Here is a 71339-nt window from a genome sequence, read left to right on the forward strand (position 1 = left end):
CTTTTAGTTAAATTACTGATTTAAATCAAAAGCATTGTGTTCTGTCATATTATATAATTTTTCTACAGTTTCAATGCAAAAAAAAATCAACTCGCAAGTTTTTGCGAGTTACCTAATTTTTAACTCGCAATTTGGGAATTCTAACTCGCGTTTTGCGAGTTGTATATAGTGAATTTCGAACCCTGATTTCATTTATTAACTCAATATATATTCTATACCAATTGTGGTCATTAAACCATGCAATCTACAGCATCTGTTTTGACTGAATTAATATTTTTCCCCTCTTCTTTTTCAGTATTTCATTGGCAAGCCACAATAATGGGTCCGGTGAGTAAAGAACAGTTTAATGGAAACTATCAAAGATATATATATATATATATATATATATATATATATATATATATATATATATATATATATATATATATATATATATATATATATATATATATATATATAGACTATTTGTATGCATTTTTAAGGATTGTATTCAGATGTTTAAAAATTGATATGAAATGCTAGCTTATCTATTTTAACAAAAGATTTAATGCACTCTTCAAGTATGTTTTCTTTACGATTATCATTCTGATTTACAGACAGACAGTCCATTCACTGGTGGTGTATTTTTCCTAACAATACATTTCCCTACAGATTATCCATTTAAACCCCCTAAGGTAAGTTTATACTAAAATTACATATATATATTGAAAAAGTCAACATAAAATTTCTTTGCTTTTAGTCTGAAATTTGCATAATTTGACCCATATTTCAAATTTTACATCAGTAGTCCCAACTTTTCATTTCATTTTTTGTAATTACATGATACTTCTTTCCACTCAGCACTAAATTCATAAAAAAGCTTGATATTATACTATTTACTGGCTATGAGGACATAGCAAGTTTATTGTCCCTCAAGACAGTAACTATTTCCAGAGTTGAAGCTGAGGGAAATAGTTGCTTTCAAAGAGGACAATAAACTTGGTATTGCCCTCAGAGCTCTATGTAGGTGTTTTATAATACCAAAGCAGACTTTACTTGTGTCACGTCATGATCCAGATAAAACCAGAAGAGTTCAGAGGGAAATGGAATGCTGCCAGTGAATAGTTCGGTGACTATTTCACCATTGGCAAATCGCACAAAAACTATTCCATGGTAGAGGCTGATTTGAAAAAAACAATAGGTTTATTCATCATATCTTTATAAAGAAAAAATTGAAGAAAATATCACAATGTATTTCCCAAAGTACGATATTATTAGTGCAGAAAGGCCACACAATTTATGTGCATTAATTGACACTTTTTTCCAATGATTTTTTAAACCGTTTTGCATAAAATATAATTATATTTATTGCCATGATTACATCTTATAACATATGATTGAGTTTAAAGGTGATTAATAATAAAGTTGCATTTTAAGTACAAAAAGGTCAAGTTTATTGCACTGTTGCTCACCAATACCCACACTGACCCACAATCTTTCTAATTTTGAGTTCTGCTGTATGAGGAGTTTTTGAGTTATGCTGTTTGAGGAGATATCTAAAATATAGTTATCAAAAAACCCTTGAACCAATGTAACAGGAGTTACATACTTTAAATTAATTCACATGTAACTATGATTTTTGCATGTACTCTTGTCTTATTATTTAGATAATAAATATGAGTTATTTCTGGTATAACCTGACTTAGTATTGGGTGCCACAATGTCGCTATGCATGAAAATATGTGTTTTTATTTTCCAGAGTAATTCTACACAGTTCTTAAATAAACTTGATCAATGAAGACTTTTTGAATTTCTGGATGTACTCCAATGTTATGATTTAAAAAAAATTGGGAAAATTCTCGCATAAATTGGGGGGGGGGGATTCTCATTGTGATGTATTGGTTTATCGGACCCAAACTCACTGCTCTGTAGGTGGAAATTTTTACTAATGATCAATTTCAACATACATGAGAAAAAAAAAAAATTGATGATAAATTGATAATATGAACATTGAATATATCATTATCATATACTGTATAGTCAATATACATGTATCGCAGCACAGTACTAGTGGTAAAAATGTATGTCTGTGGTGTTGAAGAAGTCATCACCTCCAGGTTTGAATATTAATTTATCTTTGTACTACAGTCCAACTGTGGAATGAATTCATGTGTAGGGTTTGGAAAATACAACATATAGGAGACAAGTTGTCACTGATAATTTTAGAAAGGCATCAAAAGTTGTTCTAGTGTTACAAATTTAAAACAAAAATTTATTTTTTTATGGATATCCATGTTTAGAATGCTTCTGATTTTTGTGTAGGTTGCCTTTACGACAAGAATATATCACCCAAACATTAACAGTAATGGAAGTATTTGTCTGGATATATTACGATCACAGTGGTCCCCAGCTTTAACAATATCAAAAGGTAATTTCACAACACGCATTGTTACAGATTTTTTTTTTAAAGAATATATATACATGTATGTATATATTTATATAAGACGTCTTTGTGTAAATATTACCAATGTCCTAGGTATTTGATACTTGCATGCACACACAAGATGATGAAAATAATCAGTTTATAGTATATATGTAAAATTGTTTTCAAACTAAAATTGAAGCCAGGTATTTTTTTTCCATACAGTACTACTTTCCATATGTTCATTGCTAACTGACCCCAATCCTGATGATCCTCTTGTACCAGAAATAGCCCGAATTTACAAAACGGACAGGGAAAAATACAACAATACAGCCAAGGAATGGACTGCTAAATATGCCATGTGACATCATAATGACAGCCAATGAAAACATGTAAAAATTGCATCTGATGTTCTGACATTTTCACTTTTCCCACGGTATGCTGTACAAATAAGTGGCATGCCAGCAGACTAGGGAGACAAGGAGAACTAATGTTGAGTGAATTTTCCTTGACTCTTAACCAATTTTTTTTTTCTCAGTTTGTTCCGTTTCATGGGGATTTAAATTTTAGGGGGTAAAACAAAATAAAATAAGGTATGACACCTTTATATTATTTTTTGTAACTTGTTTGATAATTTGGTATTGTTTAAGTGGTATTATCTTATGGAACTGAAAGAATTGTATAAGTAAATCCTCACTTTTTATTTTGTCAGATTTGCGTGAACTTTAAGTTTGTCTTTCTTGATTAATATCTTGTCCATCAGCTGTTGTATTTTCTCAGGTTGGAGAAAATCTGCTAATAAATCTTTAATAGCTGCCAACATTGCAAGCCCTTTATATATTTTTGTTAAATTAAAACTTATTTAACTAAAATTGTTTTTGACCAGTGCTCACGTTATGGATTGTTTTCCATGATGGAATAGACTTTATATATTTAATTTTGTTGGTAATTTGTTTATAATATGTTGAATTTTCCTTAGTAAATTCTTTTTTTTACATTTAAAGAAAAATGATAATGATTGAAAAAGTTTAGTGCTAAACTGACATGTAAATGCAGCTTTCGTTTTATATATTTCTTTGTCGGGGGTTTATACTTTTCAGCAAAAGAATTTCCTTTGTATGAATATAACTGCATAGTTGAATAAAAAAATGGAATAATTATGTGGAGTTTCACCCTTCTTGATTAAAATATGTGTTGCTTTTCTACATACAAAGAATATGCATGTAGTTTCATTTGTCCACAAGATATTTGTGGCCTTATAAATTGTTTTAAAGTAAATGTTTAACAAGAGAATGGTATGCAAGTCATATAAGCCAAGGATTTTTTAAACATTGACATGGAGAAATTAATTTGTCATGTATATCTACATAAGGAAGAACAGTAGTGAAGGGGCTTAGTTTGGTATGCGGTGAGTAATGTGCTGTGAATAGATTATTAAAAAAGTATTAAAATGGTAACGTGTATTTTTCCAGGAAGGAACTTATGAGGACGATGTATAGGATATGATCACTATGTATGTTGTGAGAAATGTAATTGAGACCATTGTGAATACAATGAGTTGTCCCTCTTTGTGCCTTTTCACCATGCAGTACAAATATACGAATTTAGGCCAAAGTTTTTATTTTTTTTGGTTTACGATTTTCTGTCTCAAAAAAATGCATTGGGTGGTCGAAAAATAAAAATAATTTAGGATTCAACAATTTCATTTTAAAATACCAGCAAAGTTTATTTTAATAAAAATAATACACGTCAATAGTACTTTTAAGTTTTATTGTCTAGATCACATAACTCTTTTTATTTAATTTTAATTCATTTCTAACTTTAGACTGAATGTCATTTTCATTTACATATAGTTCTGATTTTTGTTTGTCAATCAGTGCTATTTTTGTTTTGCAGCATCCACAATTTTTGGCTGGATTGCCCCAAAATTTAAACGTTTCTTTCTTGCATCTTCACCCCTTCCCACAATTTCCTTGAAGTCTCTAAATCTTTTATATCTTGCGGACCGACAAGTATATGCATGTACATCTAAGCATGGATGCAAACTTAAATCCGTCCCAAAGTCGGTGGTGGAAGTAACAAGCTTCTAAAATACATGTTAGGTTAGCCTTCCATGTTACACACTTCTCTGTGCATGTACAGAATTCGACATTTTACCCGAAAGCGTTTGATGTATCAATAAACCGAAATTAAATGTTACCTGGAGATTTTGAGCCTATATATGGCGTATCTGAGCCATAAATAATAATAATAATACGAGATTGAGTGTATGATATGTTATTTACGTTCAAATTAAATTTTCACTGATTTCGACTTGAATAACCTCACGTTTCTATAGTTGACCTTAAATTTGTCTCTTATTTAAATGTGGAGTCGGTAAATAAATTGGTTATTGTTTTAAAGTTTTGATATGTTTGAAACGCGATTGATTTCAATTGTGTAATTTACAGAAAAGTCCCATCTTTATATAAAGTAGTAAAAATTATATAAAAAGATCTTCTTTTTTAAACTTCGGTTATCTGAACTTATCAAACATACGCCCTAGTATATGACTTTAAAGGCTGAATAAATTTAAGGATGGAAAAGTTTTTTCCCAGCAATCTTAATTAGCTTTATACATATTTGATTTTTTGAATTGCCGCAGATGATAACCGTGGATTCAATTTGCGCGAACAATTTATTCGTCGGGAAAGTAATTTGACTTTGGAAGATTGAGGGGTTGGAATTGAGAAAGTTCATGGGCCAAGAGTTAGCATGCCGACTAACCATGTACGGAATCAAAATAGCAAACTGAAGTTACATAATGTCAACAATCTAGTATGTAAACAAGGAAGTATTTGTCATGACTTTGAGGAAGGAAGTATGAAATAAGATCATCTATTTATATACGTATTAAGTCGCGCAGACTGAGAATTAATGTCGCTCTTTCGATTATTTAACAGGATAAATAAAAAAAAAAAAAAATGAAATTTTCAAAACTGATATGACATTGAAATTTAACCCATCAAAACAATAAATAAATACCATTAGTAACCTATATGATTGTAAAAGAATATATTGCATACGTCTGTTTACCCCTCCCCCCTTCCCGGCCGCACGTGCACGCTAACACCATGAGGAAATTCTGAAAGTGTCCCTGATCTACCAATTAAGGTTTCAAGAGCAATTCATGCAGTTATTTAAAAGATCTATCTAATAATTTTTGTTAAGATATACAGTGCTTTATACTTTTTGTATTACTTGGGGAATGAACAGGGACTATCTTTCTCCCTCCTTCCTTTGTCCATTTCTTTCTTTATTCATCCTCCTCTTACACTTTTTCATTAATTATTTCCCTCCCTTAATTTCCAAGAAGTACGAATCACATTGATATAGATCTACATGTTTTTAAATTGTCCAATCGAACCCTCTGATTTGAACCTACATGTATTTTTATTGTTTAAATAATATACAAATGGTTTGAACACAAGTTCCAACAACTTACGAGGTTCTCACCATAAATGGCTGCAACTGTCAAAATCTATGTATAGAAAAAAATAGTGATTTACAAACATGTTTGTTTTAAACATACATCAAACCCTCTCGTATGGCAGATGTAATTTGTTTGATAAATTCAGGCCCGTAGGAAGCAATTTCACTTTGAGGGGGCACAACCATACATTTTCAGTTGGGGGGGGGGCACTATCAAGTACCAAAATTTCTTGACAAGCAAGAAAAAAAAAGGTCATCAGACGTTTTGATTGAGGGGGCACAAGCATAAAATAGCTATGTTTTCTATAGTATTCTATATATCGGCAAAATTATTGGGGTGGGGGGCACGGGGGCTGTGCCCCCCCCCCCCCGGTTCCTACGGCCATGAAATTTCAAATACATAAAAATGTAACACTTGTAAGCATTTTCAACGGTCTAAAATTGAATCAGAAAGAGAGAGAGGAAAAAATATGGCACGCCAAATTTACAAAAATGAGTAAAACCTAGTTTCACAATTGATAAACTAGGTTTATCGACTGTAAACTATAGTTTACAAATCGTAAACTATAGTTAACGATTCGTTAAGTATAGTTTTCATCTGTAAAACTATATTTAACGGTTGTTAACTATAGTTTACGAATGCTAATCTAAGTTTATCTGTCTGTGATAAGCGTTAACAATAGATTTTGTTGATAAACATAGATTCACGTTTGTAAACTATAGTTTACAATCGTAAACTATAGTTTACAATCGTAAACTATAGTTAACGGTTGTTAATCATAGTTTCACAAATCGTGAAACTATATTTATCAGATCGTTAACTATAGTTAACGGTTTGTAAACTATAGTTTACAAATCGTGGAACTGTATTTATCAGAAAATCTATGTTTTGCAATCGCAAATGATTGTTTTCGGTGTTAAGTATAGTTTACGGTTGTGAAACATAGATTATCGCGTTAACTATGGTTTACAGATGTGAAATATAGATTAACGTTGTTAATTATAGTTTACAATTCGTAAACTATAGTTTACAACCGATAAACCTAGTTTATCGATTGTGAAACTATGATTATCTCATTTTTGTGAATTTGGCGTGCCATAAAAAAAAGATAGTTAATGTTTCAAGTGCAGACACAATTTATCTTTTCTTTTTTTTTGTGTTTTTTATTTTGATGACTAGTATTAAGGAAAAATACTTGAGACTATTTCTAATAATAGCAAGGGTACAAATGTTTGGCATAAATTCTATTGCGATATAACCGAATGTGTGAGGGCCGAACATGTTTAATGCCGAAACAACCTGTTACCGCCATCCACTGAGCGCTGGTTCTCTGCCCTTGCTTCCAGTCGCCGCTTTCGCGGACTTTTTAAGTTTCTCATGTTTGAAGATTTTGAATGTTCATTTATTGCAGTAAAATGCCGATGCTTGGACAAGTTTTATGAAAAAAGATAGGCTTGCTGGTGAGTTTTGACTGCTCGAATTAAACACCTTGTAATTTAAGGAATGGAATGGTTATTTTTTAATCTTTAAGTACAACTCGAATTATCTCGGTATGTTGATAACTTTTATAGAAATTCCTTGAAAAATTTCCCTCTGTGTCTTTTTCTGAAATCAGCAAGATATGGAGTTAATTACTTCGTAATTTTAAGTTTGTAGTGTAAGTATAAACAACTCCTGATCTGTCTACCCTTCCGCATTTGGCGTATTTCTTCCGCTTTTTATCACTTAATAGATAGTTTTCAGTAGGCCCAAATTATCAAGAGTTATTTCCCTTTGGCCGCCATATTGGAGGTCAACATACTCATATTTCTTCATTATTCAACCAACTTTAACTTTATATACTGGCAATTGTGGGGTAGGCAGCATTGTTTTTCTAAAAAATATACATTTGGTAAAGCCTCCTTTTTTTCATAATTTTTATTCCATAAAGATTTTCCTCCAAATATTTCTGCTACACCCTCTTAAATTTGGTAAGACAAAGAGGAAAAATTACCAGGTTGACCACCAAAATGGCGGGCAAGGGAAATAACTCGAAGAGAAAATATGCCATATGAAAACTATCTATTACGCTGTTTTGCCATGAAAAATTTATTGTACACTTCTTAAATTTTCCGTCTAAATGATTTTGTCATTTTATATTTCTTTAGCATTTCTTTCTGAACGACTGACTCTCTCGAGTTCAAGTAGGTCCTAAGTAGAGAGAAGATCAGTAAAACGTTTTATCTATATTTGGCAGTTAACAGTTCTTCTAGATCACAAATTAAGTTAATGATTTATCTTAAGTAAGATGACTCCTAAATCTTAAAGTGCAGCGCATTCCAAAGAAGTGGAAGAAGTCGATAAAAAAAACTGTGTACTTCCAAGGACCTAGTATATACTAACGGGATAGGCAACTGTCCTTCAGCGCCATGTTTATTTACCAAAAACATCACACACAACACTGCAAGTTTTTCGAACTACTTCTTTTCCCAGTAAAAAGCTTGTTTTCTGATTAATGTAATCTGTTCTTTTTGTGCACCGGAATGGATATTTAATAAATTTTAAAGCACATATTATAAAATAATTTAGATATTAAGTAAACAACCACCAAAATGGGCGATTTCTCGGAAATACGGCCGATCAGGGGCACACACAATAAACGTAATTACTTCTAGTAAGATAAGGAGTAAAAATAGTGCTAATAACAAATCTTGAATAATTTCTTGATAGATATTTAAGATTTTATTCTGAAATATTTGATAGCAAAAGAGATATATTTAATTAAAAGTGACTTACGAAATCCCGCAACTTACAAGGTATCGCTAGACTTGCGAGAGTTGCCTATCCCGTTAGTATGTAGGTCCCTGGTACTTCAACCATCATAATGATAAGTTATATTAATTCCACTGAAAGACCCTCAGTTGTGTTAACCAAATGCTTCATAACATGTTAGAGTGGGGTTCTCATAAGTTTAAGGATAAGACGTCTGGATGTTATGATGCTGTAGTTTAACAATCCAATGTGGAATTTTTTCATTAAATGACATAAAAATAGTTTTTGCCTCATTTTTATTTTGATGTATATCATATATATTTATTTAAATAGCACTATTACCTTGCGTTTATCAAACTTGATGCTTCTCTTTTTTGATAAAATCAAGAAAGCTCTAAATCTCAAGTTATTTTCATGACTTAACATATTGTTAACGTTTTTGACAATCAAATGATTCGATCATGAGTATGCCAAATTCGAAAGTACAATGTATCACTGATGTTAATTTGCGTAAGTCGGTTTAGACTTCTACAAGGAACGTTTATAAAAAATTGGTGAATTTATAATTCGAAGAGTTGTTTTAACAGAAAATATCTACAAAAATATAACAGAAGAAAACTAGCATAAATCTAATTTTTATCAGGGTGATGCACCAAACATTTAGTTAGATATATAATATAGTCTGCAACTCGTTAGCTCTCTTCAAACCCAAAGATCTATGTTTAACACTGGGATCGTCGGTATAAGCACAATTGTTTTTGGTTTACTGGTAGTGGTAGATAAAAAAATTTCTGTCATTTATCAATCTCATTATGCTGTAACATCACAGCTGGCCACCCTGTTTTTCTGTGAATATCTCTGAATTCAAACCCTAGTATGCTTTTCTTGGAATACTTTATTAGGTCCAACACAATCTGAGTGAGTGTCTTCATTTAGCTATGTGGGGTTCTTTGACTGGGGCATTTTTGTGATGGGGCACAAGCATTGACTGGCACCCTGTAAGGCCACATGTTGACAACTTGACATAGGATATGGCCTAAAATGATTTAGTTGTCAAAATGGACTTATCAAGAAGGAAGATTAACTCAACAACAGGTTTTAGCTACAATGTAAAGATTGTAAAGAGTATCATTCAACCACTTTGGACTCCTACTTCTCACAGAGATACAGTTTGTACTGTCTTCTCTGGTCACCAAGGGTTTCTGAGATTTCGGATTGGAAACCCTTGGCCAGCAAGAATGTCCACAGAGATACAAGTTAGTCAGAGGAGGCAGCATTGTAAATTATATTCAGTTGACAAGCTTATAAAGAAGTGCCAGGGACGATCAATTTTGTTTTGTATTATGCATAGTTTGTTATATCCATTTAGTTTATAATACTTCAGGGAATGAAAAACCCTTTGCTGAATTTGAAATTAAGCATGTTTGCTGTTACTGGTTACTGCAATAATATTGAAATTACTTAAATTAATTAATTATTATTATTAATAAATTAATTAAATTAATTATTGAAATTACAACAGTAAGGCATTGACCAATTTTATTGGACAGCTCCATTTTATTCAATATTCAAATATTAATGGCTATAAATATACAAGATGGCCAGAGGTTTCTGTAAGTGGAGATTAAAGATTTAATCAAGACCTTGATCAGGCAGAATCGTCTTTGTTTGAGACAGAAATAGTGTAGCTATCATAGCTACACTTGACATTTCACATGTTAAGAGATAACTCCTTGTTTACTTCAATATTTGAGTTTAAAATAGACTGACAGAGATTCCCATATATACAGGAATTTCTTTGAGCCTAACCGGTCATAAGATACTGTATATTGATTTGTTCAGAAATGGTAAATTTTGAAGTTTATGCTGTTTCAACTATTATTTTTTTTTTCTTTTTTTGGAAAAAAAAATGCTTTCAGGATATATATGCATATAATAATTGTATTATAGATTGGTCTTTACCCTTTACATAGGAATATATAGGGAAAATATTCAAAAATCTTCTTCTCAAGAACAGCAAAGCTATGATTGGTCTTATTTATATGGAAGCATCCTCAGGTGGTGTAGATTCAAATTTGTTCAAATCATGACCCCCAGGGGTAGGGTGGGGCCACCATGGACGATCAAAGTTTTACATAGGAATATATAGGAGAAATCTTAAAAAAATCTTCTTCTCAAGAACAGCAAAGCCATGATTGGTCATATTTATATGGAAGCATCCTCAGATAGTGTAAATTCAAGTTTGATCAAATCATGACCCTCAGGGGTAGGTAGGGGCCAAAATGAAAGTTTAAACTTGTAGGAAAAAAGTCACAGTCAAAAAAAAAAAAAAAATGTAAGCATCCTTAGTTAGTGTCAATTTTGTTCAAATCGTCCCTTTTAGGGGTAGGTCGGGACCACTTGTGCATTTAAGCATTCCAATACTAAACTGATTTTTGCTCTTTTCCTAGCTACAGTGCTCAGGGGAGCGATGTGGCCCCTCAGTCTCTTGTTCATAACTGGAGGAATAGTCCAATCCACACTTTGCAATAGTTGTGTCCCTTTGAGGGGTTAGCCAAAAGTTCAACGGGAAAGAAACAATATTTCTCCTCTTTATGGTACCAAACATTTGGGAGTGCTCTGATGAATCCACTGAGTTTAATTAATGGGTCATCATCATCATCATCATTTATTTGGTATCATATGCCATCATACATAAAACAAATACACATAACTATACATAATCATTCGAAAGACAATATTTGGGAATCCATAAATTTTAAATAGATTTATAAATAAATATTCAGGAAACCATCCTGGGGTAATCAAAACACAAGATGCAAAGATTTTTTTCGAGTCAAATGACGAAGTTACAAACCAGAAAACTACAAAGGCTACTGTGAGGATTCTATGGGTTTTTTCCCAAAAAGGGCGGCCAAGGGACATAACTTTTAAAAAATGTGGATTCAACTACTTAAGATACATGATATCACAACCTGGGGAGCTGTATGATATCACGTACAGGCTGTAAATATCAGTTTCTGTCATTTTGACTTAAAAAAAGATTGGGTTGAATCAGTGCTTATGCCTTATTAGTGAAATTCTGTATAAGATTAAACCCAGAAGTAACAGTTTGATGTAATAAGATACAATACAGTTTATAACTCAGCCCACCTTAACACAAGTATTGGTCACGCTCTGATGATCACTTGTTTTCAAGGTCACAGTAATTAGATCCAAGCTTTTATGTAGCCATTGTGATGCAGTTATAAACCTCCATCCTACAGGTAAATAGTCCAATTAAAAAATCAGCTTGTTTTTTCAATTAAAATACGGAAGATGGCAAGTGGCGTAAATCACAGTAAATGTCGTCTTTGTTAAAAAAATGATTGATGTGGAAAAAATATAGCTGCAGAATTCAATGATTTTAATCTATGTTCGGAAATGAAAAGACTTTCCTCAATTATGGTATGTTAGGACAGCCAACGGAAGAACTCTTCAAGTTGAGAGGTGTGATTTGGGTCAGCATTCGTGGGATGTGCCCTTTGATGGGACGTCAGGACCCCTGATTATTCTCGCATGAGAGCTTTGTTAGTTCAAGAAATCAATATTGCATTGCAGAGCTGAAATATTTCTGCTTTACCATTATTGATGCTGGCTCAGAAGTGGTTGGTGTTTAATGGGAAATTTCTGTCCATTTTAGATACATGTCTGGTGTGTTTTCTAAGAAGTTGGTAAGTATGAAAATCTAGAAAACAGTTTTATGTCTAATTCTTAGAAAGCTAAATTGTCACGTGTAAGAAAATCTGCTTGAAGGATAAAATCGGTATTGGCTATTTATACAGGCTTTAGGAATACCTGATTACTGATGTATTGAATTTCCTTACTTCATTGATGTTCAGAATCTATTGAATATAAGCACAATTATTTCAGGGATTTTAGAATTAATATTTTGTAAATCATCATTCAATAATTCAATGTATGCATAATGTGATTTCTGCAGAACTTATCTTTTCTTCATACTAGATATATTGTTCTAACTAGAATTGTAGTTCTAACTATAATGCAAACTATTAAATAAATGTAAAATTACAATTAAAATTTAATGAAGAGTATATTTTGGATATTAATGACACCTGATATGACAATAATAATTAAATATCCCTTTTATCTAATAAACACATACGTTCCAAAATTTTGGAAATTTGTCATTAAACATGATATATCCGTTTGCTGTTGGTTTCAGATCTGGCTTTCATAATGAAGTGGTGGATATGTGTGGTAGTCTGTGGAGTACTGTGTTATCTGTCTGAGTCCAGACCTCATGAAAAGGTAATGTGTTTACAAAGCAGTTTTAAAAGGCAGGCTAGAGTAACATAGGGCCAAATTTTGAACCTTCATATCATAAAAATCAAATTACATCAAATTATGGTACTTTATTATAAGAATTTGAAATGAAATCTATTTTTTTTTTAACAGCAAGAGGGTGATATATGCAGAATGATTTTCCAAGTTCAATTATTTTATATTTTCATGAAATTTTAGATTATTTTTGCTTTTCGCAACATAGAGTAAAATTTTTACACACAAGGTGTATGACTCAAGGTAAATGTAGGGAGGATATAGAAATCTGGCAAATAAATTCTGTGTTTTCTGAAGTTTACGGAAAAAAATCAATAGAATTATGGAGATTAAGAATTGGACAATTTGTGTATGCTTTATCCCTGCTGATTGATTATGAATTGATATTAAGTTGCCAGAGTCATGTAAAGGGGGCCAGAAAAGGTCCTTAATCAACTTTGTACGCGATAGATATGGTTAAATAAATGATTCTTGCTATATTGAATTTATGATTACAGTAACTGTGATGGATTATTAAGGATATGTACTAACATTTTGATAGAAATTTGCACACAAGTTCTTATTTTATTTTGTTGATTCTAAGCATTTATAGTATTTGATGGAAATTTCTCTGTAACTTTAACTAGAATACAGATACTGTAAACTTGGAAATGTTTCCATGGGGGAAATATTTGTGAATTTTTTTTTATGCCAAAAGTTTCACAAAATTTATCACCACATTAAAAGTTTATTAAAAAAATGAGACATGATACTAAACAACACATTTAATGAGTTCTTTAAAGGAACACTCCAACGCAAACACTTTGTCACATGGAAATTTGCAAAATTTTACCCTGAATAAATATCAGTGTTTATTCACGTAAATGTTGAAAAGAAAAAAAGTCTTGAATGATAAAAAAAAAATATATGAAAATACACATATTTAGGTAAAATAATACCATTTGATGAAATTCTGAATGTTGCAGTTACAGCAAAATGCATCTTAAAAACTTGCATGGTTACTGATAGAATGCAGGGTTTTCTTAACTGAAGACAGCATAATAAAAAGCAGAAATCAATAACTGTAGAAGTTAATGAATAAGTCATTGTTAAAGTTAGAAACATTAATTATTTACATCACAATCTCGGTAGAATAAAAATATATTTAACTTTTGTAGTCTGTAATTTTGCTTTACATTTCTGAGTGACTGTGAGTGTTTTACGCACTACAAAAAATGATATTCAATATCATTTTTTGTAATAAACACCTATAAACAGTGGTCTACTGATGGTATCCGTGATACACAATTACATAACAATGGCACCGCAATGTGGAGCATTCAATCTCAAAAGAGCATATGGATCCCAATACATTTGTATAGATAATAACTTGTGTAACAAAAGTTACGCGATCACTCACCCACATACACACAAGCATGTTACTATATCCCCTCCAACTTCATGGTGAGGGGATATTGAATTTTTTTTTTTTTTGATGAAATGTTTGTACTTGGAGAAGAAATGTACTTCTTGTAGAAAGTGTGAGATTGTATATTATTGGGAATAACTTTTCTCAAGAAAGTACCCGATAAGCAGAATTTTAGCGAGGATTCAATTTTGGCATTATTAGTGAGGGTTTTGAGGTCACTAACAATTTATTCCATATTGGTTACTATAGATATCTTTCTTGTCATTATAAAATTGCTAAAATTACTTCTCACTAAAAATGCTGTACCAATTTTTTTGGATAAATTGCTAAATTTGTGTCTCGCTAAAAATTCCACTTATATGGTATTGTAATGGATCCCTGTTTAATTGCCTGTGGCTGGTGAAATGAATGTTCAGACAATTGAAAACCAATATGTATACTGCTGAGGTCAATTGGAAAATTATTTTAAAAAAACTCTGCTTGTACAAAATAAACCTGCTGTAAGATCAATATCATACTGCTTGTCACTCAAGTGAGAAACAATATCTTGGTTTGATGGACAGACCAGTTACCCATGCTACATGAAAATCTGAGATCACTTGTTTTATTTATGAGTGTCTCAAGAACAGCAGTGCCACAGTTAATATTCAAGCATTCCCATATAGTGAAGATTCAGTTTTGCTCAGATGATGGCTGATTTGAACATAGTGATTGTGATCTTACATAGATAATATTACAATGACATATGAAAGGGGGGGGGGGGGGGGTAATGTGGTAGATGTTGTCCATCTTCTATTTGTAAAACAATTTTTTTTTATGCTCCAGAGTTCTCTCAGCTTACAAATTGATATACATTTAAAGTAGTCTGAAAACTAGAATTCCTTATTTGAAACCCTGTAATGGCTGTCAATTAAGACCGATTGTTTTCCTCTTATGGACTTCACTAGATACCTGTGTTGATGGGGATCTCCTGGGTATTTAGCTCTGTCTACAGTCCATTCTGAGGTATTTTTGTTGGAGAGGTTCCCCTGGGTATTTAGCTCTGTCTGTTGTCTGAGGTATGGTCTGGCAGTAGAAGGCTCTCAGAACAATTGATTTATTGACAAAGTTTCATCTTACCTTCTGATTTCCATACAGATGTTGCAGAATCTGAAAGACAATGGAGAGAAAATTCTGTCGGAAAATCTTATGATTAAGTTCCTTTAAGCAAAGATTATGATTGATTGATATATTGATCGAATGTTATTTTACATCCCATTCAAATTTTTTTGATTTTGATGTCTAGTGTACTTGTGAAGGAACAGTTACTGCCTATGTTAAATGCCAAAGGTTTGACATGGCATCAGGAACAAAAATTGAACCCGGCCAGGGCCTCCAAGTCACAAAGGGAGTGCCCAACCACTAGGATACTGTGAATGGTCTCAGTGAGTTGAGGAAAGACAATTAGAATAGAATTCAATACTCCCTCAATTTGATCCTGTCTATTACTTATTATCTCCCCTCCCCCTTCCAAGAAAAAAATGTTGAAGAAGGTATGAGGGCATGAGATTCATTATATTTAGATGTCTGTGCACATTAGGTTTGAATGGAGACGTAAAATGTCGGCTTGACACTGCCTTCCCATTTTACCAATTTGGAAATCATGCATCAACAATCGCCAAGAAAATCTAAAATATTGAGCATTTCAGAGCAATTTTTACAGGAAATACCTATAAACCTATAACAAACATAATCTGAAATTTTCAGTTCGATTGATAAAGTGATTGAGAAAAATCTCGAATAACCCCAGTTTTCAATTTGCCCCTGCATAGTGTTTGCCCACCCATTTTACCAACACTTGTTCAAGACCTATACATACCATGCATATGTATTACGTAAATGCAATACTGAACAATTATAGTAAATACATCAGGGTGAGAATGATAAGTCGTTAATATACACAAAAAATATCTTTTCCATTTTTTTAATTGCTTGTAACGAGATCAAGATTTGTTTTTCGTTGCAAAGTGACACTTTCTTTGCTTCACATTAATTTACTTTAAAATATTTCACTAAATGAATTTTTAACAATCAATCATGCATGTATTCAAAATAAATGTTCAACCCTTTCAAATAAAAAACATTTAAAAAAAAAAAATCTTTGATATGCTGCACATTTACTTTAAAAAAATTTAACTACAAATCTAATATCAACTCACATTAAAATGTTTTTTAAAAGTATGTCAAATATTGCATGGGAGAAAAAGGGAGAGAGCAGTACGTGAGTGAAAAAAACATGAAATATTACATACAAAAGGATGAATTAAAGAATATAAATACTCCTATGGTTGCAGTAAAATTTGATTTTTAAAAAAGTTTGTGATCTGATCTTTAGATCAAAATTAAAAACAAACGAGACATGAGGTTAAGGTAGACCACACTTGTAAAAGATAGGTCATACTATGTACTTAAACCATAAAGATAACTTGTGATTTAGTTTATAACCGTCAATGAAAATTCTCTTGATTACTTGCAATATGCAAGCAATTACTCAAATCAATGATTCAGTAAGAGCATGAGATTCTTATAAGTTTCAAGAAATCTGGATGATCGGATGCTGTTGTTTTACAACGCCTGTACTAAATATCATTCTTCACATTCCCCCCCCCCCCCCCCCCCCCCCCAAAAAAAATACCTACCTACCTAATCACATCTAAAATGATGGGTCGTGTTACTGCAAAAAAAAAAAAATAATAATTTTTTAAGGATGGCCTTGGTCATCAATTGAAAATACATTTTACATCTTTGATTTTTTTTTCCTTTACTCTTGGACATCAGCAGGCAATCTGTTGGGATGATTATAATAAGCATGAAGCCCTTTACCAAAATTTTGAAATTCATGATCCCTGGGTTCAGACTCCAGGGTGGTGCTAAGTTGGTCATATATTGAAAGTATATTAAATCTTTGAAAATCTTAATTACTCATTGGTATCTGGAAGACAAACTGTTTGTAAGATTATAATGAGCAGATAGCCCTCTGCAAAAATTATAAAATTTGTCCCCCTGGTCCAGAGATAGGTGCCAGGATGAGGCTTAATTGGTAATACACTGTATATTGAAATTGATCATAAAGTGTATCTTATCTTTACTCCTGAACTTCTAGGAGAAGCTTGTAAATTTGATAATGATTATTGAGTGACCTCACCCTACTGTTAATTTTTTTTTTCACATGAGGACAGAATTCCAGTTCCAGATAGGGCTAAAATTGTCATAGCTTGAGGAACTTGTGTTACTCAGGTGACCATCAAGGCCGTGGGCCTCTTGTTTAGAACTGTATTGGCCAGAAGCTCATCAGCAAGCTGTATATCAAATCAGCTAATGCAACTTAAAGATTATAAAACAAGGAACTATTACTAAAATTCTGTGGATATTGTAATCGAGATGTTAATCTTGTGCTTTCTGAAAGTACAAAAAAGCAGGAACTTCTTTGGATTATGACTGCATACCAGGGTTACTGTTTCCCTAATGTCTCCATTATTGGGTTTTCTCTGATGAACCAAGGACAGCTTTCAAAATCAAATTACTATCCACAACAGGTTTGAATCTCCGAGATCACAATGGAACTCAATTGATTTCTTCAGTTTTTTGGATGCTTTTTTCGATTTGTATTCTGTAATTCATTGGATGCTTGTAGTAATTTTCGTTTATCAGTTAATGAGCAGAATTATAAGCATTATGTATAGATGTCTTTATCTTTACAGAGTACTGTTGCTACGACATATAAATTTTTACAGGGTACTGTTGATATGAACTCGAAAAATCTATAAACAACACATAAAAGCAGAAATTGATAATATTGTGCATGATTATTTAAAGTTGTCACCTTACTAATGAACATGACCTTGACTGCATGTCCTTGAAGAAATATAAAATCATAACTACTAACATAATTATACAGTCAAACCATGTTATCTTGAACTTGATGGGGCTAAGAAATAAAGAAGATTCAAGATATCCAAGGATTTGAGATGGAGCTTAAAATAAATAAAGAAAAAGTTTCATGGTATTTGAGAAATCAGTGTTCAAGATGTCAACTGTATAATGGTTAAAATGTGTAAGGGTTGAATATATTTTAATCATCTGTTCAAAGCTGTTTTCTTAGCAAAACCTGAGTATCTCATTGTTCAGTAACTTTGACTCTGGGATATGACCTATGAGTTAAGGTCATGACATACTTAAGGGCTTCAAAATTAAATTCTAATTCAATAAAAATGAAGGGTTTACAGCCTGGACTCGATTTCAATATCTCATTGCTCAGTACACTGATATCTTTGAAATATAACCTTGTGTCAAGGTGAAGACACATCTCTTAAGTCATCAGCAAGGCAGTAACAATGGACTCAAGAACTCATTCCAAACAAGGGCTCCAAGAGTCCAGACACAATTTCAATATTTCTTTGCCAGTTTTTCTTTGACTTTGAATATGATCTTTATATTACTTGCAACCACATTCTTCTAATACCAGGGTGTTTGTATTTACTGGTTTTTGTTTGTCTTTATGCATTTTATTTTAAAAAAGCTTACAAAACAAGTCTAAAAAATCCAACCCGAGTTTCATAGTCCTAAAAAGAAATGTCTAAAAATAGGAAGTACTCTAGCAGATTTCCAGTTTCCACTTTTTGAAAACCTCACAAATTCTCAATTTTAATTTAGTTTCATTAAAATGAATGGCATGCAAACTGCATCTGTTCTTTTTTTACTTTTTCTGAGGACCAATCAATAAGCTGATTCCCAGGACTTCAGTGATAGAGGAATTAGCTGAAGATAGTGTGCAAGAATTATTCAGTTATAAATATCAAATCCATTGGAATGACTGCTTAACATTTTAAGACCACAGGGAAATGACTATGAATTTTTCTCTGTTCTTAATGGCATGCCTAAAATTATGAATGGATCAATAATTTCATGCATGCTTCAAATATTTTTTGTTCAGAGAAATTTCATCCTCCCATACAAATCTTATTGATGAAACATGTAGGTATGACTTATGCCTGTTTACGGCTTTATTGAACAATCCTTTTGTAAAATTGAAAAGCATGGACAAAGGTAATAAAGATTCCCATCTTGGATAGATTGATTGCATGTTGTTTTATGTCCCATTTGAGAATTTTTCACTCGTATATAGATGTCACCATATACCGGTGAAGGGCTTCAAATTTAGACCTTTACTTGGCACTCGAGGCCATTGAGCAGGGAGGGATCTTTATCCTGCCAACGCCTGCGGTGACACAGGGCCTTGGTTTTTAAGGCCTCATCCGAACGACCTGCAACTTTCACTTCAAAGTGCAGAATGCTTGGTGAAGGAATAGTTACTACCTATTTTTTTATCGACTTACCGGTATGTTAGTCGCAGCTGGGGTTTGAACCTGCGACCTTCCAATCATGGAGCGAGCACTCTAGAGACTGAGCTATGGTGAAGGTGGCCCATCTTGGAAGAAAATGATTATAAATTGTTGAATGATCTTCTAATGATTTGTTCTTTAAATCAGTCATCAATAATTAGATATGATAATATATTAAATGTCTGGGAAGCCCATATTTTTTTTTTTACTTTATTTCATAATATTTAAACTGATATAGGGGTATTTAAATAGAGTTTCAAATCCCATAGCTTTTTAATAAATGTAAAAAAGAAAAAAAAAGCCCTAACCCTAGCCCTGTACTTATTGACCATATGAAGTGGGAGACGCGGCATATTTTCCAATCCTTAGCTTTCCATGTCTAAATTGTATAATTCATGTGATCGTCAGCTCAGATCAGCCAAGATTTCCTCTTGATTAATGAGTAAATATTCTCAGCTGAAAAATAACAATTAATCAATGGTCAGTAATACTATGTTCTTCACATCAAATTGTGAAACTTCATTTATCATTCAAAGAGAAACAAGACATCAAACATAAATCATTTCAACTAATGAGCACATATATAATAGTTAAAAAGCAGATGGTTAATGTGTTGTTCTTTATGCAGGCTTTGTTTTAATCACTTATGAAATCCACTGAATGATGATAAATTGTAGCATTTATAGAAGTATTTAGATTCCATGAAGGATGTTTTTTTATTTAACCTCATCTCAATGATATCGAGATGAATTTATCTGCATATCTCCCTTATGGGCATTAGATTCCAGAGTTATATGAGCAGGTCCCAAGTAAATATATTAGGCCTACCCTGGACCAAACTTGCATGGTTCAGATGCATCTAGGGATGCAAACTGCTGGGCATGATTTGGACTAGCATCTTAGTACCAACATTTTTTGGATGATTGAAAAAGTTTACTTTTTCATAATACTCCCTGCTTGAAGAAAAAATAGCAGTTGGTTTATGATTTACATTTCTATGAGACTTGTATTAGCCTGCTGAAAGCCCATTAAAAAGCAGTTTTTAATATAATATAATATTTAAGTCTAAGTGCCATCATCATGATCACAGTAACTAAATCTCTGATGGTAGTGTTTGTATCGATTTTTTTCCCTCTTAACTCTCTTCTTAATTTAAAAACTTCTTTTGAATTAACTTTACATAATATGTGATTTAATTTGTGTGTTTGGCTGTTTACCTCTCGTTTATTTCTATTAAGGTAGCATGTGGCCTATAGATAATGCATAACCAGATAGCATGTAAATATTCCTCTTTCTTATACATGTATCTGTGGCCTTTACACAATGCATGACCAATTTACATGTAAATATATATATATATATGGCCTATACACAATACATGACTAATTTACATATAAATAGTTCTCTTGCTTATATAAATTGCCTGTACACAATGCATGACCAGTTTACATGTAAATATATTCCTATAGCTTATATATTATATATGGCCTATACAAAATGCATGACCAGTTTACATGTAAATATATTCCTGATGCTTGTATCAATGCATGACCAGTTTTCATGTTAATATTCCTCTTGCTTGTATCAATATTTAATGCATGACCAGTTTACATGTAAATTTTGCTCTTGCTTTAATCAATACATGACCAGTTTACATGTATTCCTCTTGCTTGTAGCAATGCATGACCGGTTAACATGTAATAAAATATTCCTCTTGCTTGTATTAATGCATATCCAGTTTACATGTAAATATTCCTCTTTCTTATATCAATACATTTATATTCAGACATGGTAGATATTCCTCTTTCTTATATCTGTAGCTTATAGACAATGCATGACTAGTTTACATGTAAATATTCCTCAAGCTTATATCTGTGACATATAGACAATGCATGACCAGTTTACAGGTAAAGGGTCAAGCTTATATCTGTGCCTTATAGACAATGCATGTCAAATTTACATGTAAATATTCTTCTTTCTTACATCTGTGGCTTATAGACAATGCATGACCAGTTTACATGTAAATATATTCATCTTTCTTATATCAATACATTTTTATGTAAATATTCCTCTTATATCTGTGGCTTATAGACAATGTATGACCAGTTTACATGTAAATATTCCTCTCTTGCTTTTATCTGAGATCTATAGACAATGCATGTCCAATTACATGTAAATATTCCTCTTGCTTATATCTGTGGCTTATAGACAATGCATGACCAGTTTACATGAAAATATTCCTCAAGCTTATATCTGTGCCTTATAGACAATGCATGACCAGTTTACATGTAAATATTCCCCCCCAGCTTCATGTTTCCTCCATTTCTTTACTTGACAATTACTGCTGACAATCTTACAATTCTCAACTTCCTTAATTGAATACAGACATGATTTTCCCAGTGGATTTCCAGTAGAAAGAATTGATTTTATATCTAGTCATAGACAAGTGACAGATCTGTTTGTATTCTTGATGCTATAGATTCAGAAATTTGCAAATTGCCAAAGCTTTTTTGTGCATGAGGAAATTTCTTCTTTTTCTTTGTAAAGAAGAAATGCAAATGTGTAGAATTTTTACCTTTCTCTGAGAAGATACTGTTAGTCCAAGACAAATAATTTCTGTTAGACAGTTTATGGCAGCAGTTTATAGTTTATAATTTGCACAAAGGATGAGAAAACTTCATTAAGTCTTGCAAATATTTAATATCAGACAGTAATATTACTAACAATATTGAGATATTTGGCATTGGTATAGTAATTTACATTTTCAGCTATGAATTTGAATGTATTGAAGTTAATTATCACTTTTATATTAATTAAGTTGAAGAATGTACCATTATTCATGGAGAGATTTGAATATGAAGCTGATATACAGTCTTATCTTGTGTACTATAGTCAGAACTTTATAAAAGAATAGCCCAAGCAGTGATCATGGTGGTATAGGTTCAGTATGATATAAACAAAAGAAAGGACTTGCATCCCAACCATTACACATGCAATTACAATAGGGTATAATCCTCATTTGGAAACATAACTTATATAGATTCTGTAAGTGACTCCTCCTTTATTTCATACCAAATAGTCCCAATAACTGCATTTCATGTTGTTACATCATGTACATATTGATAATTCAAGAAATTTGTCTTTTCTTAACAGTTTTGTATTCATATATATACACATGTAGAAATCTTTTAAGTATTATTGAGTTTATTTCAAAAGCATATGGTCTCTTAACACTTAGTTTTGTTTTAGGAATCAGTCATTGATTTTCAGCCCCTGTGATTTGCTGACACATTCTTGTTGCCTCACTACAAATGACTCACGTTAATGAACTCATCCTGCCTGTCTTGTTTTTGCTACAGCAAAAAAGGAAAAAAAAAGGGAAAACAATTGAAGTCAAGTATATGCATTGTAATTTAACTGAATTGGTAATTATTTCTCATGAAAAACATTAAGGAAATCAGTTGTATTAAAATGAAATGAATTGATGAAGAAATATATGGAGATTATTATAATGTACCTAAATATACCAGGTAATTTTTATTGCAATCTTTTGTCTACCGTTGAATTTCAAAACGATTCATCTGAATATTAGGATTTTAAAAGCTATCAAACATAAAAAGTGGAAATATGTAAATATTCTCAGATACATGTGCAGAACTGTTATATCTCCAATTTAGCCTGTTATATAAAGAATGCATGATTTTCTGCTACATAGAATGGGTTGTAATTAATTACGAAACAACAAGCCATAGATAGAATGGCTTGTGACATTTCAACATCTGTATCATTTGACCAATACATTACTGTTCTGTAGAATATCGGTAACAATTCATTGAAATCTACCTCTCCCGAGGAGTGTTATTGGAAAGATTAAAGTGGGATCAATACCTCCAACAAATATCAGGGATATTGGGACTACATGATGATGTCTGCTGATTGATTTTACAATCATCCCAAATAAGTTCATCTCCCCAGTATACTGTCTATGCAGATTTTGATGCAGGGACCTTAGTTTGAGGATTTTTCGTTAATTTTGTGTCTTCATTCCCCTCCAGTAGTTGTACAGATTCTGTCATTTTGTTCATGCAAGTACATTTGTTTAGTAGAATAGCTTTTTTTTCATTGATACATTTTATGTGGATGACCATTCATCTGATCCTTTTGTTATACTGTTTAAATCCTAAAACAGATACATAATAGTTCATAAAAATGGTTTTATTGAGTTGGATTCTATGGTGATACAAATGGAACTCAGTGACTCACCATGAAATGCTGATCTCGAGAGTGCATTTATCCCATAATGGCTAGCCTCACATATAGCTGTGGTGCTGCATGGAGTTAAGTAATGGATACTATAAAAAAAATAAAGTATGAGGCATCTTTTTGTATCTGCTAGTCCCTGTGAAATTAATAAGAAAATTCATGTTATAATTGCATTTTCACAGCATACAGTGCTGGTAAAAAGATTTTAAGGAGGCCATGCAATAGAAGAAATTTGAAACAAATGCCTTCAATTTATCTCTAAAATGACAGGCTAGAGGAGACATGCCACAAAAAATGTTTTTCATGCAAAGATGAACTGAAATATGGCTCCAGACTCCTAGTCAAAATTACAGATCATCGATATATTTGTACCCTCAAATTGTAACACTTACCAGCATAAAAGGTGGAAATATCCACTTGTTCAGCATTAATTCCTTCCAGACTTGCTAGAGGAGACATGCCACAAAAAATGTTTTTCATGCAAAGATGAACTGAAATATGGCTCCAGACTCCTAGTCAAAATTACAGATCATCGATATATTTGTACCCTCAAATTGTAACAGTTACCAGCATAAAAGGTGGAAATATCCACTTGTTCAGCATTAATTCCTTCCAGACTTTTCCAGAAAGTTTATAATTAAAATGTAGAAATTCATGAAAGTATAATGACTGGCTATTAACAAGCACATGCATATTTTGTCAGCACCGAGTATATTACATGGGAAATTTTTTTTTAGTTCAATACCGATAACTATTATCACAATTTAACATGCATTATGTATTTACAGAAACATGGCACCCTGTACAATGACCCTGGCTACATTGGTTACTGGAAACCTCCTGTCAACAAAATCTATGTCCCCGAAAAAGAAACAAAAACTTCAGAAACAAAGGGGGACAAATCTGTTGGTTTGAATTTACATGAACATGTGCACTCAGAGAAAGGAGAGAGTCAAAAATCAACAGAAAGGAGTGATGCAAAATCTACAACATTGGATCCTAATCACCAAACACAGAAAGAGGATGTAGAAATTGAACATCAGAAGAAACACAAAGGTAAAATAACCAGTGTAAAACTGACAATTAGAGATGAAGGAAGTCCTTCTAAATGGAGTGATCAGATGAAAGAATTTATCAGGGAGGTTTATGGTAGTAGGCTACCTTATACAGAAACTGATGTTGTATTAGACGATGACATCGGAAAAGTCAAAGTAACAACAGAAAACACAGTCAAAGAAACCCAGACATCACAGACTAAGGCTAAACCATCAACAACAACAGCCAAAAGTCTCCAAAATCTACCGAAAACAACACGGAGACCCAAAACATTGTTAAAAGGCAGTGGAAGAACTGAGAAAGAAGTGAGTAATGACTCAATGAGAAAAGTTATTGAGAAGATTCAGAATGAAAGGAGTACTGAAGAACAGCCAGAGACGGCAACTAAAAAGGAACAAAACAAACAAACAGAAAAAACAAAGGCAAAAAAATTACTCAAACAGAAAGATAAAGTCTCTGGTGTTGTGTCAGGTCAGAAAGTCGGAGGGTCAAAGGTCAAAGTCTCTTCTACCACAGCAGCGCCCTCTACCAGACCAAATCCTCCTACGACCAGACCTACTCGTGTGACTCCTGTGTCAGAGAGGAAAACACAACAAAGGAAAACTAAGTACATCTTGTCCAGACCTCATGGTAAGTAGGCTTAGTTTGAAGTTTCCCTTTCCAGTATTCCTTTATATACAAATTTTAATTAGAAAATAATGAAAAATCCAGTGTCTTTATGCCTCTTCGTGGGTAAGGCTTGGGTAGATAGCAGTATTTGTGATGTCTATTTTTCATCCCTTTGTCTGTTCATCAGCACCATGGACTTAAATTACCTCATTTTCAAGGAAACTGTTCAAAATATTATCATCAAAATTCACACACTGATACCAGTATATATTGCTAAGAGAAGTATAATTGTCAAAATTTTGTGACCTTGACCCTATATTTGACCTTGTGCTTTATTTGTAATATCAAAAGTGAGATTGTACCAGTTTATTAAAACTATTATTCGCTTTGAAAAAAAAACAAAACTTATCTTTGAAGACAAAATGAAGTGATTTTTATGCAAGAGGTCATGCATAGATTTACTGCATATAAAGAAAATGAACCTGAAAAAGTAAGGTATTATTTAGCTGTGTGGATAGGATAAATTAACACTAAATAGTACATGTACATAGATACCAAACTACAAAAGGTATAGTTTCTGCGTATAAAAACAATAAATGAACTTTTTTTCCCCTTTTTCATACCAAAAATAAAAAGTACTACTGGATTTCTTTTCATCATGTTCATATTAATATACAACTGTACATTGGCTGGGCTTTTATTTCCTTATATGGACATATTTTTCTGGTTTACTCTTTTTTGATTAAGTGATATTAATTATGTATTCCATAGTGCCCTGTTCATCAGATGGTGACTGTCCCTCAGGTAGAGTCTGTCACAAGAGGTCCTGTGTGTGTGGTGACACTACCCTCTGCTCTAAGCATGCTCATGCTGTGTGTGGATCCAATGGGGTGGTGTATCCCAGTCACTGCGAACTCCACAGGCATGCCTGTCTGGAGCAGAAACACATCAAGATTGATTCCGGGGAAGCTTGTTCCAACCATCCGAAACCTCCACAAATAGCCCAGCAGTCTGCCAGGAATAACTCAATAGTCAGAGGTGTGTATGCTCCAACATCAAATATGCCTGTACGTCTCAAAGTTATGTTCTCATGAAGATGATGTAACTGTCTTACTTTTTTTATGGTTGAGTAGGTTGGTTTATGGTAATTTTTTTAAAGCATTTCCATAATATCTCATTCCTATGTGTTTCATTCAGTTTTTGACATGATAATAATAGGTTATCCAAGAACTGTGCCAAGACTTTTCCCTCAAGACATGCAAAAGATATTGGTTAATTTTGTGAAGTTTTTATGACTGTGGTATGGGGTTCTCAATTTTGATGTACTCTAGTAATGAAATGGTAATTGCTTGTCAGTTGTGAACATGTTCAATTTAAATATATTGATTATATCATTTATCTTACTAATGGGTATAATGGGTATAATTTTTTTTAAATTAAGCGGTTTAAAATAATATTTGATACATCGAAGCTGCTTAGACAAAGTTAATCAACTATGGAATTACTATAAAGAATCAGGTGTAAGAAGTAGTATTCTATATTATATTACAACAGATTAAAGATATCAGTCAGCTCATCCTTACTGGTTAGAGAGCTTATGAGCCCAGACCCAAACTTGGTCATTGTAACCTGATACCTACTGATGCACCCAGAGTTGTGTTATGTCAGTAATGAGTCATGTAATGAGTCATGTTCCTAATTATAACCTACATTTGTGGATGAGTGACCAGGTTCAGTTTTGTAGGTGAACCAGACTTGTTTGGATTATCCATGCTTGGATGAGAACATGAGTTGTATGATTGCTTCAGATAATGAACTAAAACAATTCATACTGATCAGATTAAAGATGTAGGAGTGGTCGTATTCTTTTATAACCGTTAGGCCTAATTTGACCAAACTTGCTTGAATATTAAGGATGCTTAGAGGCAGCCATGCCATCGATATTGTAATTAACTGGATCATATAGTTCAGTTCTTGAGCTTTCCTTAGTTTACTTAAAACCTTTGGCAATCCTTCGACTTGTATTGTTGTACGGACAACGGAATCTCAAAGTTTTTCACTGTGAGGAATATTTCACTTCAGCATTTTAAATAAAGCTACATGTAACGTTGCACTGAAAAAACTGCCCCCCAAAATGTCAAAAATCAGGTTCGTTTAGAGTAATTATGACTAAATTGCTTGACAGAGTAGATGAAAATGAAAGATAGTTTATTAATGCAATTGTTGGCAATTCTATGAGTACATGCCACACACAACTGCTGCTATGAAATGGGGCGCAGATCCCAAGATATCATACTGTTGCTGTACACTGTATTGGAGTTTCCACTGCTTACTGTCCTTTCTCACTGGAGGTAGGGTTGGGCCACAATGGACGATCAAAGTTTTACATGGGAATACAAAGGAAAAATCTTCAAAAATCTTCTTCTCAAGAACCACTGGTCCAGGAAAGATGAAAGTTATGTGGACACATCCTCAGGTAGTGTAGATTCAAATTTGTTCAAATCATGACCCCGGGGTAGAGTGGGGCCACAATGGACGATCAAAGTTTTACATAGGAATACAAAGGAAAAATCTTTAAAAGTCTTCTTCTCAAGAACCACTGGGCTAGGAAAGATGAAAGTTATGTGGACACATCCTCAGGTAGTGCAGATTCAAGTTTGTTCAAATCTTGACCCCTCAAGGTAGGGTGGGGCCAAAATGGAAGATCAGTTTTACATGGGAAAAAAATATTTAAAAATCTTCTTCTCAAGAACAGTAAAGCCGTGAATGGTCATATTTATATGAAGCATCCTCAGGTAGTGTTGATTCAAGTTTGTTCAAATCATGACCCCAGGGGTTAGGCTGGGCCACAATGGATGATCAATGTTTTACATTGAATATACATAGGAAAAATCCTTAAAAATCTTCTTCTCAAGAACAGCAGAGCAATGATTGGTAATATTTGGTAATATTCAATAATATGGAAGCATCCACAGGTAGTGTAGATTCAAGTTTGTTCAAATTATGACCCCTGGGGGTAGGGCGTTGCCACAATAGAAAATAAAACTTACAGGAAAAAATCTTTAAAAATTTTCTAAAGCCATGATTTGTCAAAGAAATATGGAAGCATCCTCAGTAAGTGTAGATTCAAGTTTGTTCAAATCATGCCCCCCCCCCCCCCCTCCTATTAGGGTAGGTTGATAGCACTTATAAAATACTGAGCTCTTAGCCAAAGTGCTCAGGTGAGCGATGTGGCCCATGGGCCTCTTGTTTAGTAAAACATAGTAAATACTTGGGAAAACAAGCACCCAAAATAAAAAAAAAACAATGGGGTGGGACACTTTGAGAAAGGCAGGCGGGGATGAGAATATTATTTTGCTTATTAATTTTATCTGGCCTAAGTACCATTAAAACTGGTTTCATGAAAATTATTTTAAATTTTTTAAAAGTGTGACCTTGAGATCTTCTGATTTTAAACAGTGTTCCATTGCATTGGGCATTTTAGAAGATTCCAGTTGACTAGATTACATATATAGCCAGATGTGTTTTATTTTGGATATGAGATCTGCATGTGAATAAGCTCTATAATTGCTAGTCATATGGGGATAATTCCAGTCCTAACATGCTCAGCAGTTTACATTTAGGATGCTTTATTGTTTTGTCTGCATGTGTTGCATGTTGACTCGGGGGACTTGGTTATTATTGATGATTTGTGAATTTTTCCCATGATGCAGTGAAAGCTGCACAAAATGTATCACTCCGTCTGCATTCATTCATTATGTATCATATATGCATGTATTTCATCGTATCATTGCTTCAGTTTAAATCCATTTATCTTGTCTTTGTCAGTTCATATTTTAGTGAAAAACATAAGCACTGTTTGAAAGGCACTTAAAAAACGATAAATAGGTACTCCAGTAGAAGTGCACATACAGTATTGAAATGTTTTATATGTGTTATTGTCTGAAATGTTAATTAAGTGACTTTGTTTACGTGTTATACATGTAGGTATCAGATGTGAATATCAGGTTCATGAGAAACTAGAAGGGGTACTTTGGGGGAAACAGATAGTAACAAGCCAGGCCAGTTCCTGGGATCTCTGCCTTGATCGCTGCGAACAACAGGCGACATGCCTTGGATTTGAGTATGCCACAGATAGTGGTCTGTGTGCAGTCTTTGAGAGGGGACAGGATGTGACCTATTGGCCTAACCCTAAAATGACTTTCTATGAGGTCCTACGATGTAGACACATTCCGGGTATATATTAGTGTGCATATCATCTTTATTTTTTCCCACGTCCATTTCCCCTCTGCACAATTTTTCTTCTGTACAAATTAGATGAAGTCTTTATTTCTACAATAAAAGTTTTTTTTGAAGTACATTCACATTTTCCAACAGGCATAGTGTATATGAATGGTTTATATTGTCAGTTTTGACATAAAGAATATACTGATATTGTCATGATATATGTCTCATTGTCTGTGTTTGTGATCTGTATTTGTGTTGTGCATGTTTTTGGTGTATATCTTTATGCATTGAATGTATATGTATTTCAGATATTGGGATTGAATTGAGAGGGCATTTTAGAAAATATAAAATATATATTTCATTGAGTTATGTACTGTAAATATACTTTTTGTCCACAGAGTCAAAATTTAGTGGAATTACAATTTCTGTTCAATCTGCGGGTAGAAAATTACATGCATTTCTTAGATTGCCACTATATCATTATGCCTTAAATGTACTTTAAGTATGCTGGGAGAAATTTCCATGGAAAATTTGTGACCATGTTCATAGCATTAATTAATACCATGCGGAAAAAATACTTCTCAGTAATTTTATTTATTAACAATCAAATTAAAATTAGATGTTCCGAATCCACTACCGCTTCTCAAACATCTAACAACATCCCATTCGGGGTCACGTCAGAATGACCTTTCGATTATGAATAAACATAAAAATTTTGGCCAATCAGATTCAACCTTCTGTATACAATTCTAAAATTAGTTCCACGGCTACATCTTTACATTACTGATGCTCAGTAGACTGTCTTACTTTGAATTAAAGTAATTTTGGTATAAATTGAACTATAGTCCGCCAATCTGGCATTCTTACCTGAATAACGCAAACGAAAAACACAAACTACTATATATCCCGCACGTCACATTCATATATAGCACGGTCTTTACTATGCATATTTTGTTTACTATGAAACCCCTCGGGCGTTTAGGTTTGGCAGTAAAAATGAAATGCATCCGAAATATAAGCCAAGATTTTGACGACGGCGATTTCATTGGGTAATCGAAAGGTCTCTCTGACGTGACCCCAAATGGGATGTTGTTAGATGTTTGAGAAGCGGTAGCAGATTCGGAACATCTGATTTTAATTAGATTGATTTATTAAATGCTATAATACACTATATTATGGTCATATGAAAGAGACAGTGAGGTACTTATATCTTTTGGACTAAAAATAAATTTGACTGATTTTTAAACTTTACTTATTATTGAAAACAAGCTTGAAAACTGTATAAAACTTTGTCATTTTAGGACAGGTAACTTTTTATTTACCAGTTTTGTTTTCTTCAGTCTGTCAGTGAAGTTAGTACTTTTTTGTTCAATACAAATTCTTTTTTTTTTCAGCTGACAGGAAATGCAGTTATGAACAGATCAAGTTAAACTCTGAGAACACGTACATGATGTGTGACGTTTCTGTCAGCTTCACTAAGGACATCATCACTTGCCAGTCTGCCTGTAGGAACTGTAAGGCATTCACTTACGTTCAGAATGGAGGCGTGTGCCAGGTGTATTATGATGAATCCTGTGTCAATATGCTAAACGAGATGGGCAAAAATCACTACATCAAGCACTGTCATAATACAGGTAAGTACAGGTGTGGAGGGCAGAAATCAGTACATCAAACACTGTCATAATACGGGTAAGTGTAGGTGTGGAGGGCAAAAATCACTACATCAAACACTGTCATAATACAGATAAGAATAGGTGTGGAGGGCAAAAATCACTACATCAAGCACTGTCATAATTCAGGTGACTACAGGTATGGAAGGCAAAAATCCCTACATCAAGCACTGTCATAATACAGGTGAGTACAGGTGTGGAGGGCAAAAATCACTACATCAAGCACTGTCATAATACAGGTAAGAATAGGTGTGGAGGGCAAAAATCACTACATCAAATACTGTCATAATACAGGTAAGCATAGGTGTGGAGGGTAAAAATCACTACATCAAACACTGTCATAATACAGGTAAGTACAGGTGTGGAGGGTAAAAATCACTACATCAAACACTGTCATAATACAGGTAAGTACAGGTGTGAAGGGCAAAAAATCACTACATCAAACACTGTCATAATACAGATAAGTATATGTGTGGAAGGCAAAAATCACTACATCAAACACTGTCATAATACAGGTAAGCATAGGTGTGGAGGGTAAAAATCACTACACCAAACACTGTCATAATACAGGTAAGTATAGGTGTGGAGGGCAAAAATCACTAAATCAAACACTGTCATAATACAGGTGAGTACAGGTGTGGAGGGCAAAAATCACCACATCAAACACTGTCATAATACAAGTGAGTATAGGTGTGGAGGGCAAAAATCACTACATCAAACACTGTCATAATACAGGTGAGTATAGGTGTGGAGGGCAAAAATCAGTACATCAAGCACTGTCATAATACAGGTGAGTATAGGTTTGGAGGGCAAAAATCAGTACATCAAGCAATGTCATAATACAGGTGAGAATAGGTTTGGAGGGAAAAAATCACTACATCAAGCACTGTCATAATACAGGTGAGTACAGGTGTGGAGGGCAAAAACCCATACATCAAGCACTGTCATAATTCATGTAAGTACAGGTGTGGATTTTAATATCCGCTTGTAAAACTCAGTCATAGGTAACATAGGTTACCAGAAATCAGGGAACATCAATTAATTTAAGGCATGAGTATCTTGTATTTTCATGTTTGACAATGATTACAAACCAGGGAACACAATAATTGAAATAAGAAGCTTAACCATTATTCTAATCAATAATTGCTTTCAGATCAGTTATCATTCTCATACACACCAAATAAAAAAAGACACTGATTGTTTGTATTTGCATTTTTAACTCACAGTTGTTATTAACCCTAACTGTGGATCAAACTTGATATATACTGTTGAACGTCGTTATCTCAAACACCGATATCTGAAATATCAGGGATACAGTGTATGTTGTAATGCTTTAGCTGTCCCAACCATTTTTTCTTCACAGTTTTTATTTTTTTTTTTTTTATAATTTATTGTATTTTCAATGGTTTCTTTTTACAAAAAAAAATTGAGAGAGAGAGAGAGGAGAGAGAGGGGAGAGAGAGAGAGAGAGAGAGAGAATTATGAAAATAAGTCATTCAAAAGTCTCCAGCTTTCATCAAAAGATTCTCTTTCATTATTTTTATAAGATATATATTTTTGTAATTCATACATTGTCTTAATAGAGGATATCAACCCACCTAAGGAAATGTTTCTGTTTGTACATTTGTACAGATAAATGTAATATTTGATTTGTAGAGCAATAATATTTTTAAGCTTGTCAGTTTTCTTCACAGAGCCTAGTAAAAATTCCTTTTTTGAGAAGGTTATAGTAGAGTGGATTCTATCAAAGCAGTACTCTGCAAAATTCTCTAAAAGAGTCTGAACATGTTCACATTCCCACAACAAGTGTTCAATTGTTTCAGTTTCTGTTTTACAAAGAGTACATACATTACTGTCAATTTTTTTAATTTTATGCAGGAAGGAATTTGTTGCTAGTATTTTATGATTTATTCTAAATTGGAACCACTGAAGTTTTGTGTTTTTTGTAATTTTGAATGGGAGTAAAAAGATTTTCTCCCATTCACCATTGCTCAAGTCAAAGACTCTATTCCAAGAGATTTTACCCAAAGGTTCAATTATTTGTTTGATTAATATTTCATAGAAATCATGGGATTTTTTAGCATTCAGTAGAGAATTAACATTCTCTGGAATATATGGATAAGTTACCTTTAATAAATTATTAGGATCTCTGTTTATCTTTCTCAGCCATTCTAATATTGCTGCTTTAATGCCATTATATTCAAGAAAATGTGTTTTTATCCCGTATTTCGTGTGCAGGTCATTCAAACTCATAAATGACCCATCTTCATAAAGTATGTCACTAATACATGAAATATTACCTGAAAACCATCTTCTATAGAAAAATGGCTTTTTATTAATAATTAAATTTTTGTTTAGAAATAATGGTTCTAAAGAAAGAAGTGTGTCATTTTGTAAGGATTTTTCACTAAAGTTTAACCATGCTTGCAACACATCCCTCCAAAATATATTTTTTAAATCATTCATTTTTTTGACAACATACTCTTGCCCACAGTATACAACTTTTTTAATGTCAACATCTAAAAAAGAATCCAACCCATTGTCCTGTAGTAACAATTTTTTCATCCATACTAGTTTTAAGGACATAATGAACTCTCTTACACTGATCATCTTGAAGCCCCCTTCCTTATAATTCATTATGCAAATTTTCCTTTTCAGTCTTGAATTATTACTACCCATTACAAATGTATAGAAAATCTTCTCTAATTCTTTTATTTGTATTTCAGAGGGATTTGGGAGAGATGCAAAAATATGATTTAAGGTTGGCAGTAAAAGGGTTTTTAAAACTGTCAAGCGACCAAGAGGAGTTAAATTTCTCTTGTTCCAGTGTTGTATTAATTTTTTTATATTACCAATTTTAGATGCATAATTAAGCATAAGTATATTTTGAAGATTTGTATCAAATTCAATGCCTAATAATTTAAAAGTTGCTTTTCCCCACTCTAATATATTATCTGTACATAGAGTATCATTGCTACCTTTTTTTGACCCAATCCAAACTACTTGAGTTTTACTATAATTTATGTGCAAACCTGATATGTCCGCAAATTTTTTAAGAGTAACAAGACTAGACTGAAGGGATTTTTCACTTCCATCTAATATTAGAGAAGTATCATCTGCCAACATAGTTAACTTTTTTTCAGTATTCATAAACTGAATCCCTTTTATATCTTTATTGTTTCTTATGCTGATTGCAAGGATTTCTGCACAAATGAGGAATAAATATGGAGACAAAGGATCTCCTTGACGGCAGCCTCTGTGTAAGTTAAAAGACTGTGATAGATTTCCTCCTTGATTAACAGCAGCTGTAATATTTGTATAAAAAGTATCAACCCATTTTCTAAAGGAATTACTAAAATTAAAAAATTTGAGGGATTTCTGTATAAAAGACCAAGACAAGGAATCAAAAGCTTTTTCAAAATCTACCAGGAGTAAAAGTCCTGGTATATGTTCTTCCTCTGTAAATTGCATGATATCATATATCAGTCTTATATTTTCAGAAATATTTCTTCCTTGTATAAATCCAGTTTGATCTCGATGAACAATTTTATCAAGATATTTTTTCATTCTATTAGCAATTGAGCCGGATGCGATTTTATAAATAGTATTTAGTAAAGAGATGGGTCTCCAGTTTTTTAAAAGTTGTCTGGGTTTATCACCTTTCGGTATACAAGTAATAATACCATGTCTTTGCGTGATACTTAAAGTATTGTTTTCATAAGCATAGTTAATGGACCTTACAACAAAAATTCCAACGGATTTCCAAAATACCTTAAAAAACTCTGATGTAAACCCATCTGAACCTGGTGATTTGTTTGATTTCATATTATGGAGTGTTTCTGAAGCTTCTTTTAATGTTATTTTACCTTCTGTCTCCAAGGACTCAACTTTTGAAAGTTTAACAATATTTGGAAAGTTTAATTCATCATCAAGATTGATGTCATTTAAAGAATTATCTATATCTCTATATAAGTATTCATAATATTTTTTGGCTTCATTCAGTATTTCGGCCTGCTTATAAATAATTGTACCATTTTCTGTTTCTACTTTTGGAATGATCTTGCTTGTAAAATTTCTATTTTCTAAGTTGCAAAAATAATGTGATGGTTTTTCCCCTTGTTCTACCCATCTTGCCCTAGATCTTATTAAAACACCCCTCATCTTTTGTTTTCTTATATCTTCTAATTCCTTATTTTTTTCCTCTAAAATTTCAACATTGTCAGCAGTAGTATGTATTGTTTCTTCAAGGCGTTTTATTTCTTCTACAAGTTTTTCTTCTTTTAGTTTTGTTAGTTTCTTTTTGTATGAAGAGTAGGAAATACATTTTCCTCTTATTTCCATGAGAAGGGTTTCCAAAAACAATTGGTCATTTATTGTAAAAGTTAATTCTTCATCGTTAACTTGTTGCAAGTTTTCCATTAAATATACAGGTACAGCATACTGTTTTTTAACATTCTTGATGACTTCATTTATAGTATAAAGAAAATTTTCATCACTCAAAAGGGAATTATTAAATTTCCAAAGACCTTTACCTTTCTTAAAATCATTAAAAGATAAAGATAAACTAATCATAGAATGATCAGACCTATAACTTGTTTCAATTGTACATTCTATTGCACTTGGCAATATATTTTCTGAGATCAGAAAGAAATCAAGCCTGCTTTGTTTTAGTGGATTTTTTTTCCTCCATGTATATCTTTGGGTGTCTGGATGAAACTGTCTGTATATGTCAATATAACCACCATCTTCCATAAAATCAAGAACCTTTTGCCTTGCGTTTGGATTATTTATATGTTTGTAATTATAATAGTCAATGTCTGGGTTCAAAACAAGGTTGAAGTCACCACACATAATAACACTTTCACAATTAAAATCATCTATACAAGTTTGTATGTTTTCATAGAAGGCTGGATTATCATTATTGGGGCCATAAATATTACAAAGAAGCAACTTTTTTTCATCAGTTTTAAATTCTAAAAAGAGATAGTTTCCATCAGCATCCCCTTTTTGTTTTAAAATTTGTATATCAAAGTTATTATTAACGAGAATGGCTACACCCCTCGAATTTGAGGAGAATGAGCTAAAATAATAATCAAAACCCCATAGATTTTGAACATCATTCTCAGAGTTGGGTGTAAAATGTGTGTCTTGTAAACAGTATATATTGTAATTTAGTCCTTTTAAAAAGTTAAAAACATCTCGGCGTTTGTTGATATCCCCTAAACCCTGACAATTAACAGATAAAATTTGTAAATTCATCTTTAGTTGAAAAGTAAACATTACCTTTGAAAGCGTGGAGCCATTGTACTTCGGAAAAAAGTGATACAGGAAGAAAAGAAAGAAAGAGGAGAGCAGAAATAAGGAATAAGAGAAGAGAAACATATAAAACACACATTTAAAGTTCAAAAATGGTTGGGTAAGACCCCAAAGCCTTTCACAAAACTGCGTTGTTGTAGCCAAATCCGTTGGCAAACGATACCGGAAGAGTCTCTACGAATAGTAGTACAAGGAGTCCTTAACGTGGCATATAGATCCGGAATATTTTTTCGTTCATTTTTCACTTTCTTCTATCTTTTCATCGATATTATCTAGAATCTCAAATTTCACTCTCTGTTTATCATGTTTATTACTCTTAATTTCACCATAGACACTTCCGTTGAAGTACCATGCGTTACTAATCTTATGATGTTTTTTCAGGCGTTCGATTAGCATAGCATTCTGCTTGGTAACATCGTCTGAAAGCCAGTGTTCTCCGTTCGTCTTGGTCTTAATGACAGATCTTTTACACATTATTGCACTCTTCGCGGCGTTGTTTTTCAGCTTAACCAGAATCGGCTTGGGTGTATTAGGCTTACCCGGGATTCTATGGACTGCAATTACATCGCCCTCTAGGATCCGCACCCCACATTCACTTCGAATCACCTGTCCAACAACTTCCATTATATTTTCCCCCTGCGTCTGGGGAACACCATTAAGTTTAAAGGAGTTTTTCCTAGAATACTGTTCGTTGCGATTTGCAGTAACATAAGCCTCACGGGCAAAATAACTTGTGTCCTCCGCTTCTGTTTCAAGCTGTTCAATCCTTTGCTTCAGCTTTTCGATCGTATCATTTTGATCATCAATAACTTTTTGTAACGTTTGTTTGTTTTCTTTGATAACCTCGTTGATTTTTTCCATTTTCTTTTCGATGATATCAGTAACAACATTCTTCACAGTATTTTCTACAATTGACTCCAGGTCTTTTTTAGTTACAAGATCATTTTTCAATCGCCGAATTTCTTCCATAACTGACTGTAGCTCTTTACTAGGTTTTCCTGGTGAGCTGACACCAGGAGTGACTGGATAGCTTTCAGATTTACTACTAGTTCTTGTAGGTGGCATTTTTACAAGTTTTCAGTCTCCAGATTTAAACATAAACACTTATACAGTAAACTGGTAAAGCACGAAATAACACACTGAGTTAAATCTACTCACGAACACCTGTAGTACTGAAGAACTGTAGAGGCCTCGATAGCGAATGCAAGCTCTCTGCAAACTCTCTGGATTTTTACCACAGAAATGCAAAAAATAGCACCAGAGTCCGACAAGCAGTGGTTATACAACAATCACATGTTAATTTTTCCACTTCTGACCAACTTATAGGCTTTAGAGCACGGACCCCGTGTTCAAGCGGCCACCTTCACTGACGCCATTTTTAAACTTTTTCACAGTTTTTAACCTTGTCTGGAATCCTTAGATATCTCAAAGTTTAATCTTGGTTCTGTTGAGTTTGAGATATTAAGGTTTGACTGTATTGGTATGCATACTTCATAGAAACTATAAGATTGTCAGTAACTTTGTGGACAGCATTTCTGGTACTCTTGATTTTCAATGACAGACTTTGTAAAGACAGATAGAGAAACATTCACTTTGTATGCAAGACATCATTTTGATCATTTCCATATCAATATACAAATACTACTTTTGACTGACTTTTTTCAATTCAAATATAAAGCAATTTTGTCTTCAATCTTTAAACCTGGATTTTACTTGCATCGTTATTGACTATTGACAATAAATTGGCAAATTTGAATACACATATTATGAAGCTATGTCTGTATAATGGAAAAATTTTAACCATTTTTTTTTTCTTCAGTCCTAAGCCCCATCCTTGAAAGTGAACAAAAAAAAAGAATTTTCCTGAAATTACTGAAAGCTCTTTTGACTACAATTCTTGGTGTACCGTACGGAGATATCCAAGACCCTCAGATTTCAATTTCTAAGGAAAAGGTTTTACAACCACAGATATGATGGAAAATGATTTCCCTTGTGTAACAAAAGCTTTTAGGGATAAGAATACAAGAAAATCCTGATAGCAACATTAAAATCTCAACCAAATATCAAAATTGTAGAATAAGTTAATTTGGTGTCTGTTCACAGATTTAATATTGGTTAAATTTTAAGTCCTTGTCAAATGAAGGTCAGGACTGTTTACCAATTGAAAGATGATTGTCATTTTGTTTGAGGTCAAGGAAGAAGTTTACCATTTGTTTGAGGATAAGGAAGATGTTTGTCATTTTGTTTGATGTTAAGGAAGATGTTTGCCATTTGTTGAGGATAAGGAAGATGTTTGCCATTGTTTGAGGATAAGGAAGATGTTTGTCATTTGTTTGAGGATAAGGAAGATGTTTGTCATTTGTATGAGGATAAGGAAGATGTTTGCCATTTGTTGAGGATAAGGAAGATGTTTGTCATTTGTTTGAGGATAAGGAAGATGTTTGTCATTTGTTTAAGGATAAGGAAGATGTTTGCTATTTGTTTGAGGATAAGGAAGATGTTTGCTATTTGTTTGAGGATAAGGAAGATGTTTGTCATTTGTTTGAGGATAGGGAAGATGTTTGCCATTGTTTGAGGATAAGGAAGATGTTTGTCATTTGTATGAGGATAAGGAAGATGTTTGTCATTTGTTTGAGGATAAGGAAGATGTTTGTCATTTGTTTGAGGATAAGGAAGATGTTTGCTATTTGTTTGAGGATAAGGAAGATGTTTGCCATTTGTTGAGGATAAGGAAGATGTTTGCCATTGTTTGAGGATAAGGAAGATGTTTGTCATTTGTTTGAGGATAAGGAAGATGTTTGTCATTTGTTTAAGGATAAGGAAGATGTTTGTCATTTGTATGAGGATAAGGAAGATGTTTGCCATTTGTTGAGGATAAGGAAGATGTTTGTCATTTGTTTGAGGATAAGGAAGATGTTTGTCATTTGTTTGAGGATAACGAAGATGTTTGCCATTTGTTTGAGGATAAGGAAGATGTTTGCTATTTGTTTGAGGATAAGGAAGTTGTTTGTCATTTGTATGAGGATAAGGAAGATGTTTGTCATTTGTTTGAGGATAAGGAAGATGTTTGTCATTTGTATGAGGATAAGGAAGATGTTTGTCATTTGTATGAGGATAAGGAAGATGTTTGTCATTTGTTTGAGGATAAGGAAGATGTTTGTCATTTGTTTGAGGATAAGGAAGATGTTTGTCATTTGTTTGAGGATAAGGAAGATGTTTGTCATTTGTATGAGGATAAGGAAGATGTTTGCTATTTGTTTGAGGATAAAGGAAGATATAACTTTTCACAAAAGCATTGTCTATGCCTAACATGGGCATATATATACAAAATGTCAAATTGTCATTGGGCAGATTAGTTTATTTGTATTTCAGAATTTAACCACCTTAGTTTCAGTTCTGAGAGAGAGAGAGAGAGAGAGTTTATGCTACATATTTTGTTACAGTAGCAATTCTTTAGCTCATGTTCAACCATTGCCTTCCCATGGTAAGAAAAAGAGATCTGAATTATTACTAAACTAAATGCTTTATCTCTCAGTGTGTGAAGTCTGTAAACAAAATAAATTGCACACTGTAGTACATTGAATTGATCAGAAGTGGGAACTTGACAACTTTTTTTCCAAATATGTTCAATAGTTTTCACTGGAATTGAATAATTAATGTACCTGCACTTCAAACAAGCTTACTGCATTTGAAAGAAAATAAATCTATAAGAAAGAACATGCTTACCTTAGTGTAATCTGTCTAGAGTTTTCATTTCACAAAGGATGTATTCACAATTTCAAAGGAATTTACCTATAGGAGATATCAATTTCCCGGAATAAGTCACATTTAATAATCAATGTTCAGAAGTGTTTTCTATCTTGTCTATTGTACCAGTATATATGTCTAAATTTTTCCAGTTTATATTTTTAACGTAAATGTTGGTTTCACGAAAAACCTGAAAAAAGAAGGTAAACCTGTTTTTGACAACCTGGTTCACATTTATACCAGCTATTTTCATAGCCAGAATAGCTCTGATTGGTAATTAACAGCTGAGTATGAACACCACGGATACCTTTTTTTCAGACTCTTGGTTAGAATCAATCTGGTGCCACACTTTAATAATTTTAAATTCTCGCCTTTTCAAAGACTATTTTTATTTTTTTTTTTTAAGGGGGTTCAAAGATTATTTTTATTTTTTTATATAGGGGCTTGTGTATTTTCCTTTTAATTTTCTATCTTTTATGCACATTCATCCTTGATGTAAAAGACACTTAAGAGAAAGGAAATCGTAAATTCCATTGTAATTTTAAACACAGTCAACTGGAACTGTACCTCAAGATAGGTATAATATATAATATAATATATATTTAGAAAAGCATACATGTACTGATTCAATGTTCTAAATTCAGATCTCAAGTTTTCAAACAGTAAGACTACATATCAGTATCTGCACTCCCTTGGATTTCATTTATATAATTGGTAAAATACTTATGAATGGCATGTTTTTATTATATCCACGTAAATTTGTTGTAAAGTAAACATACATTAAGGAAAAAAAAGCTTTCTACAATACCATTATGTACAATGAAATGCAAAGAAAAAATATATCAAATAACATTTCAAGATAACAAACTCAAAATGTGTTGACAATGGCATTCTACATAATTAATGTCTATGGAAAGGTTGGTCCTATTCTCTACATACTGAAATAAAATAATTTATGAGATGTAGACCAGAACCGAAATCGACAAGCTTTTTGTAAAGACTAAAACCAATCCTGGTTCTCTAGGTCGGTGTCCCATTTATATTGAAGTGTTCTAGAGATGTAAAAGTCTAGATAAAAGATTAACATTGTGATGTTTATCATATTGCTGCACACAGAAGATCTATATTCTCTTGCAATACTCTGTGCTTTCTTTCTAGGAGGACCCATTTGAACAAGTTTTCTCTCATCAATAATTGCAAAATTGGCAACAACTTTAAAAGTGGTTACTTCTGTAAGAAAATAAATTCTGTTCATAAATGCAATCAATTCTTTTAACAATGCATGCGTATTTAATTGTATTGGAGATAATAAGTTGCTCATTTTTCTGTCAGAATCCAGTGAAGACAACAGAATATTTTTCCCCCAGAAGTAGTCCATTACAGCTTTAAGCTGCTTGATAAATCAATATTAATAATTGCAGAGGAATTTTTCCCAATACACAAATGCTTTCAAACATTTTATGTAAAATCAATAATTTTTTCAAAGTACTTTTAATGACATAAAATGGTATGGGAAACTCGGAGTTGGGTGCAGATATTTATGAGTTACATATGAATTAGATGCAATATGCTTTTAAATTAATCTTGGAAGAAAAAACAGAATTCTTTTGCTATTGAATTTCAAGTGTGTTGGGGAAACTTGAAATATTAATTTACAATTCTCAGAAACATACATGTACAAACATAACACTTGTGATTTTATTCGTGAAGTATATAAATCTTAACAGTTAACACCTGTACATGATTTGCACAGGTAGGTCATAAACATATTAATCTGGAAAACATTAGTCTCTTGTAAGAATCAGAAATTTAACTAGTTTCTTTGCAAAACTTGTAAAATCTTATTGTTCTTTATTAAAGTGGCCTCGGAATGGATTAATTTTGAGAAATCTTGATATCTCTTCAAATTGGTTTGGGTTAATTGTCAGTGAATAGTTTATAGTTTAAGCCATGCTTAGTTAAACTATTAAAAAGCTTGGGCATCATTAAAGGTTTCAGTGGGAATTTGAGATTTTGGCAATTTTATCTAGTAATACGTGTATCTTAATGACATCCAGAGATGTTGTAATGGCTGATCTGTGTGACTTACAAACTACTATGATAAACCTAAAAAGAGGCTGTCGTCCTTTACAGAGACCAACTCTAGCTGCCATGTTTTGGAGGTGACCCCAGGGAGGTCACCGTACATGTGCAGTAAGGCTACCAGCACCTTGTCCACCCTCCTAGACTGCCATGACACCTGTCTTCGTGGACACTGTGAGGCATTCAAGTTCCTAACCAATGGCTTCTGTGAAATTTACTTTGACAAATCCTGTATAGAAATGTTAGAGAAAGGACGAGAAAATTACTATGTCAGGAGATGTGCAAACCCAGAGGGTTAGTTTTCTGATGCTGGAAATTATAATTAAGACTTTAATGTGTGTTGTATTCTGTATATCTGTGTGAATACAAAATCACAAGGAAATGCTCTAGGATTAGCCCTTGATACTTGCATTAACCTGTGTAAAAATTATTTTTGATTTCAAGAAATGTGAAGAAAAAAAAAATAGAAGACAAAAAAAGCTTCTGCCTGAAAACAGGTTGTAATTAAGAAGGACGTAACTTTTTTTATGCAAAATTTTTCTCTGCAATAGTTAATTAGCAATGTGTATTGGATATACTTTGACAAAATCAATAATTTAAATGTATAACTCTTGTCACCATCTTAGACTGTTCTTACCACGAAGTTCAGCTGCCAGTCTCGGCCCCATGTGAAATCAGGTCTAACAGGATCAGTTCGTTTGAGGGCTGTCGGGACAGCTGTGAAGACTGTATGGCCATTAAGTATGACTACCACACTGGGGATTGTCATCTCTACCATCAGGAATCCTGTATAACACAAAAGTCCGTTAATTATATCAAGAGGGATTGTGGTGATACAAAGGGTAGGAATACATAACGAAACATCAGCAGTTTGATTTGGCAAGGAATTATTTATATCAATTGTCATAATAATAATATTCAACATCTGGACAAAATTTGATTTTGTTGAGAAAAGATGGCTGCAAAAAATATCAATAGAATGAGGACATTTGAATTGATTGTGAGAATTTATGCAGCTGTTCGTAAGACAACTTAAAAAAATTAATGACTTTTGTGTTTATATGCTTTCAGTACTCTAGCACAGATATTTAATGAATTTTTTGTGTTAGTGATCACCGTTTATGTATCTCTTTGTCAGGTGTATCTACTCAAAGAGAGCCGATATTACACAGAGTGAAAAGACCAGATGACAAAGTACACCTCAAGGCACACCTGACCGTGAATGAAAAAGATAAAACAGGTTTAATTCTGCCATCAGAAAAACCAAGTGAAAGCCAGAAAGTGCCAGAAATCAAAGTTAGTCTGGAGAAGGTCACTTCTGGACAAACCACAGAGAAGGGACATTATGACAGTGCTCTGGATCCCAAGACGCTGAAGGATAAGGTGGAGGAAGCCATGTTTTCTGAGTTGTGTACCACACAGGAGTACGTCAAGATGAAGGCGGACATCCTGAGGTACCACTGTGTCCGATTCCAGGAGAGGGACTGCTCCCCATCAGCTCTCTATGGCAGTAAGTGGCTACTGACCTAGATATCAAGTACGTAAAGATATCTCTCCTATTGCCAGGTATACCAATCTATGCTTCACATTTTTACAGGAATATACAAGAAAATTGGCCTTATATTTACTTGCTGTCCATAGATTTATATTGACATGTACTTTGTTTTCCCCTATAAAAAAACTTATAAATTTCAAGGGATCAACTTACACAAGACTCAATCACCAAAGTCTGTAAGAACTACTTTAGTTAGTTTTTGCAAAGAAAACCTAAACATTGCATCAAATCATTAATAATGTTTATGCTATCAGATTTCAAAATAAATTCAAAATTGGATAATAATCTTTCAGCATTGTGCACTCTTTTCTTTTATGGTAGTAGCTATTCAAATGGCTCTTCATTAATTGTAAATTACCAGAGGGATAAAACAGAAATTTAGATGATTATTTTTGTTAAAGATAATATTTCACAGTTTGTTTGCACACATCTTTGCCATTATGAGACTACATCTTTCAGAAATTAATAATTCAGTGCTTAAATGACAGCAGGTAGATTTATATGCTATTCAATGGAAAGGCGACATTTTAGTCATAGTGAAAGAAATTGTATCTTAGTATATATCTGTGGAAAACCAATTTGTAAGGCAATTCATTTGCAACACTAATTTCACTCCCTCAGCCCCCTCCACCCCTGAAATAAGATAAATGCCACACTTGTCAAATCACAGTAAATGATTTGTTTACAGAGAGGGATTACCTAGCCTCATTGATGTTTAGTTACTATGACAAGAACATGGACAACAGAATCATCCGAGATGAATTATGGGACATCTGGGTCACTGAACCGTTTCAACGCATGTTTGCATCATGCTCCCTCATGGATCTGTTCAGATTTGAACACATTCAGGATGATGAAATCCAAGAAGATGAATTTCTCAAGGCATTTGGTAATAACATGTTGGTGTACTTGTACATTGTTCTGTTGTGATTTGTTTGTGACAATAAAAGAAATCCATAAAAATACATGCAGAGAAAGCAATTAGTTCAGATATTAGATGGAGGGCATAAAGAGTGTTATGTAACAAATACATTAATACACGCTTATAATGAAGGGCCAGGGATGGAGAATTTTGCTTCATTATAAATGTAATTTGTCATATCTGTTAAGCTGACAATATGTTTTATATGAGGAAAAACTCTTATGCAAATAAATTGTTCTGTATTTGGCAGATTTTGAGTTAGCTGCATTCCAGGAGGAGTTTCAGGAGGTGCCAACATTAGCAACAGTTGGTAATGGATTGGAGCTGCGATGTGGAATTTCACCATCCTCAGAGAATTCCCACATCGTTTGGAACCGACACAACACAGACCTAGAGACGGTGACCTTCCCGGGAATCGCTGTAAGTTTCTCATCAATTCCACAAACACATCTTTCTAATTTTAGTTTATTGCAACATGATGTTTGCAGGAAAAAATTGAAATGTCAACACTTTAAAATAATGTGTGTTTGTGTAGAGATGAAGATGTGTGACTTATTGATTATACACTTATAATTGTTGTCTCTTACACATAGCTTAGATTTGGAAACAAAAATTGGGAATTTTTGAGTAGAATTCCTTTGAGAACTTTTGAATAAATGCATTTTGAATAAATTCTTTTTATTATGCAGCTTTATTTCTGCATCTAAAATACTCTTTTATTAAGGTGTCTAATTTTTCACCACAAATTTTGACTGCATACTCCAGTACCCTTTACCACTGAGTTCAATGTTTATCAGGTTTTCTCCGATGGAACGTTATACTTTGAGAATGTTGGCATCCATCACATAGGGAACTGGACCTGTTATGACCAGTATAGACCTGGATTCAAACAAATCCATGAGTTAGAAGTAAACAGTGAGTAAACTCATATAGGTTTCTAGACTTTATTTTAGTTAAAACTCAAATGGCAGACAAGAAATAATATTTTTCATAAAATGTACTGAAAGTAGTCATTTTTTTTAAAAAGATGGCAAATTCAATTTCTTGTATTATAAAGTCACTTCAATCAACTCTAAGACCTGTATTATTCTGCCAAGAATCTTGTATGATATATTGATTTTGTTTTGTTTTTCTGATGAAGTCAATTAGATTTACTCTAAATTCAGTGTGCTGTATAATCCTTTCCTCTTTCAGTCCCACCCATTGTAAAGGTGTCCCCCTCCTCTATGATGTTACCTGTGAGTGGAGTGGACATTCACCTTCACTGTCAGGGAGTGGGAATTCCACGCCCCACCATCCAGTGGCAGTTCAATGACAAGGTCATCCCTGTGTCTCCAGATCACTACGCCAGAATACGTATGTCTAGTTTACGTCTCCAGTGTATGTTTATTGACATGTATAGTTTAGCTATTAAAAAAAATCAATGCTACCACTTTACATGACTCCATATGATGCAATGCAGTGCATTTCTTTTTAACTATTTATTGCACATCTTGTAACATCAGAAACAGAAAATTGAACTGGAGAAACTGAAACTAGGTATTGAGATTACAACTCAAAATACCAAGGGGAATAAATCTGATATGTTGTAATTCTGATAATGAAAGAATCAAAGGAAAATAATTTCCATATTATAGATGAGAATGGCACTCTGATCATTAAAGACTCCAATTACCAGAGAGACTCCGGGGCATATAAGTGTCTGGCTACAAATGCAGCAGGCAGTAGTGAAGACATAGCCATGTTATACATTCAGAAACCAAACCAGACTGACAAATGTAAGCATTCTGGTTATTTTATGAAATTTAACTATTTATATAGCTTTTTTCGTATTCTCATAAATAAATTTATTCATTTACTATTAATTTATGACTTCCAAACTACAAAATAGCATGTCAGGATCATAACACTACTAATACGTATTTGGCATTACTTGCTAACATTTTAAAGATTATCAGTAATCTTATTTTGCTCTTCTTAACTAAAGTACTCTTGCTCTCTTTTATGAAACTTAGTGAAACAATTTTATTTCAAACACATGCATCATTGCCTCAATGTTGCTCTGTTTCAGTGTATGGGAAACAGACCACCAGACAGGAGACCTTCTTTGTCTTTCATCAGACTGGGTACAGCGCCTATAACCCGAGTGGTTGTTACACCAAACGACAGGTACACAGCAGCTTCGGACACCTGAAATACATACCTGAGGAGCTGGATGGGCCAATCTATCTGTGTGACCAGAGGAAGGATTGTGTGTGGGGTCAGGCAGTCAATGTCAGGAATAAATTTCTATATATAGCTCAGCCAAATGAGCATAGGGTGGTGGTCATAGACTCAGCTGAAACCATGAACCCCATAGAGGTCAGTATGGCTTAAAACAGCAGTTTGAGTAATTTGTCATTTGAATGATTTTCTTTCATGATTGCAATTTTTATTTTATTTGATACTCTGTTCTTCTATATATATATATATATATATATATATATATATATATATATATATATATATATATATATATATATATATAAAAGAATGCTTTGACTTTTAAGATTTCATATCAGTATATCGATAAGTAAAGAAAAATTGTGAAAGAATGGCTGCTGATTTAACATTTATTACCAATCACCTGAAGTTTCATTACTTTATTGTCAGTTTGTCAACACCGATCAGTTTCCGACAAAAATATACTATGTAGAACATTTGGACGAGGTCTGGGTTTTATGCTGGAACTCGGAGACAGACACAGGAAGTAAAACGATTGTTGTAATCAGAGATGCCAGTTCAGACATCCGTCATCGTATGGTTCACACTCAGCCAGTCGGATACAAGTTTGATCTGGTAATGACTACATGTAGAGAGAATATATTTGATATGTCAACATTATAGAACATACGTGTAATTCACTGAGGTAACCTTTTAAAGAATTTATTACAAACGTGGAAAAATTTTTGTTGATCAGTATATTATTCTTGCAAGTTGTAAAGATTGGGATGATGTTGGTTTATATTGATTAATCAATGGAATTGTAAATTTTTAATGTCATCTTGTCATATCACTGACGGCTGTGCTGACAATTAAATGAAGTGTGTATTGAAGACTTAACCATCTGTGATATGATGAATCTCAAAAATGTACAATTCATTATTTATATTTATATTCAAGGATTTCTTGGTAAATTGGAAAAATATCTATTCTTTAAATTATGCCTGTTTGAAATAAAACACACCATGTTTGCATAGCTAAATTGAAGGGAACATGAATTGTTTCAGGTTCAAGACATGTTCTTACCACCCACTAACGACCTTCATCACAACATGCAGTATGGATATGTGATTCACAGAGACCAACACAGTCTGTTTAAGTTGGAGTTGGAATCTATGAGGTACACAAGGGCTGTAGATCTGGAGGTCTTTAATTGTGTACCACAAGAGATTGCCTTCATACCCTTGGGTAAGCTTCAAGTACCAGCTGTTAGTTTTAATGTCAGATTAATAAACAAGAAACCACAAACTTTGAAGGATTTTGAAATATGATGCTGTGCTGCTCATCACTCTGAGTAAAGAACAATTCACATTTTCCAGAATTCTTAATACTGGTAGTATTCTACTTCTGCCAGTTATATATATTTACATTTGTAAATGTTTTTATTAAAAGCAACACGTATCTATATCCATATAAACATATTCTCGCGTCATAAACGTTCAACGTAATTTCTCAGTGACGTCATAAAGGGTTGACGTGCAATCAATGGATCAAATATGTGCCGTTGAGTTTGAAAAATAAAACATTTCACACGTTAAAGGTTATAATCAGGAAAATATAAAATATGAATAAGTCATAAATGTAAATATAAGTAATAATGTATCATTTTTAAACATCTATCGGGATATAAATACGGGTCGGTACGAGATCAGATTTACCATAAAGCCCTTCGGGCTTTATGGAATTTGATCTTGTGACCAACCCGTATTTATATCCCAATAGATGTTTAAAAATGATACATTATTATTTAAATATCCAGACATGACAATATCAATGTCTCAAGGAAAAAATTTCATTGTTTTTAATACCATTACATTGTCTGCAATGTACTTTAGTCTTTACTTTCTAGGCTAGGGAAAATTAACAGAATCATCCAGAAAGGAACATTGTCAGGTCATTTTGCATTTCCATTTCAGGAGGACATGTTGTTGTGGAATGTCTACAGTCTACCCCCAGCGGTTCTAAGACCCTGCAGATCTTAATTGACTACATTACTGATAAACCTGTGCTCAATATTACCCTGTCTGGGACCCCATATGTGTCTCCAGACTCCAAAAATATTGTGACGGTAGACAAAAAAACAGGGAAAGTCAACATTGCCAAGATCTCAGGGAAGGGTAAGTTTGGGGAATGATTAAAACAGTTTTCTGTATATGGAGTATGTGTTTCTACAATAAAAAAACCCAATATAGAATATCAAAAGAAAGAGGATTCCAGAATCATTAAGATAAGTTTCAGACATGTTCTTTTGAAAAGTTTTGTTATTTAAAATGGTAATAATTAATGCACATTTCTTAGAAATATAAAAGAAATTGAAAGATATTTTGTTTTTATAATGCATATTATTACCGTATATACTCGCCTATAGGTCGGTCCGCCTGTAAGTCGGTTGTATTTTTTTGCTGTTTTTATTTTGAAGGGATTGCAATCCACCCGCCTACAAGTCAGTACAACTTTTTGCCAAAATTAGTTGACAATTTCTATCCAATGCGCTGATGTTTTAACCTGGTTTCAGTTAATATTTTTAAAAAATGCTGCCAATATTTAATTTAAATCATTAAACAATTAAGTTATACACACTTTAGGTAAAAATAAAATTATTAAAATATGTAAATACGAGGGGCATTTCAAAAGTTCTGGCAACTGGTGTGTGGTAAATTAATGAGCGTCATTATCATAAATTAAATTATATCAATCCCTCAAAATAGTCTCTGTTGACCTGGACACACTTTTTAGGTCTTGAAATCCACGTGGAAAATGCTGCCCTATAGTCCTCTTTCGGTATACGCTTCATACACTGGAATACGGCACTTCCGACTGCATGACGACTTTCAAATCACCGTCCTCGGAGGGCTTCTTTGATAACGGCATTCAACCAAATATCGCATGGAGCTAGGTCAGGACTGTAGGGTGGATGTGGTAAAACGGCAATAGCATTTTCCTTTAAATATTTGGTTACTACCTCTGATCTATGGGCAGGTGAGTTGTCATGGAGGAGCTTTATTCCTCTACTACTGGTTGTTGGTCGGGTCGTTTTATAGTGCTCTACAACCTGAGACAAGACAATCTCTGCATAAAATTGACCAGTAACACTGCTGTGTTCTGGAACCGGAACTTGAGCAACAGGGCCTTTAGAATAAAAAAATAAGGCGTACATTACTCTCCGGACAGACCGGTTTCTGCGTGCAATTTGAGGCCTTGTATCATTTTCACCGATCCAAACTTTATTATTGAGCTTAGTTTCCAATTCAGAAAAATATATCCATGTTTCATCACCAGTTGCAATCTCATTTATTCACCTTTGGTCACAATCTTCATAAATTGTTAGTAACTGTGAAGCCATTTCTACCTGGATGCGCTTTTGCTCTTCCGAGAGAAGATGCGGTACCCATCTAGCACAGACTTTCCTAAGCTTTAAGTTTTCCTTTAAAATACGAAAAACTGCTGATGAATTAATGTTAGTTAAGTCTGCTATTTCCTCAACTGTATATCTAGCATCATCAGCTATCGTATTTTGAACAGCGACGATTTCTTTTTCGTCATATGCACAAACTGGATGCCCCAAACGGGGGTCATCTTCAATTGATTTTTTACCCTCTTTAAATTGAACTACCCATCTTGCTATTGCTCGATATGAAAGAGCATGCTCTCTATATACTACATCTAAATCGGCTTTTATTTCTGTTGCCGTTAAGCCAAGCAATGAGCGAATTTTGCAATATGCTCTTTGCTCAACAAAAAAATTATTCTCCTTATCAGTCATTTTTACGCCCAGTATACAGAGTATACCTAATTATGACGTCATTTTAGCAGACCTATATGTCATTTTGAATGTAAAATGACGTCACTACTAATGCATATTTGCCTAAGCTTTACAGTGGTATCAGAGTCATTTTAATCCATAACATAGTTAAAATTTTATATACCAGTTGCCAGAACTTTTGAAATGCCCCTCGTATTTGTATTTTATGTATAATCTTAGAATACCTAATATGATATATCCAGACTTTGTTAAACGATAATTGCAGAAATGTTTATTAAAAAACGACGTTCCGCCGTCCAGAAATTTGCCATTTTTTATGATTCGCCTATAAGTCGAGCATAGAGTTTTGGACCAAAATTTAACACCCAAAAAACCGACTTACAGGCGAGTATATACGGTACTACATTTTGTAAATAAGAAAAAATAACACATCATACTCCAAAAAAATTATTTTGGTGATGCAATTTCAGGTAAAATCTCCAAGATGACGGAAGTTATAGTTGGTTCAAAGGTCAGTGATGTGACCTTTTTCCCATCAAACCATGGTCATGGTTACAATGTTGTCTTGACATCACAAGAACTGCCTGAGATCTACTCCATACAACTGGACAATGGAAAGATCACCACACTTAAAGGTACTTATTTATAAAGCGCGAAGTCCCATTTCAACGTGTAGTTCAAAGGATTGCAAGTATTCAGTCACCCTTGTGACTCAATAGATGTTTACTTGGATTTCAAAAACTATGAACATACTTCCAGCAACAAATTGGAATAAGTTTGTGTATTCACCCAAGTCAACATTTTATGTTTTGTCAGTGGATTTATGTGGATTTATATGAAATGTTGTAGAAAGGTAGGCACCATACAAAGTAACACAAAAGGGAAAGGAGACATGTTCAAATACAGTGATGTGCCTCAATTTTTGTTTGTTTTTTTTTTAGAGGGGGGGGGGGGGGCAAGATTTTTATCATGCAAAGGTGAATCTAGAATGCATATTTTGTGGGTTATGCTATGTTTATTAAGTTATTCCACTTTGAAACCTTGTATGGCAATACACAATATGTTTATGCAAGAAATTTACTATTCACTCAGTTGAGCTCATGTCAGGTTTAAGATTTAATGTTTGTAACTGGGTTTTAAATGGCACCAATTGAAAAGGAATTAAAGACAGTTCTAAGTTACTTTAAATTAAATTTAGATATGTGGACTATAGTCAAACTGCTACATATTATATTTTCTAAGGAAGACTTGCCTGACTTTGCAGAAGGAGAAAAATTGGCAGAAAACCAAAACCATGAAATGGGGGAGGGGGGGGGGTGAGAGAAAACAGGAAAAAGGAACGTGTTCAAATGTTCATTTATGGAATGTTGCTGATAAAAGTACACTTTCCTTTTCAAAAATGATATTAAGAACTTTAGTTTCAGCAAGAAATGAAACGTAATGACCATTTAGTATGCTAATTACAGAATATCATTCAAGATCTGTAGATAATATTGACATTAAATATTCAGTGATGTACTTTAGTCAACAATACAGTTAAAATTTGTATTCTTTTTTATTTAGATCACCAAAAGTAAAGAATGAACTATAATAAATTATTACTGATTTTTGCTAAGAAAACTCAGGTGAGACAGCTCCCCCACTTGTGTAAAAGCAGTTGGGGAGTTGGCCCACTTTCACAAATTTCTAGATTCACACCTGTGACATTATACAAAGCTTAAAAAGAAAAAAAGTTATCTAGAAAATTTCATATGGGACAAAGCTGTTCAAATTAATAAGGGGTCACTATACAGTATATGTGTGCATTTCAATCCAAGGTAATTTATTTTGATCCTGCCTTTAAGAGGTATGCAGTAACCAAATGCCCTCTAAACTTTGTATGTATAAATAATTTTTAGGAATGAAATGTTACCAAGTATATTTTGTTTTTTGATATTACCCTTCTACAAATTTTATTTTAGGAATTGGAGAACCTCAGATGACCTTGAACTCTTTCACTCAAGTATCTCGTGCAGTGATTGGAGGGGATTATTTCAGCAAGTACTTTGCCACACCATCAAAAGACACTCTACTGATTCTGAATGGACAAAGTCTGTACACAGATTGTCAGCTGACTGGGCTTAAAAACCCCGACAAAGTGGCCTACAATGTGGCATCTTTAGCGTGAGGGACCATCTCAAAAATGTGATTACATAAGGGGTTGTCTTGATAGTTTGAAGTATCACAACTCATTTGTAAATGAAAGCACCAATCACATGTGGTATTATATCACATATCCAATTTTTTTCTCAAATAAGCAGCGTGGAATGTAATTCTCAGTAATAATTGTAATTGATGTGTGATAAAAATTTAAGTTTCAGTTTGTGATGAAATACATTTATCATAAAAATTTAGTGTGTATTACATGTATTACAATTTATATTCAAATAACAATACACTGTACTGTTGTGGAATTCTTAATAATTTGTATGTTTATCTTTGAAAACAAGTGTATTTTCAAAAATGTGAGGAATTATAAATTCATGAAGTGTGATTTTGGATGTAGAAAATGCCCACAAAATTGAACTGCTGTGTGAAAAATATAGTTAATGATTATTAGTCCCACTTACCATGATCATGTTAACGAGTATCACATATTGATTTTGTATGTGTACATATGTATGTTACTTTTGTTTAATGAATAAGAGTGTAAAATCATACAGCTTGATTATGTTTCGTAATGTTAAAGTATCTCTTATTAGAGATGTTTCAAGAAATCTTTAATTGTTAATGAGAAGAAATGGATTCTACCATTTTAGTAAGAGTCCCATGTATAGATGGTACTCCTAATGTCAGTGACAATAACTTAGGGATTACCGAGGATAGCAAGGTAGATTTACTTCCGAGTCAGTTTAAGTCAGTGACAATAACTTAGGGATTACAGTGGATAACAAAGGTAGATTTAGTTCTGTGTCAGCTTAAGTCAGTGACAATAACTTAGGGAATACAGTGGATAACAAAGTTAGATTTGCTTCCGAGTCAGAGACGATAACTTAGGGAATACAGTGGATAACAAAGGTAGATTTGCTTCAGAGTCAGCTCAAGTCAGTGACAATAACTTGAGGAATTACAGTGGATAACAAAGGTAGATTTGCTTCTGAGTCAGTTAAAGTCAGTGACAATAACGTAGGGAGTACAGTGGATAACAAAGGTAGACTTGCTTCTGAGTCAGTTTAAGTCAGTGACAATAACTTAGGGAATACAGTGGATAACAAAGGTACATGTAGATTTACTTCTAAGTCAGTGACAATAACTTAGGGATTACAGTGGATAACAAAGGTAGATTTGCTTCTGAGTCTGCTTAAGTTGGTGACAATAACCTTAGGAATTACAGTGGTTTTACTTCTGAGTCCGCTTAAGTCAGTGTGTGATTATAGAACACATATTGCAGCATAAACAGAAGCTGTTTGGTACAAAATGTTTCTGGTGTGCTGTGTTAGTTTGTGTTACATATAAGTAAGATCACAATGTAGTAAGAATGTAATCTCCCAGAGAAGATTTTGTGGCCGTGAGTTAGATATACTTGTAGATAAAATTTTAAAAATTGTAAAGTTGCTAAGTTGTTTATTTTTTATTTACTGCAAACCTGACTAAGGATGTTAGAAATTTTACTATCTTAATTAGGTTGGATATATTGTATGTATGTTTGGATTTATAGATTTCAATTTCTTCAATAGCTCCCATACCTTTTACACTTTATGAATGATGTGAATACTATGTCTCAGAATTTCAATGTGGAAGAAAAAAAAACAAGACACAGGCTACAGATAGAATTTTGAGTTATTATTTTATAGTAAGCTTAGTTATACATATATTTGCATATATCTTTGATTCTGCAGTTTGTATACTGTATCTAATATGTATGTACTTATGTTGTTTTTTATTTTAATTATATATTAATTTACAATCAATTTACTATGTCAGAATTAATTTTACGCAATTTGCTTATTTTTTACTTTTACTTTTTTAAAAGTATTTAGAAGATTATTTGTCCCTTGCAGATTGTGATTTTACATTTTATTAACTTTTTATTAACATTTTGTATTATTTTTGTAAAATGTTTTGAAACCAGCAAAAAGAATTTTTCAAAAATCTTTTTTGTTGAACAATATTTGTTTTACAGTATATACATATAGATTTATATAGAGTAGATGCTTTGTGTATATTTTTGAAACATCTTAAAGGTTAAAAATCTCTATTACCAGATAAAATCACCATCCTGGAAAATTGAAATTAGAATCAATGTCCAGAACTACTAACAATTATGTATGTATATCATATAGGTCAACAGAAACAATTTTATTTATATCGTGCAAGAATCACAGAGAGCTTGACCAATATAGTGCAAGAATCACAGAGAGTTTGACCTATATAGTACAAGAATCACACAGAGTTTGACCTATATAGTGTAAGAATCACAGAGAGCTTGACCTATATAGTGTAAGAATTATCGCTGTGTCATGTTGACAATGTTCCAAATGACAGTGTTCTCTGTTTTTGATTATATTCAGATATTAATTTGTTGTTGTTCCAATTCCAGTTCTGCTTTGTAAGTGCTGAGTGATTTCTTTGTTAATCATATACATTCCTTACAAATGTTTGTTTTTGCTAAATGCCTTTTACTGGAGAATAAATTTTTGTGATTCTAAACAATATCTTGAGATTTATTTGTTGACAGTTATCATTGATACTCACACATCAAATGCTTATCATACAGAAAATGGTTTTGAACCGTAAGGTTCTTTGACTCTGTAGTAAGAGAAGTAACTCTTACTGGAATAAATGACCTTTATTCCTTTATTAAATTGTTAAGTAAAAAGACCATTTCTGTCAAGTTTTGCAATCCAAGGTATGCTGAAAATGTATGAATTTTAATTTTTAATTAGCTTTCTTTTGAGAAATTCATTAGAATTAAAGCAAAAATTATGAGTGAACAGAGCAAAGATGAGCCTTAAGGAATATTCATTATGGTCACATTGTAACAGCGAATGACTGGTAGGCAACTTTTATGTGAATAGTTGGCCTTGTTGAATCTAAGTTTAAGACTGAATTTGCTAGTGTAGCTCCCTTCAACAGTCATTTAGATTGATTGATTGTGTTGTTTAACGCCCCATTCAAGAATTTTTCACTCATATAGAGACGCAAAAAAAAATTAAATAAAAAATTCTGTCGCCTGCGTGGCGCAGTGGTTAGAGCGTCTGCTCTAGAGTCGCGGAGTAAGGAGTTGATCCTAACATCGCGGGTTCGAATCCCAATGTGGGACGTGGAGACCGGTCCTTCGGATGAGACCGTATAAACCGAGGTCCAGTGTCGCAGTAGGTGCTGGCACGAAAAAGATCCCTCACTGCTCAATGGTCGTAAGTGCCGAGTATAGGACAAAATTTGCAGCTCTCTACCGGCAAGTGGTGGCGTCTCCATATGAGTGAAAAATTCTCGAGAGGGACGTTAAACAACATAAAAACAAACATATAGAGACGTCACCATATACCGAAGGGCTTCAAATTTAGACCTTTACTCGGCACTTAAGGCCATTCTTTATCGTGCCAACGCCTGTCGTGACACGGGGCCTCGGTTCTTAAGGTCTCATACAAAGGACCCGCAACTTTCATTTCAAAGTGCCCAATCATTTAGATGTGGCTCCATTCAACAACCATTTAGATGTGTAGGTCAGGGGTCTCTACGGGAAGACGATAAAATGGTAACAAGAGTACTGCTTTGATGTAGAGAATTCCATAATTATAAGGAGCAAGGTAGGCAATGGATCCTTTTTTTCTGTCTTCCCAATTTTTTGTGGAAAACTCGGAACAGATATTAAGTCAGTCAAATAAATCCAGATCTAATTTCAGATTTCAAGTAATGCAAATTTCATTAATTCATAGTTTTGAAAACAATCTGCAAATTAGCTTATCTGCCTTATGCACAATTGTCCAGTGCATCTTATATATGAAAACCATAGATTAGGCCATCTTTAAAAAATTGTTTGGTTGCCCTCCTCCGACCGACTGGCTAAAAATGGCCCGACTCAAAACTTTTTTCAACCTCCAGGAATAAGAAATTTTTTTCTTTTTATTCCTGAATTTTCCCATTCCGTCAACATATATGTTGATTTTTTTTTAGAACAAAAAAAGATTTTCCCACCTACCTACCGACTCAATTTTTTTACCCTCACTCGGGAGAGGGCAAGCAAACATTATTTCAAAGATAGCCTTGGCTTGCCTAGAGAAATGTCCTTTGTTCGACAAGTACTTGTAAGTGACAAATTTAAAAATCTTTATCATGAGGAAATTTTCATTAATATTCAATATTTCAGTTGAGGACACACGCTACAAACAATAAATTGGATGGATGTATTTTTATACCCTACTCAATGAGTTGACAAGGGTATACATATATCAAATCTCTGAAATCTCTTATCTTCTATTAAGAAATTGTAAACGTCCTATGATGTTCCTTTTTACAATTACCCTTATAAATCTACACATTTTTCATTACCAGTACTTTATAGGACATTATCGAGAAACTTTGAATGAAAAATGAAACTTATATTGAAATATTTAGTTGTTATTTTCAAGAGTTCTCCTTCTAAGGATGAAATTCTTCAAAATGACATTTCAGTTTTAAATACTTTTAACATTCCAGTCAACCAAGGTAAGTTTGATCTACCCTACCTATACTGGATTCATAGTCATCAATAACATCAAAATGTACGACTTTTCTACACTTTATACAACCATTCCTCACGATAAATTAAAATCTAGGCTTTTCGATATCATAGGCAACTGCTTCTTCAATAAAAATGGAACTCGGAAATTTTCATATCTTATGACTGGTCATCAAAAAAATTACTTCGTTAAAAATCACTCTGATTCTACACACAAGTGCTCTGAACTTGATATTTAAAGGATGCTGGAGTTCTTCATTGACAACATCTACTGTGGTTTCATTAATATTCGTGGGCATCAATTTAGTAAAAATCACTGTTTCTAGGATACGTAAATTCGTGGATAATGATCATACAAAAATTTGTCACCTTTTCCTTTTTTCACTCTCCGTATGCTTCAGCGGGAATCCTCACGCCATTTACAATATTAAGAGTACAGTAATATTATAAAACATGCAATTACTAACAGGTGAAAACTCTTTAATTTATTCTTTATATTGATTTTACTCATCTGTATTTTTAAAACCTTCAAGCGTTTAATTTACAACGCAGTATACATGGTACATGTATAACAATAAAGGGTGAGGAATTCCAAATACCGTCTCCATTGTAAGACTATGATCTCGATTGGCAAATTGAATATCGGATACTGAAACAGATTATTAAAAGCAATTAATTAAAATAGACTTTAAAATTTAAATTGTCTTAATATTTTAAGATACTTGCACACCTTTTAACCGAAACGTTGATTAAATTAAAGTCTATTTTAATTAATTGTTTTTAATAATCTGTTTCAATATCCGATATTTAATTTGCCAATCCACAGTACCACAGTACAATTTTTATTTTAAACAGTATGTAGTCTTCGTAGACCAGATCTTCGAACAAACTTTTGGAATTTCGAAGGGCACTAATTATGCTCCTTTATTAGCCGACCTTTTTATATTCTTATGAAGCAGAATTTATTCAGAAACTTCTGCATAAGAAAAAGAAAACTCTTGCTGTGGCCTTCAACTTGACATTCAGATATTATAGCAATAGACCCGTACGAAACAGTCCGGGCGGCTTAGACACGGCTCAGGCACGGATTCCGTTTCCAGAAACCCGTGCTTACAGCATTCCTGCTCCTATGTAAAATATGTATGAGAAGCCCTGCCTATTGGCCGAATTATTTAAATGAGATCACACGGTTTTACAAAATCAGTGTCAGAAAGCCGTGCTAGTTTCCATATATGGATTCACAGATTCTATATACCCGTGTCAGAAACCCGTGTCATTTTCCATATATGGAGACACGGATTTTTGGAAACACGTGTCAAAAAAGCCGTGTGACATACCATATATGGTGTCACGGGATCTGTGTATCTGTCTAGATCTAGGTCAGGGCCTTCAGAGAGTCTTCTGATGTAGCTGTGGATGCCAAAATGGTGACTGAAACCAAACTTCACAATGCTTAACCTTTACATCTTTATAATGCTTAGTTTAAGAATTTTAAAAGTTAAAAATCCTATATGAGAGTGTCCATTTACTTTCTGTTAAAGATTTACATTATCATTTACAATTCATTATAGTTTTTAATTAAGAATTTAATGATAAGGTAACAATTCAATTGTAATTTTATCTAAGTTTGAACAAACTAGATCTGAGAAAGATTTTATAAATCTAAATAAAACTTTCTATAGCACAGTGATGTAGGGATTACTTGGTGAAAGTCCAACTAAAGTCATTCGAATAAATTAAGAATATTTCATCCTGTTCGTTGTCATCATTGCAATACAGAACAATCATGAAAATTGAAAATGACTTACATGTATTTATTCTATATTAGACTTACTGCATTTAGTTCAAAAGTGATGAATTCATCCCAGACTGACATAAATACAATTCCAAATGACATGTATTAGTTAATTATTCTTAAACTAGACTAAAAAAAAGACACATTCCGTTCTTAGCTCATTACCATGAATCCCTCCAATTCAATATTCAAATAAAGGAAGTTATGATTGAGCATGCTCAGTAAAAAGCCGTGAGATATAAATAAATAGTTTGAAGCAAAACCCGCTTGCATTAAAAACCGTCTCCCTGGGACACGGATTCCGTGCCTCCACACGGGTTTCACTTTCAGACTCAGAATCCATGTCCGTGTCTTGGACATGCAGAACCCGTACAGCTTTTTAAAAACCTGTGCAGATTCCGTGCCGTGCCGAAGCCGTGCCTATTCCGCCTCAAAGTTTCTTAAGGGGTGTTTTATCAATTAACAACAGTTACTTCTACTTTGACTACGTAATACTCCCTCTACCTGATCAATACATAGGGCTCCCTGCAGGTGTGAACGATCGACAGGGGATGCTTACTCCTCCTAGTCACCTGATCCCACCTCTGGAATTTCCAGGGGTCCGTGTTTTATCCGCTGTTCACAGATTGGTATGGTATGTAGTTTTTTTTTAATTGATCACTGCTCGTTATCTTCACCATTTTCTCATCAATACAGAAGGCGGCGGGTTTGACGATCGACAAGGGATGTTTACTTTTCCAAGGCACCTCTGGTTTTCCAGAGGTCCTTGTTTTAGCCCTCTTCATGATTCGTATAAATAACAACGATTTTTGTATTTCTATTTGCTGAAGTGTTTCAGATGTTGAAACATCAGTAATATATTTTCATATCTCATTTATTGTTATTAAACATAGCTTAAATTTCACATGTACTTTATACTAATATCATAGAGACAATCTGAAGTATTACGCAGTATTAATGAAGTATGGTTTTCTTTGACTACATGGAAGGTTATTACAGATTGATCTGAAAGAGAAAAAAATTATATTTGATCACAATTTCTTAGTGTCAATTTTCAGAGTCATTAAAATCTGGTTGTGACGAAATCTCTCTCTCTCTCTCTCTCTCTCTCTCTCTTGCGCGCGCGAGCGTGTTTGTATGTTATGGTTAGATAACGTCCTAATTTACAAAAACAACTTGCACATTTAATTGATTTTATTTTCTATAACTTTCCATTTATAGAAGGAAACTGGCCATGCTTGACTGAAACGGGATTTTTTTCTCAAAGAAGATGCAAAGGTATTTTCTAAGAGGTTTGACGATGCCTGATAAGACCTGCAGAAGAAATATACGAAACATACAAAATCTTGTAAGAAAACAAATATAATACCCAGTTCTTTTTCACTGATGTTTGGCATATTTGAAAACTTCTAAGAAACCACTCCTTGTAGAATAAATAGTGTTATTACATTTTCAACAGTGAAATACTATGATTTATTCAGTTTTACTTCACTTTTATTCATTGAATAAAAGTGATATTCTCTCACAGTGTGAAATGATACCAAAATGATATTCTGTCACAGTTTGAAAGGATATCAGAGTAAGTAAAATATAACTTTTGGCCTATAATATGATTTAAATAGTAACTAAACCATGTTGATAGAGATTAAAACTGCCAATTTCTTCCCAAATATGTTGCTAAATCCATGTTACAATGTTTTCAATCGCACAACTGCTAAGCTATGACACCTCAACTGCTCAACTATGACGTCACGTACAGCCTATGGCACTCTACATGTATTAGAAAAGTCAGAGGCAGAGGGGAAATCAAAGAAAATGTAATATACAGAAAATTCAATGTTTTGTAGTTGGACATGGAATTTATTTCACTCATGAGACAGGATTTTTTGATATTTTCACTCGTGCTTCGCACTCGTGAAAATATTAAAAATCCTGTCCCACTCGTAAAATAAATTCCATATCCAACTACAAAACATTGAATTTCCTCTATTTATAAACTTAAGCAAAAAATATATTTCGTGTTCACTAGTAGCTGGCATTTTTGCACCTACAAGTATTTATCCACCACTGGTAATTTTGTAACATCCTTCTGGGTGAATCCAAAAATAATAACCAGCAAATTGACATTTTCTGAAAAAATTCAGCTTACAATAACATATTTTCAATTATAACATCATACTGTATATACAGTTAAAATATCTGTGACAATAAAATCTACAACCGCGTAGAAAAAAGTTTCAGGATTTTTATTAGAGGAACTTCATTTGAAAAAGAAAACATCGCTACATCCTAAAAGACTTTCTAAAATACATGATCAAAAGTAATTATATTTTTTTTTTATTCTTCAGACTTGTGTTAGGAATATTAATGATTAGATGTAAACCTTAACTGAGTTTCTTCTTTTGTACATGTAAAACAAAATTAGATTTTTAATTATTATTTTACATTAATTGTCTCAATTCTGGTTTGGAAAGCTTTAATAGGAAAGAAATATGATACAATAAATTCCAAAAATTACCCTTTTGTTCATTTAGTCTTTTTTTTTATAAATAGAAGCCCGAAAAGAAATTTGATATACTGTAAACGTGGAAATTTTGACGACGTGGTTATTTTGACTATATTGACGATTTTTCTTTTCTCGTCAAAATTTCCACTCGTCAAACTTCACATCATATATATAGCGTCACAACAGACATTGACGTTGTTCAACTTCACCGCTTAATTTTCTCGGCTTCCCCCACTAAAACGAGATCAAAGTTGCTGTTTAATTTTTTTGTAAATAGTTATGCAAACATATACATGTACACTGTAATTACAGTTTTAAAATCCATTGAGTACCGGGGTATGTCATAAACTATTATTACCCACTGTCACAACATTCTAACTTTGCATAATTATCACGCCGTGTTTGACCTACTTTGTCACCTCAGGCAATTTGTCTCGTATAATGAAAACAAAATACAAAAAGAGCAATTAATTCAATCAAATCTTATACATTGTAGATGTTTTTTACAGGCAAAATTAAATTTTATTAATGAGAACGCTTGTAAATGAGTTCCCGAGAAAGCCGCGGTCCTTGCTTATAACATCGTGAATTTTCATGACCAATTTCGCATAGAACGGCTTAATTGTAGACGTTCTCAAGTCAACTAAGCCAATGTTTCCATCAGGTTTTTGGTCCTCTAGTTTCTGGCGAACTTTCTCTGAGTACCAGTTTTGAAACTCGTTTTTTGAGGTGTTCTTTGTATTCATTTTTGTTTTAATCTTGTGAAATCAAAGATAACTCTTGATTCAATATTTCGTCAAAATTAACACTCGTCAATTTTCGTAAAGAAAAATTCGTCAATTTTTCAACTCGTCAAAATAACCACGTTTACAGTATTAGTTTTCTACAAAAAATACTAGATTTTGAAGTGACCCTATTTTACCTTATTTTGTTGCACCCCTGATATTTGATATGTTTTTATTTAACATTGTTAAAAAAAATTATAACACACAAAAATTCTTTCAAAGTTTGAGCAGTTATCGTTTTGTTATTATTTTTTTTTATCATTTACAGCAAGCTTTTCACATTTGCTTGACTTCAAGACGAATATTTACTTATGCAATATATATTTTAAAATATATGTTTAGTGAAAAATACTATTCTGTGAATTGGCTGTAAAACGTCCAAAAATGTCTGTTATTTGTTGATAGACATAATGATTTCAACTACAAATAATATAAAACATTTCCTGCAATTTATTTTTTAAGTAAAGAGAAATAAAGTTCATTGATAATTATATAGCAGTTTTGTTGCACTCCTGACTGTAGAAAAATTTAAAATTAAAACCATAGAACACAAAAATTCATAGGGTTTTGTCAACATCAATGTTGTAACGAATTTATACAATATTTATATTCCCGATACTTCATGGTTAAAATGCATAAAATTGTTTAAACTCGGATCTATATCCTGAATTATTTCCTATCAATGTCACAAAACTAGTTAAAAATATATTTGGAAGATAAAATTATATTTTATAGGGCATTTACTTCATGCGACAAATACTGTAAGCAATTGAGGTCAATCAGAAACATTTTGCTCATCAATTTTTTTCTTATATTGATTCATATTTGATCATCGATATTTCTAACAATTTTGTTGCACTCCTGACCAAAAACATGTGTCTTTAAAGTAGAATTTTGAAGTATAAATTACATCAGAACATATTCTTTTGTTTAGTGAAGTTGTGGTGGAATTACTTGAATTTTATAACAATTTTTCAGTGTTTTTCTTTAATTTTTTAAGAAATAAATTGAAAGATAAAAAGAAATCTGGATTGATAAAATTGAAAAAGAAATAGATTTCAATAATAAAATTGTCAATAATTTAGTACAAAATTATTCAAATAGATCCTTATGTATCAAAGAATACTTATTAGTATGAATGGAAGTCATTAAACTTGAACCTTTAAAAAATGTATTGCACTCCTGACCCTAGAAATATGGACCTGAAACACAGACAGATCCTGGAATTGATAGATTTATTACGTAAAATGTTCTTTGTGTCTTTATTTTCCAAAATAGATAGCAAAGAACTATATACTTTTAAAGGTTTTTTCATGTTGAGAGCAAAAAAAAGAAAAAAAAGAAAAGAAAAAAAAAAAGAAAAAAAGAAAATTAAAAAAAAAAAAATAAAAAAATAAAATAAAAATACAAATGTTGCACTCCTGACATAAATGGATATGCACAGATACATAACTCTCATTAATGCTGCCTGTGATTCATTCAATATTTTTAAATTTTTAATGGTATATCAGTTATTGATTTACATTTTGAAAATTCTTTATTGACTTAATAGTCATATGGACTTTTAAAATCAATGTTTTTTGGCAACATTACATTTTTCCTGTTGCATTCCTGATATGCTTTAACATTTTTTCAACAGTAGCCATGATTATAACTTGGTCAAACAAAAGTTACTATAGTGTAAACATGAAGCTCAATACATTGACTTTTATTAGGAAAGTCTTTATTTCCAAAATAAACCATTATTATTTATGTCATAGACCCTAAAAAAATCAGGATCTGTCAATATTTTTCTTTTATTTCTTGTAAATTCTATAATTATTTAATCTTGCTATAGAAATACTGTGAAACTTAAAATTCATGCTTTCTTTATTGAGACAAATCTATCATTAGGTTTGTCAGTAAATTATAAAGGTCTATATGTAAGTTGGAACTCATAAACTGATGAACTATTTCACTCTTAGCGACTAAGATACCACCAAGAATTCTTTTCAGGCAAGGAATGCCCTCAGCGTCTTTGATTTTTGGTTGTCGGAGAAAAAAACCCATCTGTCAGAATATTTTGCACTGAGGAAAGCATAAACGTTATATGTAGAAATCTCGTGTTAAACAGTCAAGGGGCAATATGAAAACCATCTATCCTTTTGTTCTCAATAATTCAGAAGTAAAAAAGGCTTAAATAGACTACAGATCTATGTACTGGTCCCAGCTGACAAAGCTATTAGCAACATAGTCTTTATTTGTAGGGTTCATTATTACAGTTGCATTTTAGAGAAACTTGGATTTAATTCTACAAATGGTAGTCCAACTTATGATCATAGTTTCCCTTTCTAAGGAGGAACTTCAAAATCATATGCCAGTTTTGAATATTTTTATATATTCCCAACAACCAAATTGAATTTGAATTACCATATATATTCTGTATTTCTAAACTTCAGAATTATTTTTTACAAAGCTACATAGCGGGTTATAGTGGATGTTCTACCGAGCCCCTTCTCACGAAAATATTAACAGCAGTGAAGGAGAAACTTCAGGAGTACTGCACCACAATATATTTGAGAGGTAGTGTTAATCAGATGTGGACGCTTAACACACCAAGAAATTTTACGAAAATTTGAAATCACAAATTCGTACCAAAATCAAAATGTACAACATTTCAATCCTTTATACAACCATTCCCCACGATAAATTAAAGACCAGACTTTCTGACATCAAAGACAACTGCTTCTTCAATAAGCTCAGAAATTGACATACCTTGTCATTAGCCGTGTGCAAACTTATTTTGTTAAAAAACATTCTGATTCGACACACAAGTACTCCGAGGTTGATATTAAAAAGATGTTTGAGTTTCTTATTGACAATATCTATGTAGTTTTCGGAGACAATGTCTTCCAACAATCTGTTAGAATTTCCATGGGTAATTGTGCCCCTTTATTAGCAGATTTTTTTGTATTCACAAAAAGCAGATTCTATTCAAAAACTTCTTAATGAAAGAAGTTTCTTGCTGTGGCCTTCAATTCTATTTACATATATCGACGATTTAACAATTAACAACATTCAGTTTCATGCATTCCTACGTTGATTCGATATATCCCATTAAACTCGAAACAAAAGGCACCACAGAGTCTGACATATCTTTTTTATATTTGGATGTTTTGCTAGCGAAGGACATTGTTATCACACTGACAACTTAAGTGTATGACAAACGTGATGACTTCAACTTTTCTATCCTCAATTTCACTTATTTATGAAACAATATACCATTATCACCTGTCATTAAGTTTATGTATCTCAGTTGATTTGATACGCAAGGACATGTTCTACATACAAATAATTTCTGAAACGAGGCAAGCTATTGACAAATAAGTTGATGAAACCATGAAATCACTTGTTTAAAGTCAACATTTTGCAAATTCTATGGTCGATACAATGACATTTTTTGCAAATACAATCTGTCGAATATTTACTGAGGTCTTTGATTCAAATTGTAAGGTCACTATTTTCACATTGATATGTCTACGGATTTTTTCGGTTAATCCGATCATGACAATGAGCACACGGCGGGTGTGACCGCCGACATGAATGCTTACTCCTCCATGGCATCTGATTCCATATAAGTTTGCAGAGGCCCTTGTTGGTCCTGCTTATAATTTATATTGTGTAAAGGACTTTTTAGAATGGTCACTGTTCATTATCTTCACATTTCACAAGAGAAAATAATTCCTTACTCTAACTTTAATGTCCTGTAAAATATTAAGCTCTCGCTATATGAAAGACTCCTGGTTAACAAAATGTTCATTATTGTATGAATAACATTATATGATGTTTGTTTTACTAAACATTCTTTGAAGAATAAAGTGCATGAGACAAATGAAATATATGGAGATAACGAACAGTATTCAAGCTCAAAAGTCCATAATCAATACAAAATAGGAGCAGAGCAAACACGGACCTCCAAACATCAGAGGTGGGATCAGGTGCCATGGAGGAGTGAACATCCCCTGCCGACCGGTCACACCCGCCGTGTGCTCCTTGTCATGATCGGAAAATAACAGAAAAATCGGTCGACAATTCACTGTTTAAATAATGGCCTAACAATTAGTGTGAAAAACGTCAGTCAGCATTTGACTCAATGATAAATTGTATTTGCTGACAAGGTCATTGTATCGACCATAGAACTTACGAAATGATGACTTTAAACGAGACAGCTGATATTCTTGTTTCATCAACTTATTTGTCAATAATTTACCTCGTTTTAGAAATTGTACATACGTAGAGCATGCTCTTGCGTATCGAATCAACTGAGAGATATATACCCCGTATGCAGGTGATGAAGGTATATTGCTGCATAAGTAAGGGAAGTTGACGATTGAAAAGTTAAAGTCATCACGTTTATCATAAAGCTTTGTTGTTAGATTACCATTAACGTCTTTTTCAAGTAAAATATCCAAATATGAAACAGATGTGTCAGACTCTGTGGTATCTTTTATCTCAAGTTCACAAGGATATATCGTATCGACATAAGAATGGAAATAGCCATTGTTAATTAACAATACGTCGTCGATATATCTAAATGTCGAGTTGAACAAAATCATACTTTCTGTAAGGTGACAACATTATTACTCTGTCTCTAACAGAAAGAATAGTCTCCGGACTTTTTTGAGTAGATCTGGACTTTTGTTTTTAGGAACAATACATAATGAACTCAAGATAGATACATATATCTATAATTATAAAAGGTCGTTGTCCGTTTCTCTACAAATTTGCCTCATTTACGTCTTAGGTTACTTTTTATATATTCCGGTATTTACATAAATATGTAGTTTAGTACTTAGATAGCAGAGGAACTACTGTGACATTGATATTGCTTCGATATCAATTATTAAAACAAGAAATAACGAAAAATTACATAATGCTTCCAGAATCGATATATTTTGTATCATAAAACAGTCGGAATGGCGACTCATTTATAAAATAGACAATGATACATAAAAGACAATGGTAATTAGATTAAATAATACAAACACCTTTAATAAGAAAATCCAATTGTTTGGTCATCATTACCAGTACCTATATTAGTTTCAACTAGTGATACTGTGAGCAGTGAGCTCACAAAATGATACCCCGGTCTCACACGAGTATAATGGCAAAATTCATTTTTTGCCATGGGAAAGCCCAAATATCTGTCCTATCAAAACATAATAAGGATGTGCTCAATGGCACTTCGTAATAAAGATTCTGTGAAAGTATCATTAAATTTTATTCAGTGTATAGGAGGAGTTGTGGAAAATAATATAGAAAGAATGGCTGTGTCCATGTTTTGCTAAGGGGAACCTGAAATATGTGTCAGATCAAAAAGTAAAATAGGAGGAGAACTATGGCATTATACAGTAAAAATTCTACGAAAGTCTCATTAAATTTTATTCAGTGGTGTAGGGGGAGTTGTGGATAAGAGAAACAAACAAACAAAAATGTATCCTTGTCCAAACCTCAAAAACCTATATTCATGGGTTTGGGAGTAGGACAAGTTGCTTTCCCAAGTCAATTTCCTTCATATATATGCCCCTCCTTACCATTTTTAGAGGAGTTTGTGTTACCTAGGGGGGTCCAAGGTCGCGTTTTTGTTACTTTACATAGAAATTTAATTACCTTGAAAATTCCAGTGGGGATGGACCCTCCTGACCCCCCCCCCCCTTGCTAGATCCGTGCATGTAGAAGTTAAGATGTGAAAATGTAATCAAAAGAAAAACAGTGTCCCCTGCAATATTATATAGTTGAAATTATAATTGTGCAGTAAAAGAAAGTTCTAGCTTTCTTTCGTATTTTAACTAAAAACCCTTTTTCTTCTTATGTATATTTTGTCAAACAGTTACACAACAAAAAATCTTCCATAGGATAACTGATTCTAAATTCTGAATCCTACATTGATCTATAAGGCACCTTTCTTTTAACAGTGTTTAATGTTCAGTCGATATTTGATGAATAAAATCTTATACTTCAATGCGTAAGGTATTCTTTACTTGAATTAAACTCATAAAAAATAAATATACATTATATATAATAGTATATTCTTTCACATATGAAGTTACAGAACTTTGAAAAACAGGATTTAAATAATGTAGAAGTGAAATGTATTTATTTAGATAAACAGCAACATAGTTATTGTAAGAAATAAATGGAAAAAAAAATCCATGGAATTAAAAAAGGAATATTGCAACAAAGATATGAAAAGTTTTAGTATAGTTTAGGGTTAGTTTGCTTAATTTTTATACACAGTAAAATATTCTAATATGAAACCAATGTGGAAGATTCTTTAATGTTTTCAAATTTTAAGTTTATTCCATAAAACGTTGGTGATATTTAAAATTTGAATTGAAGGTAACAGGAAGCATGCAGAAGCTTTTGTATGCATTCTTTGTCATAAGAATACAAACAAAAGCAGGTCATTTTACAAAGGAGCACAATATGTGCCTAGCCTATTGATTATAAACAAATTGTGGGAAGACTTGGTCTCCAAATATTGCATAATCTCTCTAGTGATCAAGTATCTTTTTAAAATTAATTTCAGAGAACTTATGTGTAGAATTGAAAAGTAATTTTGTAGATGACTGATCACAAAACAAGAAAATTACCGAGTTCCATTTTTTATTGAAGAAGCAATTGTCTATTTTTAAAATTTATTTCATTCTTTACGCTGATTAAATTGCAATGTCAATTTATTTAGTATAAACTCACAGAATTGTTAAGTTTGCAAAACTTTAGAACTACATGAAATTTTTAGACATCGTCGTACGTTTTCTTTAGTAAAAAAAAAGGGGGGGGGGCACTGGAATTTCATTAATGTGATGAATGTTTGTAGGATGCTTTTAAGTTACTTAAAAAAATTGTGAATTGAAATTTTCTAAAAGATCTTTGGAGTTTTAGAGAAACCAAATTTGATTATCACAGTGTCCAGAGAATGCAAGTCTGAAGTTTCTCCTTAAAAAGTACATGTGTATTTCATCTTTAAAAGGAAACTGTGATTATAAGTTGGATAATTCTAAGTTGGATGTGGATTTAAAGTTACGTTCTTCTAAGATGTAATCAGAACTATTATTTATTAACATAGGCTTTTTATATGAATTCTCAGCTTGCTACATAATAAGGACATTAGACTAAATACGATTGTTAAAAAATTTGTAAAAAAGCTTTTACAAGTTTTATTAATGCTAAAAAACAATATAAACAATAATCACAACATTTTTCTACCAAGCCAATCGTATGTTTTTTTATACTCCCCAGTTCTTTTCTTTCAACTCTAAGAAATGCAGTGCAAAAATCATGAATATGAATCATGAAAAATTTTGCCAAACTAAATATTAATTTACCATAATTTTATCATGAACAAATTAATTTGAATCTAAAAACAACAAAATGAAGAAGTACACAGCAAATAACGCCGAACGTTAATTTAATGTTAATCTCAAATTCTCAATTAACCTTACTTTGACGTTAATTTGAAGATATTTGATGTCATTTTCACGTTAAAGTTGTTAAATTCAATTTGAATGATTAAAGAAATTACAATATTTTGAACTCTGACTGGATCTTTAATGTTTATAATTACTTATGCATATATAAATGTTTTTGATTTCATAACATAATGAGGCGTCAGAAAACAAACTATGAAAAAAATTATAAGAGTGATATCCACTAAATGCAGGGATTAAACTGTGATAGATAAAAATATTTTACACATGATGATTTGTTCATAAAAATGATCAGACAAATTAAACAAAATGGATATAAATTTTGTTTAATTTCTATAATTTTTATTTAAATATTTTTCCTACTTTACTATCATTGACAAAAAGTTTGGGATATTGTATTATTGCCATTTAATTTAACTTTTGCTGTATAATTTTGTTCTTTTTGAATTTGTAACAAAAATACTCTGATAGTAATTCAATACCTTAGTTTTGTCAAATTAAGTAGTTCAGTGTTTCAATATATAATCCCCATAATAATTCAATCATTGTTTTACAATGAAATTTCAGTTTATATATAATTTATTTCAGTTTTTAACTGAGATTTTTTTTTTTTTGCATTTCAAAGACAATGCCATTGACCCATTTAGATATGTCTTTATTTTTTACAATCGTAGCATTATAATTTTATATATTCTATTATTGTTATTTTCGAGATTCTCTTCCATAGCTGCATTTTAACATCGCAGCAAATAAATAAGTGTTTCTAAGATATTACATGTACATATCCCTATGCTGACATTTTTTTGTTTTGTTTGTAGGTTTTTTTTTAGATTGATCTTTACCCATTTCATTCAACCA

General features: G+C 32.7%; 2 protein-coding genes across 3 annotated transcripts in view; both read left to right on the forward strand.

Moving 5' to 3' along the window:
• Positions 1 to 3561, forward strand: part of LOC133189567 (ubiquitin-conjugating enzyme E2-17 kDa) — a 7051-nt gene extending 3490 nt beyond the window's left edge. Inside the window, exons 3-6 of the mRNA XM_061324939.1 lie at positions 296 to 327; positions 597 to 674; positions 2302 to 2407; positions 2627 to 3561. Of these exons, the coding sequence (XP_061180923.1) occupies positions 296 to 327; positions 597 to 674; positions 2302 to 2407; positions 2627 to 2766 (356 nt within the window). The 3' untranslated portion in view covers positions 2767 to 3561. The remainder of the gene's footprint in view (positions 1 to 295; positions 328 to 596; positions 675 to 2301; positions 2408 to 2626) is intronic.
• An 8435-nt stretch (positions 3562 to 11996) lies between these two features.
• On the forward strand, positions 11997 to 55081 carry LOC133189568 (follistatin-related protein 5-like). Of its 2 annotated transcripts, XM_061324940.1 has the most exons (20): positions 11997 to 12337; positions 12850 to 12935; positions 24806 to 25703; positions 26454 to 26720; positions 29670 to 29918; positions 31304 to 31543; positions 42776 to 43018; positions 43351 to 43566; positions 43863 to 44234; positions 44968 to 45168; positions 45452 to 45621; positions 45999 to 46116; positions 46396 to 46557; positions 46839 to 46979; positions 47273 to 47562; positions 47854 to 48039; positions 48471 to 48651; positions 49380 to 49580; positions 51697 to 51861; positions 53188 to 55081. In XM_061324940.1, the coding sequence occupies exons 2-20, from the start codon at positions 12864 to 12866 to the stop codon at positions 53391 to 53393; spliced, it is 4578 nt and encodes a 1525-aa protein (XP_061180924.1). In that variant the 5' UTR covers positions 11997 to 12337; positions 12850 to 12863; the 3' UTR covers positions 53394 to 55081. The 2 variants fall into 2 exon arrangements, with proteins under 2 accessions (XP_061180924.1, XP_061180925.1); XM_061324941.1 differs by lacking the exon at positions 29670 to 29918 and having other exon boundaries at positions 11998 to 12337.
• The last annotated feature ends 16258 nt before the right edge of the window (positions 55082 to 71339 follow it).

Source organism: Saccostrea echinata, unplaced genomic scaffold (genome assembly GCF_033153115.1).
Source record: "Saccostrea echinata isolate AGI-Se365-2 ecotype Australia unplaced genomic scaffold, CSIRO_AGI_Sech_v1 ptg000019l, whole genome shotgun sequence".
In the NCBI taxonomy this organism is placed as follows: Eukaryota; Metazoa; Mollusca; class Bivalvia; order Ostreida; family Ostreidae; genus Saccostrea; species Saccostrea echinata.

Excerpts from the sequence above, each read along its gene's own strand:
- LOC133189568 (XM_061324940.1), top strand. The coding sequence starts at position 12,864 with ATGAAGTGGTGGATATGTGTGGTAGTCTGTGGAGTACTGTGTTATCTG. Across the intron at positions 46,558-46,838 it reads AGATCACTACGCCAGAATAC|ATGAGAATGGCACTCTGATC; the intron begins GTATGTCTAGTT and ends TCCATATTATAG. Across the intron at positions 48,040-48,470 it reads TCGGATACAAGTTTGATCTG|GTTCAAGACATGTTCTTACC; the intron begins GTAATGACTACA and ends GAATTGTTTCAG.